A 64,312-nucleotide genomic window follows, 5' to 3' on the forward strand; every position below is an offset into this window, starting at 1 on the left:
AGTTTTAGAGGAAGGAAACTTATCTTTTTCCTTCATGATTGATGGCTTAACAATCATACTAACATCTTTTCTATCAGAATAAATGATACTTGGAGTCTCCATACAAGTACGGTTGTGAAAGAAATACAAATAAAGATCAACAAGCAATCTTGTGATAAAAAGAGTTTTTCAGGGAAGGAAAGAGGAATGTTGGGTTAAAGAACCTATATACAGAGTAGGATTCACGTACGACCAATTCATAATCCTAAAGAAGGTATAATTGTCGATTTTAACCCCTTTTGAATGAACAAGGAAATTCTTTTCAATACCAATTTATGATATGAAAAGATCAACAAAATTCCAAAAACACAAGTAACAACAAAAAGAAAACACTTTCTTTTCCTAAAGCCCGAAATGTGCAAAACTCTTGTCTCTTTGAAGTCAGGAACATGAGACAAGATGCACTTTCAACACAATTAGATATGTTGGGGTGAACAATAATCTGTCCACCATACACTTCTTGTACGGAATTCTTTAACACCCTTTTCACATAATGTTTAGACCTTGTTCTTTTCCGGAGAGGTCTAATTAGTTCTTTAAAAATTAACTTTTTTGGAGAGGAATTGAGTTTTTTACTTACCTCAGGTGAATTAGACTTCTGAACAAGTTTGCGATTGTTTTCTAATCGATTTGCTCTTGGTTGAAGTTTATTGAAATATCTTATTTTATGTTCATACTTGTAACACATAGAGAGTTCTTGACCCGTAAAAGTACAATAAGAACATGTCAATATGGAGGACGGTTCAGACACCATACCTGAGCATGCTACTAAACAAAATGAGGTACCTGAAACATGTGAAATAAGATTTTCAGTAGACAGGGAAAAATCCATTTTATCCTCCATAGTGGTTGACGAAGTTTCTCCAGGAAGAATATCAAGATTGATGTACGTATTGCTACAATTATGAAAATCAATATTTTCACTAAAGAGTGCAACCCTTAGCTTTTCATCTTCATCTGAATCATAGTAATCAGACATCTCATCAAGAGTTGCAGCAAGACCTTTGTTCCTAGTGCATTTTCTACGATTTGGACACTCATTAGCAAAATGACCAAAACCTTTACACTTGAAGCACTGTGGCATATCCTCATCATTAGTGTCGACGGTGTCTCTGTTTTTAGGAGGGGCACAATCGTGAGGTTTGACTGATGACCTGGGTTTATCTCTGATGAACCGTTTACTTCTCTTTAACAGAAGATCTCTAAACTGTCTAGTGATCAGTGAAACTGAGTTGTCAAGATCTTCATCTGATGAATCAACCTCAATAGGATCAACTTCAGAGTTGCCAACACTTTTACATTTATCAAGTAATTTAGTATTCTTTTGTAATTTGAAAGCAATATCCTTCCCAAATTTAGATGTATGCTCATGATCAAAGATCTTTAACTTCCCAACAAGAGTTTTTCTGGATAAGGTATCAAGGTTATTTCCTTGGCGTGTTTCTTAGAATCGTATTAGCTGGAAGCGATCTGAGAATTTTCATCACAATGTGCTTTTCAGGAATAGTCTTATCCAACGCAAAAGATGCATTACAATTTCAGGCACTTTGTGATTAAACTCATCAAATGAATCTTCATCATCCATACAAAGGTTTTCCCAATCAGAACATAGGTTTTGAAGCCTAGCTTCTTTCTCAGAGGAATTTCCTTCGAATGCAGTTTCTAAGATATCCCAAGCTTATTTAGACTTAGTGCACGTAGTCACATGGTGTTGAAGATCTGGGGTAATGGCAGGTATAATAGCATTCAAACCGTCAGAATTTTTCTTCGCAACAAGAATCTCATCAGGTTCATATCTACCAATATCCTTAGGAACAGTTACATCGCCTTATGTATCAACCAGAACCCGTGTTTTAAAATCAGGAGCTTATAGAAAAGAACGCATAAAATTTTTCCACCATGACTAATTCGAGCAATCGAAGACTGGTGGTACGTCTATAAAGATATCACTTCTATCCATAGAGTCAGATTGCTAGAAACACAGACTTATGAGGTCTTAAACGTGTTTGCCTACTCTGATACCAATTAAAAAATCGTGGGTCTAACAAGCACACCCAATATTTCGTTTAGGCAATCTGTATAGACAAACTCCAATATATTTCCAAGAGAAAATCAACTAGCCAGTCAGACTCAATTAAGGAAAATACATCCAAGAGTTATATCCCAATTTCTCAAATCAATCTGCAATCGAACAGATAGAAATTTGTGAGCCGGATTAATATGAGAAATAACTTGGATGGTACCAAAGACCAATATCTAAGTATCAATCAATTTATATCAACAACCAAAGGTTGGATTACCTAATATTGAACTACGCACAACCTGTGATATTTCAATTATATAAACATATAATGCGGAAAAGAAATAACACATACACCATAAATTTTATTAACGAGAAAACCGCAAATGAAGAAAACCCCCGGGTACAGACTCTAGCCTACTACAAGTTAACTTCGGAGTGGAAGGTAGTTGAGACCTAACCAATCTCACATTGATTAAGGTATAGTCGCGTTCCTTACGCCTCTTGAACCACGCCGGATTTTGTGCACTTGATTCCCTCAGCTGATCTCACCCACAACTAAGAATTTCCACGACCCAAAGTTGAAGACTTGATAAATAAATATGTATCACACATAAAAGTCTATTGAACGGATAAATCTGTCTCCCACAGAAATACCTACGAGTTTTGTTCCGTATTTTGATAAATCAAGGTGAACAGGAACTTATTGATACACCAGACTTATATTCTCGAAGAACAACCTAGTAATATCAATCACCTCACAATAATATTAATCTTATGGAAGCAAAACAAGATATTGTGGAATCACAAACGATGAGACGAAGATGTTTGTGACTACTTTTTATCTTACCTATCTGATATTAAATCTCGAGCAAATCTTAGAGAAGATAGTACTCAATACGATGTAATAAAGTAAGATCAAAACACGCAACTACAGAGAAAATAGTTGGATCTGGCTTCAGAATCCCAATGAAGTCTTTAAGTCGTTAACCTATAATGGTTTTAGGAAAAACCTAGGTTAAAGGAGAATCGACTCTAGTCGCAAATAATATCACACAGGAGGTGTGGGCATTAGGTTTCCAAGTTGCTAGAGTTCTCCCTTATATAGTCTTCAAATCAGGGTTTGCAATCAATGTTACCTTGGTAACAAAGCATTCAATATTCAACGTTAGATGAAAACCTGATTAGAGTCAAGCTAAAATCTTTCAACCGTTAGATCGAACTTTGCTTGTTATACACAAATGAAATGTGACTTCATTTAGGTATGAGTAACCGTACCCAAACGTGTGCACATAGTTGGCTCAACAATAGTTGACCGAAGTTAGCCATATGAACACTTTCATATCAACATTGTTCATCTTAATCACAACTAGTTCAAATGACTCAAATGAAACTAGTTATGTAGTTGTTCAATTGTTTATATTCTCATAGAAGTATACAATACACAACTGATTTTGCAACTTAAAATATAAATGTATTAGTTCATGAACAAACCGATTTTACAACTTAACCCACTCAAGTATGCAAACGGGTACGCATACGTCGTACATGACCAAACTCAGTTGAATTCTCGGACTTGAACTTCTCAGCTGGTACACAAACGGGTATGTATACTAAGTTCCCAAACTTCAACTTCCAAACCAGTACGCATACGGGTATGCATACTATGGTTCCCGAACTTTGAATAACTTGCAACAGTTAGCATACAAGTATGCATATTGTGCTATATTCAATCAATAGTTAGTCGTTCTAAACTCCATCTTAATCATTGAAACATTCTTGGAAGACGGGAATAGATGTCTCGCACAAACTATTAGCTTCGCAATTTTCAAGTGATCAATAGATCAATACGAAACATTCCGAGTCTACATCAAATGACTGTCTCACACAAATCATGTAAGATGTTACCAGGCGATTTTCACATGATCATATTTTGACTTTCGTCAAGAATAAAGATGAACTTGGTTAAAGCGAAAGCTTTACAACACATATTTTGAGAAATATGTAAGCGAGTTAAGCTCAGCTCGAAATATCAAATGTGTACAAATTAAAGTCTATATAGCTATACGACTTTTGTCTCAATAGGAGATAAAATAGAAATAGACTTCTGAGGGATAGATGAGTACAAGTCTCCACATACCTTTTGTTGATGAAGTTCCAAAAGCTCCCCTTAGTAGTTTTTCGTCTTCAATCGAAGAACGCCGTGAAGTCTAGAGCTCAACTACACATTTTATCCTAATCCGAGACATAGCTATAAGTAGACTAGAAATCAATACTTATAGTTTTGGAAACTAAACTTGACAACAATCCTGAGATAGCAATGCTTGCGAATTTGACCGAGCAGTGCTTTAACAAACTCATACATGATTTGGGCATAACCATAAAGCAACTTTGGTTGTGACATGATGATCGTTTTTATAAGACTCATACGAACATCATTTTATTTGAGTGAACAAAAACGGGTGAAAGATTGACAGAACGTAAAAAAGTGGGGGTACAACAACCACACCCAATATTTCGCTTAGCAATCTGTATGGACAAACTCCAATATACTTTCTAGAGAATCAACTAGACAGCCACATCAATCCAGATAAAAAGTATATCAAAGAGTTTATATCTCAATCTCTCGATTTGATATATACTCAAGCGAAGAGAAATCTGCGAGTCTTTATCAAATACTAGAGAGATAACTTGGATGGTACCAAAGACCAATATCCAAGTGTCAATCAATTTAAATCAACAACCAAAAGGTCGGATATTCTAATTGATTGAACAACGCACAACCTGTGATATTTCAATTATATAACAAAATATAATGCGGAAAACAAATAACACAGACACCAAAATTTTGTTAACGAGGAAACCGCAAATGCAGAAAACCCCTGGGACCAAGTCCAGATTGAACACACACTGTATTAAGCCGTTACAGACACTAGCCTACTCCAAATTAACTTCGGCTTGGACTGTAGTTGAACCCCAATAAATCTCACATTGATCCAAGGTACAATTATGCTCCTACGTCTCTGCTCTCAGCAGGATGCTACGTACTTGATTCCCTTAGCTGATTTCACCTACAACTAAGAGTTGCTACGACCCAAAGTCGAAGACTTTAGTAAAAAAATCTGTATCACACAGAAAAGTCTACGGTAATAGATAAATCTGTCTCCCACGAATATACCTACGAGTTTTGTTCCGTCTTTTGATAAATCAAGGTGAACAGGAACCAATTGGAAAAACGGACTTATATTCCCGAAGAACAACCTAGTTTTATCAATCACCTCACAATAATCCTAATCGATGCAGCGAAAAAATATATTGTGGAATCACAAAAAATGAGACGAAGTGTTTGTGATTACTTTTATAGCTTGCCTATCGGAGATATCAATCTCAAGCCAATTATTACAATTGTACTCGTACGATAGAAAAAGCAAGATCAGATAACACACTACGTGAAAGTAGTAACGGTGTGGCTTCACCATAACTAGTTCAAATGACTCAAATGAACTAGTTAGAGAGTTGTTCAATTGCAAGGAAATCTTATGTAACTACACAAGACACAATCGAAGCAAAAACGATTTGATTCACTCGAATCGGTTCATGAACTATATAGCCACAGTTTGCAATTTGCATTCCTTAGTTTATATAATAATAAGTTCACAAACATTGTTTTTAGATATAACCTACTCAAGTTCGCGGACTGGGTTCCCGGACTTAAGTTCCTGGACGCAGTCCACAAACTCTAGCAGAAATTCTCGAGACAAGAACTTCCGCCAGTTCGCGGACTTGGCTCACGCCACCATGTCGGTTCTCTTGATAAACAAAGTTCGCAAACTTCGGTTCAAGGAATAAGGACTTATACATATATGTGTTTCCACAACAATGCTTATATCCTCCAATGGTTATATAATCTAAACTCTCATTTCAATCATTGGAACATTCTTAGAGGACGTTGATATTCTATAGTTGTTATTCACAAACTATTTTTCGTCAAAGTAAGCAATTTCCAAAGTGATTGAAACTTGTCATGACTTTCGTCACTAGATAAAGATGAACTTGGTTAAAACAAAATTTTACCAACACATATTCCGAGAAATAGATAGGCGAGATAAACTCGGCTCGAAATAACAAATGTGTATAATTTAAGTCTATATAGCAAAACGACTTTTGTCTCAAGATAGGAGATAAATAGACTTTTGAGTGATAGATAAGTTCAAGTCTCCACATACCTTTTAGTCGATGAAGATCCACCGGTTCCTTGAGTAGTCCTTCATTTTATATGATGATTTCCATGGAGTTCTTGAGCTCAAATACACTTTCTATCCAAGTCCGAGACCTTAGCTATAGTAGACTAGAAATCAAGACTTATAGTTTTGATCACTAACATTGACAAACATGCTTGAGATTGCAACGCATGTGAGTTCGACCGGGCAATGCTCTAACAATCTCCTCCCTTTGTCAATTTTAGTGACAAAACTATCAATACATATGGAATACAAAAAATAAATAAATTAACTTTTGTAGATCCTATTCCATACGCCTAATCTTCAACATTACTTGAAATCTTCGTCACTTCCAAGTACTACAATGATCCCAAAGGTTGTAAGTTCAGCATCATCGTTGTTGAAAATCCATAGCTATAACAACGATAAAACAAGAGTTCTCAATCATTGTTATACAGTGTCATAGTATCATTACACAACGTCAAAGTTCAATTGTATCACAACTTCAACAACAATACTATGGTGATATGTATCACTCCCCCTTAGTCAATATTTCATCTCACATGGAAATCACTCCCCCTTACATAATGATCCGAAAACCATATGTATTTGTAATGTGACTACATATTAATTCTCCACCTTTTTGTCAATAAAATTGGCAAAGGTACAAGAACGGGATCCTAATGAAATTTTCGAAAGAGACATTTCTTGACCAAAAGAAAGCAAAAATATATCATCTTATTTAGATGCAATCATAACGCCGAAGCTAAATGCATTCATCAAGGAGTTTGTAAATATACAAGATAACACCTATAATATTCCACAGCCGCACTCCCTACAAAGATTTTGCAATTAAGCACAAGTTTAATTAAGAACTCTCCCCCATAAAATGTCATTCCCGAAAGAACAACAAGAGCGACCTTAATTTCGAAAGAAAAGAAGGATTTCTTTGGACATAACAAATCACATACAAGTATGAATTTGAATCCAAAAATATTCAATCAAACTAACCACAAGAGAACCCATGATTAATTTAATCGACAAATGCTCAACATAAGCGAATTTATGGAGACTTAAAAATATACAATTAGATTAATCACAAGAGAACCCATAATTAATCTAATCGAAATACACAATCAAATTAATCACAAAAGTAATCAATTTAATTGGTCATGCTCGACATAAGAAAACTTACGGAGCAACAACTAAATAACCAAACAAGATGATTAATTTAGTTGAATATGCTCGACATAAAGTACCTCACGGGACAACAACATAGCTAATCACAAAAATAATCAACTTGGTCGTTCAATGCTCAACATAAGAGCCTCACAGTAATACATAAAAAATGGATCAGGGAAGATCAATACTGCGGAATACACAAGGATTCATTTTATTTTCCATCACTATTCGCATAACGACATTCAATAGACATAATCCTTGCAAACAAAAGATTTTAACCTATCTTCCATCAATAATTGACATAATAGGCTTAACTTTTATATTTGTCAAAAGTCTATTCATTCTTTTATCAATACATGCATATCGACATACGAAAGACTTTACTTTTGACAACGTATGGGACAATCATAGTTCACTGACGCAAACACACATATTCCATAACAACATATCAAACCATAAAGATTAATACTGCAAAAATCATCTTCCAAGCAAGTTTAGAATTTAAACCAATAAATCTAAAAACATGAAGATGAAACCATTGGACATAGCAATGTGAAATCACAATAAGGCTATTCCAAACTCTAGTAATCCTTCAAAAATAAGAATAAATTCTCATAAGAAGTTTCCTAGGCAACAAGACAAACTCGTAATGCACATATAAGATGATTTGTCCTTAGAGGGTAGAATCAATCTTTTCGGCCCGGATTTACACCAAGAATGGCTACCAAAGGAGTATAAAAAGATTTTCTTAACAAAGAAGAACATACAAAGTCATTAACGACCATGCACCATAGTTCACATAAAATGATTGTGAACATTCAAGAATCCCATAGTAATGCGTGTTACTGCCCATTCTTGAACTTCCTTCTTTTTGATTCACCAAAAAAATTCTTGTAAAGGCTACAATGAGCTTATAAGATTAGTACTCCAAGAATACAAGTGCCCAAGTCCAAGAGAAGTGGAACAAGTGCAACGAAACGGAGTAAAACACTCAAAAACAAGAGACAGGAATCTTAACTCATCCAAATTCAGAAATTCTCATCTCCATTTTGAAGAGAAATCAAAGAGGAAGAGAATGCAAAAAGAATGAGGTCATTACGAGTTCGGACGAAGAAATTACGACCAAAACAAGTTTACTGAATATCGACATCTACAGGCAAGTATGCATACGGGTTTGCAAACGAATTTTCATGACTTGGACCAGTTTGCAAACTGGGTATGCGAACTTAAACCCCTGGATTTTGATTTTAAATTATGGTATGCATACTTGGTATGTGTACCATGAAGTCCAAACATTCCGAACTATTATTTTCAAACCTAAACATTTAAGAACCTTAAACGCAGATCAAGTTAGGTAGAAAAGAACGATAAGAAAGGTATGTGAATCATTATAAGTTCTCTAAGCAAATAAAAGCACAAATCTTGATTAAGTTTATAGACATACCTTTTTAGATGAATCCAGTTGAATTCTATAACCTTATCAAACATAATATGTGCGCCCCAATTTTCGTGCTTCCCTAACCGTATACATAACAAGGAATTCCTTGGTGAGGATACACTTACAACACACTCAAGTTGTATTGAGGTGAACAATGTCTTGCTCACCACAAGTGACTTTTGGATTATCATAAAAGAGATCGCTTTTAAAACCTTTCACATCCAAATACATCTTCCCAAAGAACTCTTTAAGTTCCAACATCATGGATACTGCTTTCTCCATAGTCATGGAACTTTCTGGGAGATCATTCCTTTTCACACTCAAAACATCATTGAATTTATTTGGTATCCACTTTTGAGTGCATTTAGGAACGACGGAAACCTTCTTCCCATTACTCTCTTCAAGATTTTCCGGAAGAGAATTGGATTGACTATTCTTTTGCAAGTTAGTATTTCTCTAATTGGGAGCATCAGATATTGTCTCCGTCTTTACGAAGTTATCCTTTTGATAACCATTACGATTGTGAAAAGGATTCGTATGACGTTTATAGGCAAATCTAGGCTTATCACATCACCGATTCCTTTGCCTAAGGGTTGGACAGTTACAACCTGTAACATTAAGAGGATTAGTCTTAACGTATGATCTTGGTTTCACAACTTCTTGTGATGACCAAACAAGAACATCATGAAGCTTTTCATTCCTTATACGGAAACGACATCTCCTTTCCAGGTGACCTTTATTTCCGCAATAGTGACAAACATAAGGAATGTTCTTACTTCAATCTGTATCTGCTGACTTTGGAGGTTGATATACTTTGCTCTTTCGAACCTTAACTGCTGGTGAAGGTATTTCACTTTTTCCATCAGTGGAAACCTTTTGTTGAGAAGAATCACTAGCCTTGACAAATTTTACCTCTTTGCTAATAATTGGAGCATCTATTCCCTTATAGCCCAATCCTCATGTATCACGATGATTTTTACTTGGTCCTAGCATAGTGGTTAATTTGCTTGAACTAGTATTGAACTTTTTCAAGTCATCTTCCAACATCTTGATTTTATCAAGAGTAGCAGCTAAATCAGCCTCAAGGCGTTTTTCTCGAGCGAGACAAGCACTTTCTCTGTCATCAAAACTAATTTGTTGAGAGTTAAACCTTGCTTCAGATTCTACAAGTTTCTTTTCCAACAAAAAGTACTTTGGATAAAGATTATCACATTCAAGTGACTTCATACGTAGGTTTTCCTCAGAATCCTTGAGGATCGATTCGTTAGAACGATTCAAAACATAAAAACCTGCGTAACATCTTCTCAATTTCTTGTTTTCTCAACATAGAGGAGTCAGAAGAGGAGTGACATGAGAAGTTGTCTTCTTTTATAACGAATTCAAAACCTTCACATACTCAGAGACTTCCCCATCAACATCTCTATCAATATCTGAATCACCTTCATTAGAAAGTTCATCCAACTGTTCTTCTATGCGTGTTTCCCATACTTCAACAGGTTTTACATTAAGAGAATGTTTAGATACAGACCTAGATGTGACAGTCCTCTCCGGTGAATCCAAGCTTTGAAAATCATCTGGTAATTTATGAACATGTACGTTATTAGAGATAGACTCGTCCATAATCAGATCGCTACAAACACAGACTTATGAGGTCTTAAACGTTTTTGCCTGCTTTGATACCAATTGAAAAAGTGGGGGTACAACAACCACACCCAATAATTCGCTTAGCAATCTGTATGGACAAACTCCAATATACTTTCTAGAGAATCAACTAGACAGTCATGCTCAATCTAGATAAAAAGTATATCAAAGAGTTTGTATCTCAATCTCTCGATTTGATATATACTCAAGCAAATAGAAATCTGCGAGTCTTTATAAAATACTAGAGAGATAACTTGGATGGTACCAAAGACCAATATCCAAGTGTCAATCAATTTAAATCAACAACCAAAAGGTCGGATATTCTAATTGATTGAACAATGCACAACCTGTGATATTTCAATGATATAACACAATATAATGCGGAAAAGAAATAACACAGACACCAGAATTTTGTTAACGAGGAAACTGCAAATGCATAAAAACCCCGGGACCTAGTCCAGATTGAAAACACACTGTATTAAGCCGCTACAGACACTAGCCTACTCCAAATTAACTTCGGTCGGGACTGTAGTTGAACTCCAATCAATCTCACACCGATCCAAGGTACAGTTATGCTCCTACGTCTCTGATCCCAGCAGGATACTACGTACTTGATTCCCTTAGCTGATCTCACCCACAACTAAGAGTTGCTACGACCCAAAGTCGAAGACTTTAATAAACAAATATGTATCACACAGAAAAGTCTACGGTAATAGATAAATCCATCTCCCACGAATATACCTACGAGTTTTGTTCCGTCTTTTGATAAATCAAGTTGAACAAGAACCAATTGATAAACCAGACTTATATTCCCGAAGAACAACCTAGTATTATCAATCACCTCACAATAATCCTAATCGACGCAGCGAAAAGAGATATTTTGGAATCACAAATGATGAGACGAAGTGTTTGTGATTACTTTTATATCTTGCATATCGGAGATATCAATCTCAAGCCAATTATTACAATTGTACTCGTATGATAGAAACAACAAGATCAGATCACACAACTATGAGAAAGTAGTATCGGTCTGGATTCACAATCCCAATAAAGTCTTTAAGTCGTTAACCTGGTTTAGAAGAAGAAACCAAAGGTTAAAGGAGAATCTACTCTAGCTTAGCACAACTAGTATCACAGACAAGGTGTGGGGATTAGGTTTACCAGTTGCTAGAGTTCTCCCTTATATAGTCTTTCAAATCAGGATTTGCAATCAATGTTATCTTGGTAACAAAGCATTCAATATTCACTGTTAGATGAAAACCTGATTTAGATTCAAGCTAATATCTTTCAACCGTTAGATCGAAAACTAGCTTGTTACACACAAATGAAATGCACGTTTCTAGGCTTGTGTAACTGTACCCAAACTTGTACATGTGTTGGTTCAACAATAGTCAACCAAATGGTTAGTCATATGATCACTTTCATATCAACCATATTCTTCTTCACCATAACTAGTTCAAATGAGTCAAATGAACTAGTTAGAGAGTTGTTCAATTGCAAGGAAATATTATGTAACTACACAAGACACAATCGAAGCAAAAACGATTTGATTCACTCGAATCGGTTCATGAACTATATAGCCACGGTTTGCAATTTCCTTAGTTTATATAAGAATAAGTTCACAAACATCGTTTTTAGATATAACCTACTCAAGTTTGCGGACTGGGTTCGCGGACTTAAGTTCCCGGAAGGAGTTCACAAACTCCAACAGAAATTCTCGGGACAAGAACTTCCGCCAGTTCGCAAATTGAGTTCGCGGACTTGGCTCACGCCACCATGCCGGTTCTCTTGATCAACAAAATTCGCAAACTTCGGTTCAAGGAATAAGGACTTATACATATATGTGTTTCCACAACAATGCTTATATCCTCCAATGGTTATATAATCTAAACTCTCATTTCAATCATTGGAACATTCTTAGAGGACGTTGATATTCTATAGTTGTTATTCACAAACTATTTTTCGTCAAAGTAAGCAATTTCCAAAGTGATTGAAACTTGTCATGACTTTCGTCACTAGATAAAAATGAACTTCGTTAAAGAGAAAGCTTACCAACACATATTCCGAGAAATAGATAGGCGAGATAAACTCGGCTCGAAATAGCAAATGTGTATAATCTAAGTCTATATAGCAAAACGGCTTTTGTCTCAAGATAGGAGATAAATAGACTTTTGAGTGATAGATAAGTTCAAGTCTCCACATACCTTTTAGTCGATGAAGATCCAACGGTTCCTTGAGTAGTCCTTCGTCTTGTATGATGATTGCCATGGAGTTCTTGAGCTCAACTACACTTTCTATCCTACTACGAGAACGTAGCTATAGTAGACTAGAAATCAAGACTTATAGTTTTGATCACTAACATTGACAAACATGCTTGAGATAGCAACGCATGCGAGTTCGACCGAGAAATGCTCTAACAGAATGTGAAATGACGATATATCTCTCAATAAGTGATCTCTAAAGAACTAGATGCACCCCCCGTTCCCATTATGATTTTAAGTAAGAGAGCATATCACTCATTTCACAAAGTCTTCAGTAAAACAGGATCGAGACCATCCTAAGATGCAAATGGTAAACAATCAATATTATAAATAAAAAAAGGTGATATTTAGAAAAATATCCATACAAAATGCGGACCATTAAAGTGACTTATGACTCTGGTTGATGTTTTGACATTTTGAACTAGTTATAGTTCCCAAGAAGTTTTGTGTTTGGAAAACTACTAGCACATATTATACATGTAAGGCTCACCACCCCTTGTAAATGCTAGCTAGTGCACATCAAAAGGACTTGATGGTTATTGCGTATTTAATAGGATCAACGCAGAGCATCCTATACCTCATGGTCTCGCAAAGGATATCATCAAAAGTTACATATGATATCTACAACATGGTTATGCGTGCAAACCTACCTTTAACTGCTTGGGAGATTTGCAATATTAAACGCACCTTTACTTAAATTCGTTTTATATTAGTCAACCTTTTCTGCGTACTAGTTGGTAACTGGATATAAGCCCGACATTCATATTCTTGCACATTTTTGGTTGCACCATATATGTGCCATTACGAGTCCACACCGTACTATGATGGGTCACGTAAACGATTAAGTAGTTATTTTTGATATTTACTCCCAATAATTATCCGCGTGTTAAAACCTTTGGAAGGAGATCTCTTACCGCTAGATTTGCGGGTTGTCATTTTAATGAGACAGTCTTCCCATCGTTAGGGGGAGGTAAGAAAAAGTATTTTCTAAGGGAACAACATGATTTGTGCGGTGCGTTCCCAGTGTGTCTCATATTGATTCTTGTACTCCACAAATGTAAATATGAAGTGACATAGAATAATCGATTTCAGAAAGTGCATTGATATCGGCAAGGTGACAGGATCACACATACCAGCTGCAAATGCGCCTGCAAGGTTATAAATCCTTAGTATGGGGTACACCATAGACTAAGGTGTTGCAACTACACTTGGTGGAAGTGTAGTTAGGGCCGTGGATCCATAAAGGAAGATGGAGATACCACCAGGTTCGATTAATATTCACCTAGAAAGGAAGTAGATGAGTAAGGCATAACCTAATTTTTATCATTAATGAAATCATCTCATTTGGTTGTCTTTGACTATATCCATGAATCAGTACTGGAGGACGCTTCGAAGTTTAATGATTCTAGAGAACAATGAAATCCTAAAGGATTATGAGAACACATACGAGTCAATGAAAAGATCGTGCGGGCATGTTAATGATTATTTTTGTATATGGTTTCTTAAGAAAATAAAGGACGACGAGATAGAACCATGCTTCTTATTGGTTAATGTCAACTGGCCTACACAATCCAGGTAGAACTTGGTTCTTTGACAAATATATAGGTATTTGGTGTGGTAGTGCTAGCTAACTAAGTGTAAAGCCTATGGGACATACATTATTATTTTTTATAGAGCACAGTGGGAAGAAAGAAGTCTCAAAGTATCAAGACTCGCCTAGTGACGCGAAGTTTCTCACAAAGCCCTGGAATTGTCCTCTTGTACTGCTACTTAGTTAGTTGGTAATTTCAAAAGGACTTGAAATGCAGCATATTTATGTGGTTATTACGTATCTCTTAAAGAATCAAGAGATAGAAGATATGTATAAAAGGGTCTGATAACCTTTTTTTACCCAAATCAAGTGACTTTAGACCACAAAATACGTTCACAATTAGACTGGACGTTCACTTACGGAATGAAACAATCATGTGAATGTGGTATAACCATGTAAGTGGCTATTTGATTTGGAGGGGATAAACATATAAGGTATTTTTCCTTGCGTATTCATTTGGAATTGTATCTACCTATGTCGATGGTACAGACATGATGGGTGCTCTTGATGAAATAAGAAATCCTACAAGCTACTCTAAATCCAAATTTGAGATGAGAAATTTGTGGAAAGCTCGATCGAAAATTGAGCTTGTGTTTAAAAAAGACACGTATCCTGCTAGCACTCCCATGGTTAGTCGAGGTTCAAATGTAAGTAAATGACCAATTCGTCTAAAGGAAGATGACGAAGATGTGTCGGGAGATGAATTTCCCTCATCTAAGTACAATAGACGCATTATTATACTTAACATAATATATTCGACCAAATGTTACATCATCAGTGAACTTGTTAGCTAGATATAGCTCAGTGCAAGCGCAACGTCATTGGAATGGTATAATGAACGTAATCTTATACTTAAAAGAAACCAGTGACATGAGTTTGTTTTATCCCTGCAAAGATATAATAAAGGAATGCTAAAGGAACTGCAATCCAAAGGTTGTTGATTATGAAGAAACAATAATATCTTCTCCAACGAAAGCAATCAGGGGGAGATATGGTAGACTATTTTCTAAGTATTACCGATACTCGGTTTCGAAAAGTTTATGACTAAAGGAACTATCTGGAACAACTCTGAAAATAATCAGGGGGAGATGCCGACATCAGGGGGAGGATCCAAGGATATGATGTCGACATACTTTACTTCGAAATTGAAGTTGTGTTGTACTCTTATTCCCTTTAATCGATAATAGTTTTTCCCACAAGGTTTTGTTACTCGGCAAGGTTTTTAATGAGACAATAACAAACACCGGAAAGTAATTTCCAAACTAAGGCTATTGTCTTTCCCACAAGGATTTTCTCCCTTAGGATTTGTGAAGCAACTAATCAACTTCAACGGAGCAAAGTGATCATCTGCAAGGGATCACCTTTACTTGCATCTGTCACGTTGCACTCTTTTTCCTTCCCCAAGATTTTGTCCCACTGGGTTTTCTTTGTCAAGGTTTTAGTGAGGCAATATATTCGAGTCCACTATGTTCTAAGTTTGCTTAATATTGTACTCTTTTTCTTTAGTTCAGGTTTTGTCCCTCTGGGTTTTCCTGACGAAGTTTTAACGAGGCAATTAACTTAGACTCGTCGATCTTTGAAGATCGTATTGTGATGAACTACATGTAAAGTACGAGACAACATGTGAAATACTACATGTGAAGAGTTGTACCAAGGTTTTATCCCACTGAGTTTTTCCTTGTCAAAGTTTTAGTAAGGAAATTGATTTCGGCACAAGTCACCAAGGAGAGAAAGACGTTTGAAGAACTATATTCAAAGCACTATATATGAAGCACTATGTATAAAGTTTTGTTATTGAACCTCATGAGGAGGAGTGTTACAGGGCCTACAGTCCATGGATGTGCGGACCATCTAGTTTCCCCTTTATATGTGTATATAAAGAAACCTATGAATTACAATTACTAATATCTCCAATAAGTTATTATCTTCTTCTTGTCTTTACATCTTCTTCCTTCGCCTCTAATTCTACGATAGCCATATTTGATAATTATGAATAGTAACGGGCCACTTTCAGTATTTCCGTAACCAACTGTTGTCAGGTACTTGGACTTTATGGTGAGAAAGAAATCATCGCACATTCGAGGAAGAATGCATTTACACGTACGAATCACGATTGATAATGATTTGGACATTGAGGCTAAATCTCTGGTGATGGCGTGGTAGTCTGTGGCAGGTTGTAATTTTCTTTGCTTTTTAGTTTGCTGCATCTAGTAGCATAACTCTGTACATTCTTCTTCTAAATACAATTCTCTCTTTCATCTAAAAATAAAAAAAAGTAGATCTTGTTCAGTTTGTTTGCGGTATACCGGAGGGGAATGGTGCATCTTTCATGGTCAATGCCACGACCCCTTTCATGAGGATTGCATCCATACATGGTTAATCTCAAGATTAACGTTCCCGTGTAATTGCCCATTTCTCGACCAAATTTCTCGAGAATATTAAACCGGTGAAGAAAAAGAAAATAATTATGATATATAACTAGCAATTTAAACTTAAACTTTATTCCTCATAAAACATGATTATCACATGCATTTTTAACTAAATATAGATGTTTTACATAGCCGAAAACTTATTATATATAGCTAGTAATTCTCCATTCACGCACATATATCATAAGATCATGAGTGCAAGTTTTTTTGCCGAAGGCTTCTGATTACAGCCAAAGGGCACCAACACGTTTAAGAAGACGAGTTAGTGAGCCATTAAGGTGAAGTGCCATGACTTCACTAGCACCACCAACCAATTCACCGCCGATGAACACAGCAGGGACGGCAGGGTTACACCCTCTCTTTATAAGTGCTCTCTCCATTTCTCTTCCCTTTGGGTCTTCATCAAGTTCATGAACGGCTGCATTAACACCTAGTTCGGAAATAATAAGACTCTTTATTGAATGACTCATACAACACGAGTTCTTACTGAATATGACCACTGCCTTTTGTCCAGCTAGCCTTGCAACTCTCTCCATTTCGAATACGATCTCTCAAATTACTGCTATCTGCGAAGAAAATGTCACTAGTACAGTAGCACTGTTATATAAGGGTATGTTTTTTCCCTGATGCAAATAACCACGTACTTCGGATATAAATGTCAGTTGTTAATTTACATCTACCAAAGAAAGAAACTGATGGAAAATAAGGCAAAATGCGGGAATTCAGAAGTAAAAGACTTTCAAAAAGCAATTTGATGAAAATGGGTTGCAAGAGAAAGCTTAGATTAGCAAACTGTTTTTGAATGTGTTTTTTGAGCTTACAATGAAGAGCTATTTATAGTGTTGGCGAATGAAATGGATGATGGTTATGGATAATGTTTATTTGTAGAAACAAGAAAAAGCTGGATGATATTGAGAGATTCCATTTGATATTTTCTTTTGTTTAATTCCATTTCGAACATGTATTTCTTACGTATTGATAATGCTAGTTTTTATTATTTGTTACTCCTTGTTCATTAAAGTTAGTTTGGATGCAAACATCCTTAATCATATCCTAGATAGGCTTAAATCAAAGGATGTCAGTGATAAGACCGTACAACTGTGTACTTTTCTCCGGGACACTTGTGTAGGAAGAAATCCTTTCTAGGAAGATACCGGAGGCGGACCAACCGTGTGAGTCCAAATTTAGACTTTCAAGTCAAGTGGCACTAAACTAGACCCTGCTCAGTTATTGTATGAAACAAGATTGAAAATGCAGCAAGATTAGTTCAAAATTGATATTGAACCCCCACTCTTGCATGGTAGTTTCTTTGTTATTGAAGTGTTCACAATTATGATTTACCTAAGCAAGCTCATTGATATATGATCAGTATTGTAAACGAACTGAATTTTTCATATCTTTCCACGAGCAAATTTGACAAAGTAGTGTTACTTACTGTTGCTATCAATGGAGAATCTGCTGAGTCATATATATGAGGAAGAATTAGAATTTTATCCATTGGATGGAACTTTTCCTTTTCACTATTGGACAACCTATATTATTCTCAAAATACAATTTTAGAAATAATAAAAATGAAAATGAATGAATGAGAAACTGCTATCAGAAAAAGAAAAAGATATGAGAAACTAAACCTTAAGAAATAAATTAGAAAAACATAGGAGATAAATAAATATATACGGGGAACTTCTTGAAAAATTAATTTTCATATAAATATAACTATTATGGATACCTTTCTATTTATATTGGTTCAGAGCTACGTACTACACAGGGTTACTAAATTACAGGTACCAAATCCATACAATCAAACACAATTACCATTAATTAGTGCATCTCCTCAATTGGTAATTCTTAATGAGTTTGGTAAACCCGGTAGCAGCCACAGTTATTTTGAATCTAGCTAGCAGCAGGTTATGCTCCGAGTGTATCATTATTAATAAGTACACACTAGTAAGGTATATTTCAAAAAACATTACGCACTAAAGATAAAATAGATAATGAAGACCGTGTATACTGAAAAAAAAAAAAAATCGATCTTCAGATAATATTTTTTTAGGTCATCAAGGAAAGTGAAAGGTGAAATTTAGTGACATTTCTGTTTTCATCTATCTAAAATCAGAATCTTTGAGTCATGCATATTGATTTTTCTCGATTTTGCATTGGTTTAGGATAACATAGTCTCCACATCAAGAATATAACGGTAGGGGTCGATGAATATCTAATCCTGAGAACGTGTCCCTTTTACCTTTGTCTTGATAAAACCATAAAAACTTTAGACCGATCAGTCGATGGATATTGTACGACGCAATACAAAATCTTGGCCTGATGGGAAATGGCCCTTTGCTACGTACGGGTTCAACCAACATTATTGACAGGTTGAGATTCCAGTACTTATCATCATATCATATACAAACAGCTGTGAGGAAGAGATAATCAGACTCGTCTACGTTTGTATGTATGTACTGGACTGATATTCTTCTCTGCTTACGTTGGCTCTGGCTGGTTTGGAGATACCATTTCTGCCATAAGGAGATGAGGTTTAGTGGGTTTTGATTCTTTCTGTCGTGAATGCCGCAATCCAACAACGTGAAGATGAGCATCAAACTAACAAAGTGTGAATGTTAAGCCACATATTCCACATGCATGAGCATCTTGTTTTCCAAATAATATTTCATGAGTCATGGAAGTGGAATTTCATTAAGTGATAGCTTGATGCCGTTATTTTACTTTGTGACACTCCATTTTTTCCATGTCATTTCCTAAAGCTGGCTAGGCGTACCTGTTAGAAAATTTCTTATTTTGACAGCAGTGTGTGGTTGATGTCAACGTAATATAATGATAAAGTCAATGGGTGATGATACTATGTCAATGATTTGAATTCGAAACTCACCGATAATAAAAAATAATTATAAAAGACCACTATGGTGCCACTGCCACATAGTCCTGGTTTAAAGGTTTCGAACTCGAACTTTTTTGTTACAGGTTAGGTTTTGGGGGGAAAGCTAGAGTGGTCCCATTGCCACGATCCAGGTTCAGAAGTTCCAAAGTTTTGTTACAATTCAGGCTTTGCTATCCATGTAGAGACGGAACTAGTAAGGGGATAACCTTGACTAGCTTTAGCTCGTCTCTTTAATTTGTAAGAAATTTTTTTTATACACGTACTTCTTAAAATAGGTAATAACGTACACCATAGATATTAAGCCTGTACAGAAATTATGTTATTCATTGATTTAGTCCTGTAACAAGTTAAAAAAAAAAGTTAAAATAATATCCGAGTCCAGATTATCCTGGTATTTTTAGGAGCGACCCCAAAAGAATTAGGGGCGACACAAAAAGACAAAATAGTTTGAAAATACGTATATGTCCCTTCATAATCGGTAGTTTAGAAAAAAAAAAAAATTATTTACGGATTGTGACTATGTTCTTCTCTTCCTAGCTTTGTTTTGAAATAATTAAATTTGGGCCTACTACCATAATCGGGAGGCAATAAACATCATGAAACTACCGATCGCACAATCGGTAGGCAATAAACATCATGAAACTACAGATTGTGAAAACAAAGAAATCCAAAATTCCTATTGGTTTTTGAAAATTTCGAATTTGGGACTACTACCATAATGGGGAGGCAATAAACATCATGAAACTACCGATTCTGATTGTTCTCAATTATGTGAAAATGAAATCTCCTCTATATAACAAATTTCTCCCGATTGTAAACTTAACTACCGATTATGGAGGGCATATTCGCCAATTCGAAATATTTGAGATAAGGGTGGCTTTGTTTTAGGTTTGGGTGACCTTTTTCGTCTTTTTGTGTCTCCCTTAATTCTTTTGGGGTCGCCCCTAAAAATGCCAGGAAGATTATGTTATTGACTGTTTGTAGAGTAATTTGCATTGGATGGAAACCTTACATCTCACCGTCATATCACTTATGTGCATCTCACATAAATCATGGGATATATATCCAAAATCTTGATTTTGATGATAAAAAACCTAACTCATTAATTTTTCCCGGTTTTTTCAAATCACTGAGTACTAACAGCGAACACACTTTTTTATATGAAATCGAGTTGGAAAAAAAATGAAAAACAGATATAAACATTATCAAGATCAATTCAAGGACGATAAGGATGAGCCTAAGATCAACTCAATTATTATGATGAGAGATGAGAATAAAAGAAGAGAGAGGAAATAATTGTTTTATACGGAAAGTTTTGTAAATACCAAAACTGGTTTCCTGGCCAAAAAAATGTCCAATAAAAAGAACAAGATATGCACCCCGATTTTAAAGGGATGCACAAATTTGGAATCCCGAGTCCAAATTTGTACACCTTCTAAGACCGGGTGCGCATTCCGACGTTCGTGATGGACTTTTTCGCTTTCGCTTTCACTTTTATTTTTCCCCTAAAATTTCATTCAAAAAAAGATAAAATAACAAAATCTATTAGAGACAAAAGAAAAACCACCTTAATTACGAGAATCACCACTATCGATTTTACTATTGAAATTTTATTATGTAAGAAACCCCCTTCTGTATGACTTATGAGATGTAAAAGAACACCAATAATTCACACCCCCATAGTCCTGTCTCTCTCAATGTAACTAGGAAATTAAACTCTATTTTCATCTCAGAAAAAAAGTCTTAGATTTTATGCTTTGACAACATGAACTTATATATTTCTTTCAAAATATTAAGTTATATGTAGTGCTACAAAGAATTTTTGTATAAAATCACAAGACAATACGTCTCTCTGCATAATTCGTTGATAGAATAATTTCCATTAACTGAAAATCTATTACAGCCCACCATCACATCACTAATGTGCAACTCCAATAACATACTCACAAAAATCATGACATATATATCCATAATCTTGAATTTGATAATTGAAAAACCTACCTCATCAATCTCACATTTTCTTCAGATCATTGAGTATTAACGACTAACACACTTTTTATACGGATCGGGTTGGGAAAAAATGAAGAACATATGTAACCATTATCAAGAACAATCCAAGGACTATAAAAATGAGCTCAAAATCAACTCAATTATTATGCCGAGAATGGAGAATAAAATAATAGAAAGGAGATAATTGTTTTTATAGGGAAACTTTTGTAAATACCAAAACTGGTTTTCTAGCCGAAAAAATATCCAATAGAAAGCCGGAATGTGCACCCCGATTTTAGAGGTGTGCACAAATTTGGATGTCTGATACGTGTTATGTTAGCATCGTGTTCTTTATTGTCGAAGGATTATTATAACTCAGCCACTTAGACTCACAGTGATGCTGCAAGTTTACTAAAATTTTGATTGTATTTAAATTGTCGATTTAATCTTTAAAAAAATAATAATAGTAATTTCCAACAAGAATACATAGTTATTAATAAATACATATCTTGATTTCATTTTTTTCTTACTATCTAAGAAAATTTGAAGACTTTCGACCACAATACCCCGAACGTATAAAATGGTACTATACATCCTAGGTAGAGTTCTGGATATGTTGTTTCATGTATTCTTTCGGAAATTTTATTAAAGACCACGGAAAAAAAAGTGGACTTTTATCTTGTTTTTTCTTTAACAAATTTCAAACATCAATTTTTATTTATTGTTGATGGTGGTTCTTAGCTTATGGTTAAAATTGTAAAAACCTTGCATCTTATGTGACGCCACTCTGTAAGGAAACAGAGCCATGAGTGTTAACCTCTCCGCTGGCATACTTATTGAACCATTCAATATATTTACATGAAATTTATCCAGACTGGCGCATGTAGCAACCATCCCATGTTCTGTAAATTTCGGAGCCTTGCCTATATTCACTTAATATAAGTTTCTTTGAATGCTTTCTATGCTATATTCCCCGGCTGAACCCTTAATGTTGATGTGGCATGACAATTTGTGTTTACCCGCAACAGAGTAGCACGAATTTCCAAATATCAAGGATAAGGTCTTTGCATTAGGTATTCAATCAGAAAGCATGCCACTCTATGGCCATGAACTTAAAGAAATCCGTGTCAACACATAAAATTCAATCAATTACTTTTGCGCCTTGCGCAGTATACCGGACTTTGCTTGTCGAAAGTAAGCCTAGGAAAACTAGGTAATTAATCCGTCATGGATTAGTAGGTGCAAAACCTTGCCCAGAATCAGAAAACAGGGAGACGCAGCAGCAAAGGGAGGTGTGGCCATGCCTTAGGCAAGCTGGCGCCACTTTTCATTGGCCATGCCCCATCCTAAACCGACCTTATTTCCCTCGACCAATCAGGTCGCTTCAAACTCGTCACGCGCACATAAGTTATGGCTGGGCCCTTACTTGCCGGATCCACTTCCCATCGACCAATCAGGTCACTCTAAAGCCGCCACACTCACACCAGAAGTGTAGCCGCACCCATGCTTGGATGGTCCCTCTCCTTCCTACCGACCAATCAGGTCACTTTAAAACGCGCCACGAGCCCTAGAGGTGTAACTTCGCCTTATGTTTGGTCGGCCCCTTTTCTTGACCAATCAAGTCGCTCTAAACTCGTCAACATACCTTAAAAGCCAAACGCATCCTGCCGCGCCACTATACTAATTGGCAAGCCAAACGCGCCCTGTCACAACAACATGTTAATTGGCTTTCCAAAAATCCGCACCAACATGTCGAACGCGCCATGTTGCACCAATAAGTTGAGCGACACGCCAACATGCCACTCCGCCGCACCAACATGCCATAAATAGCGCCCTACATGCTAACCTACCTCTTGTTCGGGGCCAACGCCGTGATAAGCCCAAATTAGGGTTTTCTAGTCAGAAGCACGACCCTACATTAACCAAACCCCTAATTTCGCAACACATGCCACTTCGGCCCCACAACATGCCACGAGCCATGTGGGGCCCAGGAAGCCCTAGGAATGGCGCCATATCAAGCCCTAGGAATGGAGCCTCTATTTCCTTCTCCTAAAATTACCGACTTTCTCAAAAATAACAACCTCCCCGAATTTTCATCTATCCCCGTTACGCCTTTGGTTTTCGCTCCATAAGTTAGTGAAACCGTTCAAATTCTCAGGTGACATGTAGAACACCTAAATTGATTTAAATTCATTCTTTGATTTTCCATCTCATGTTGACTGAAAATTTTGGAAAGGGTGATTCAACAATTAAATATATCATATTTAAGATGCGTGGTTGATGAGAAAACATGCAAACCCCGTTATGTGATTGTGATTCTTTGCAGATGTTTATTTGTTGAAGGGGTTGATTCATAACAATAAAAATGGTGGTTGTGATTCTTCCGCCAAACATCTTCATATCACCAAGGTAATTTCCAAGCAATCTTATGCTTTGATTTGCTTCTCCTCTAGGCATGCTATGCATGATTTTATTTTCATTATTTATGTTTGTTTTTATGTTGGTTTAATTTGGATCTTCATACATGATTTAAATAAAAAAGACAATTAGTTAATTATCATGGATTTTCTCTATAATTTGTGTTTTTATTCATAGTGCCTTTGATGGCTAGAGAATAAGTTAGCCAAAATATGCTTCAAATTTAGCCAAAATGTAATGTCATTCACCTCCATCGTGTATTGGAATGATTCCAATACTTGAATTTCAGATAACATATCCTCCCTATGTATATGTATCATTAGCATTTCCACAAATTGAAGTTGGGGAGCACTCTGCCACCCATCAAGTCAGCGCCAATTCTTGTAAATGGCCTTGTAATCGCGCCATCATGGCGCATCATTGTACTCGACCAATATGACACTTGCAATAATGACGCATCATTTAATTTTGTGGATTTAATTGAAATTTTTTGATTCTTCATTTTGAGAATTTTTTGGATGTTTTACTCATTTGTTTGTAAATGGAAAATATAATGGAAAAGGGGAATCAAATAACGAGAAAACTAAAGCTAAAGATCTTAATCTTTTCGTATTTAGTTTTTATTTATGATCCTAGTTACGAGGGAGCCAATCAGTGTATATTCACAATGAAATGAGGTTATCATTCTGATATCCATTGGTTGTTTTTGGCTGGGACAGGACTAGAATGATCGGATGTAACATTTTGTCTCTCAACATGTTATCCATCCGTCCAAAGCTCAAAACTTCATTCTGTTTCGCGATAGGTCTTCTGTAAATTCATGTCATTTTTATTAGTTTTGTGTTATAACGCGCGCGTTATAGCCCCATAGGGGTCACTTTCCATCTAAAATCTAAAATAGACCCACCAAAACAAAATCAACACATAAACTCAATTTTACCTAAACTGTCTAAAACACCCTTCAGTCTGTTTTCCTATACCGTCATTTCTCTTCGGTATTATCCCTCTCTAAACCGACATTCCTCTTACCTCAGAAACTTCTCTTCTCTTCCCACGGAAACCAGAAACAGTAACCCTAGATCTTGATTCCTTCCTCTTCTTACTCCACAAAATACTTCTTTGAACTCAATAACAAGAAATCTAACCTTCGAAAGGAACTTAGGTTTAGGTTTCATTTTGATCTTGACCTAAATGGCGAAGAAGCAAGATGAAAAGATGAAGAAAAATCTGAAGAAATTGGTCAAACAATCTCCGAAAGGTAAATCGTAACCAAATTTTGATTTTATTTAGTGGTTTCACCTAATTTACTGTTCTTCAGATGTTCGTTAGTGATTTCATTTTGATGTTGTTTATGAATCTTAGGTTTCTGTAATTTATGAATCTTACTTTCTGTAGAAAATCGATTATGAATCTTAGGTTTATGTTGTTTCATCAATGATTTTGCATAAATTAGGTTTCATGATTGATTTCATACTTAGGTTTCTGTAGTTTCATAATCGATTTTCTTAATCTTAGGTTTCATAATCGAGTTTCTTTGATTAAACCAAAATTGGTTTCCATCATCTTCATTTTTGATGGTTTGGTGCTACTGGTATTGCATATGAAGGCATTAAAACAGAATATAATCTGCTGTTTTTGATGAAACCATTTTCGGTTTCATCATTTTCCAATTGTTAATGTTTGCTAAGGTATATTTTGGTCTTGTTTGATGTAACTAGTTAATGTTTGCTAAGGTATATTCTGGTCTTGGTTTCATCATTTTCCAATTAGTAATATTTGATAAGGTATATTTATACTTTGGTTTCACCATTATCATGATACAGTTGCCTTCATATGTGTGTTTATTTCTAGTTTTTCTGATGAAACCAAATCTGGTTACATCATTTTTATTTATTGGTGAAGCCAGATTTCAATTATTGTTTGTGTTGTGCTCATAGTTATTGGTTCCACTTTGTTTGTTCTCATAGTTTATATGTGGTTTACATATGGTTTTATCATTTTGATGGTTTGGTGCTACTGATATAATCTGCTATTTTTGATGAAACCATTTTTGGTATCTAATGAAGCTCCTTTATTAGACCACTGTTGGTTTATCTATCATCTATTGATTTTTAAACAAAAATATATAGCACTTCAGTATGAAACTACAACGTATTTTGTCTGAAATAGTATAGTTACGAATGAGCATTGTTTTTTTACGTTTTTTTGTGATGAAAGTTCTTGGCTTGGACTAGGGTAGACGGAGAGGTTGATTCTATACAAGAAATTAACAATTTTGATAGAACTAGTTTTATAGTTTGCTTACTGTGTAGCACTTCTATTTGTCCACAAAAGCTCTCTTGTCAAGCATAACTTTCAGATCCGGTTTTGGTTTTGAATAAAGGATAAAATTATGATGATTTAGAGAGGAGATTCATATATGTGTTTGCTTAAAAATCTATTGTTCCTGTTAGATCTACATGATGGGACTGTTTTCTTGTTGTTGTCACTGGTGTGATAGTTTAATGTTTTTTGTCGTCCTCATTAATGCGTCAAAGTTCCGGTGACATGTTGAACATAATTGTATCCCTGTCTAAATGCGACCAACTCTATAATCTGCTCTTTTTGATGAAATCATTTTTGGTTTTATCATTTTACAATTGTTAATTTGGTTCCACCATAACTGATAATGTTTGCCAAGGTATATTCTGGTCTTTATTGATGAAACCTTTTTTGGTTTCACCACTTTTCATTATCTCAAATTGGTTCCACTGGAATCGTATTTGGTGATGCTTGTTGTATTCTGACATAACCATGAGTTTGTTTGATGTAACTATATTTGGTTACACCATTTCTACTTTGGTTTCATCAGAACCATGTGTTTGTTTGATGTATTCTTTACATAACTTGGGTCTGTTTATTTCTTGTGTTCTCTGTTGGGCATGTTTATTTCTAGTTTTTCTGATGAAACCAAATCCGGTTACATCTTCAGTTAATGGTGACGCCATATTTCTATTGTTATTTGTTTGATGGTTTACATATGAAAAACAATCTGCCAAAGTTGTTTTGTACTTCCTGGTTCATATTGTTCTTGGTTTCATTATTTTTCTATGATTCACCTAACTTTTGGTTTCACTTTTAGGTAAAAAAAGAGAAGCAGAGCCGTTCAGGTGCTCGTTGCATCATTTGTGCGTGGTGGCAGCTGAAATAAAGGCATTGATAAAGAACAAAGAACTGCATATGAAGGCTCTTGTATCATGTCAATTATGGCGTTTCTTCGATCCCTTCTATTATGGTGTATTGGGAGAAGACGAGCTCATCCATTATGATGGTTTAAAGTTCACTTGAACAAATAAAAGATGGTATGCTCCCACGTTGTTTCAGAGTAGCAAGATCAAAGGAAATGACCAAAGTTTGCATGTATGATACTCTTTAACAACAGAAAATAATACTCACATGTGGTGCCCCATTTAGTGTACTGTCAACTAGCCTGCAATATTGTTGTAAACTTGTAATATCCTGCTGTAAAATTATGTTTTCTTTCAAAAGATTTCAAAAGATTCCAATGCTTATAATAGTTTAAAAAGGTTTAATGGTTTATGAATGGTTTCAATTATGATTGTCAACAATACTATGTTGTGAAACATGAAGAAGAACAGTGACAGTAAAACAATGGTGAAACCATAAAGGGTTCCATCAAAAAATATGATGAAACCTATTTTGGATGCACCAAATTATAAAGGCCTGCAAAAAATCTGACAAACTTAATCAAACCTATTTATTCTCAGACGTATTATAAAATGAAAACACCAAATCAATTAATATATTGTAGTCTAAAACTAAAACTGAAAGTTGATGAACTGTAGAAAGTGAGAAGTCTGAAAAGACTAAAAATGTAGAACTTTCTACATCAACTCAACTAATATTTGTCTCTTCCTACATCATCTACTGTGTTGTCAAAGATGCAGAAGAAAAGTGACAGTAAAACAATGGTGAAACCAAAAAGGGTTCCATCAAAAATATGATGAAACCTATTTTGGTTCCACCAAATTATAAAACTAAAACTGAAAGTTACAAGAGGCAACCCTGCATAAGATAATGCTTCCAATAGCTCCTCTGCTTTGGAGAAAGAAAAATCACGAAAAATTGCTTGCTTTGTGGAGATCCACTGGCCACCTCTAGCTTCAGTGTGTAAAATACGTAGAGCAAGACCACACAAGGACATGTAGAGTTTCAGAACCATGGATTCCCATGGCTCTACCATGCTCCCTACTGGCCAAAGTGAAGAGAAAAAATCACATAAACCTATCTCCGACCCTACCTTTTTGAGAAACCGACCATAAGCAGGAGCAACAACATCTTCAAGGAGGTATTCAATCCAGTATGAATGCACTTTTCCACCCCCATGCCATGTCAATTCCGAACCAAATATCCCTCATATTCATTAACATGTATTGGAAGACCGATATTAATTAGCAGAGGCAAAAAAGCAAAAGGCTCGACCGTCGCAATTTCTTTCATACTGCGATAAGTCTTGTGAAACTTCAAGTGAACCATCCTGAATTTCAAGTGAACCATCCTGAATAGTGCTATCTTGTGTCCCAGCATTAGAGCTATCATTCAGCTCCTTTATGCCACTCAAATTCACAGTATGCAAGTAAGCTACTACACAAGCCCATTGGATAAAATTGTGAGACTTGTTTCCTAGAGGAGTAACTTTTTCGCATTTCCACCTCCTAAACATTCACGCATTACCCAGAAATGTAATTTATCACCAGAAGTATCTCATTCAGTCACCACAATTTGGTATCAACATCTTCAACATACACGCACCAAATCAGTCACAATTAACCACCATCACAACGATCAACACCACTACCCAAAATGGATTTTGGTTATACAGCAAAATATTCAATAATTCCCTACAAAGTTCTAAGAATTGAGTGAAATTTCAACACGGAATTTGAAAAATAGGCCATTTTGACCATAAAAATTGTAGCTTTGTCACATTAAGCTATCCAATTTAAAATAAGTAAAGGTAATTCACCAATTAAAGAATGAAATAAGAACCCTAGATAAGAAATATACATATTAGTAAGAAAGAAAACCCCATAATTGAATCTGAGATAGGGTAGATACAGGAAAACCCCATAATTGAATTTGAGATACGGTGGATACCGGAGAAGGAGAAGATTGTTGCATGAGTTATATGAGATTAGAAGTAGATCGAACAACTACTTCCAATGATTATCATATTATCATCTGATATCCTTTTTTTCTTTTTCCATTTCAACAAATTTGAAACCCTAAGTTCTACACAACAACAAAAATGAAGGGAATGGGAAGGAGGTACTGCTGGTGGTGGTGGCGGGGGAAGAAGCACATGAGACGGTTGGTGAATAACCAGAGAAATGGTCATGGTTTTGATTTTGGTGGTGACGGTGATGGTGCACGAGGAGGAGGAGAAGTTTCTGGTGTTGGTGGTGCGAGAGAAAGAGACAATAAGTCTCTTACACGGAGAAGGAATAAAGAAGAATAGGGTAGGCTGGGTATTCTTGAAAAATGAAATGGATGTAATTTGCACATTTGAAAATATTTGGGATTTTTGTTTCATTTTTCTTGGATATGATTTTCATTTAGTCCAAATAATATGGTTGGTGTATGTGTAACTCAAAGAGTATCACCTTGGTTTTTAGAGCCTAATATGTTCTTAATCAAGGTGATGTAGAAGAAGTAGGGAATAAAAAGTAGACCAAAAATTCTAATCAAATAAATTTTTGGTCTACTTCTTATCAAGGTGATGTATCCGTAACCGACTGATAAACTACCATGAACCATTTTTTGTCTAATTCCTTCAAGTATTGCAGGAAAAACAGATCTAGATATTTACTTCTTATTTCCTATGTCTTCATGTGAATCCATTCATTAAAAAAGATGAAATAGGCATTATTCTCATCACTGATTTTTTTTCCATGGAGTTCTAATCACCTGGTGCTAGAGTTTAGACAGATTAAACGATGTAAGTTTTGAAGTAACAATGGTGTTCCACTGTTGGGATGGACTACGTAAATAAAACAGTAAATGGTTTCAGAATAATAAAGAATATGTGTGAATCCCTAGTCGGTATCTTATTTCGTGTATCTGTAGGGATAAAAATTCCAACGGTGCCAACGTGCGACCGTATTTATTCGGTTATAGCACGACTCATGTATTGAAATGGACGAGGAGGAGGTTAAAATCACCCCAATCTTGTTCGTTTAAAATATTATAGGCCAGGTTTACAACTAAGTTCACAACTGATAACAGAATCTCAACCCAGCTTGATGACGGATTTGTGTATGTAAGAATATACTTTTTAGGCCAAATTAAAAAAGTGAAAGTATCTCATTTCTAGAAACGGAGGGAATATTATCTATCACAATCGTCATGCATACGCACATTTCGGCAAGCGGGCAAATATCAAAGCCAAAGTATAAGAGTGAAATTCATGATGACGTGCGGAAGAGTGTGTCACCAAATCAGAGGTTGTTGGAAGAACACAAAATGTACTGAGAGTGAGAGCATCATAAAGTCTCTAAGTAATTTCCATTTTAAATTTAGAGGTACATGAAATATAATGTACTCGTACAATGCAATAACATCAGCAAGCTTCTTCTCGAAATTTAGCTATATTGTTCTTTCTTGCTTAGCTGATCAAATGTGGAGAGTGAGGTCGTTGCAACTTACATGTTTACAGCCAAATGGCTCCAGCTCTTTTAAGCATGGGAATAAGGGAACCACTAAGGTGAAGAGACATGACGGTGCTGGTTGAATTATGAATCAATTGGCCACCAATGAATACAGCAGGAACCGAAGGGTTACACCCTAATTTTTGAAGTGCCCTTTCGAGTTCTCTTCCATTGGAGATCTCATCAAGTTCATAAATTGCTGGACTTACTCCAAGATCATAAAACAAAGACTTGATAGTGTGAGACATACAACAAGATGACTTGCTAAATATCACTACCGCCTTTTGTGACGCTAGTTTCATCACTTGCTTCTCCATAGGTATATATCTAGCAACGTGGAACAAATGATCAGATGATTAAACACACTGAGTGTGGAGGAATGAAGGAAAAGAAATGGGATTGAAATGAAGTAGTTGGATTTTCTTAGAAGTTCGTTGTTTATGTGTTTGTTGATGAATTTGACTTTGAGAAGATTGAGAATTTATAGGTTCAGTACAGTGGGAAGTGGTGGGAAGGCTGGTCGATTTGTTTAAGAAAAAATCCTAAATAAAGGAGAATGTTCTGACTGTATTTACGGTTGATTCTAAATCAATCGGACAGAGAGAATAACTAAATATCTATCATTCATTCTATCTAATCTTCTTTATAGGTTTCTTCTAATCTGATATGGCCAAGTATCCGTGTCTACTTTTGCACAGTAGATAATATCATGAACACATGCATGCATTTGTCAAACCATTCCACCCCCAAAAGTGCCTTTCGGTTTGTTATACAGCTAACTTATAAGTTTCTGAAAGGGTACTCATATAAGTAGGTCATCTGCCTCTGCGCCTCTATCTCTCTTTATCGCTCTTTACGTCCATTACGTGCCCCAGAAAAGGAACTGCGATCCGGTTATGTAATGCAAAACTATAGGCGACGAGTTTCAGAGCTAACTGTGACTTATTTTCCTACAAAGTACTTAGTATTTGCTTTTGAAGTAAGAGAAGATTTTCGAAGAAAATATGCATGACTAATACTTGTTTCTCTCCACCTATTTAACGATGCTTTGATGATAATCCATCTAGACCATATAAATAGTTGTCATATACACTAATTTCTAGCACTAGATACTAGCTATACACATCAAATGAATCTGGTTATTCATTATTAGGTCTTTCTCCTGCTCTTTAATCAAACAGGAAAATCATAGTCGGAGGCAACCACTCGAGGGGGAGCCATTTCCTTTTTCTCTTAATATATTTGGGAAGGAAGATATATACACTATTTCTAAAAATTTCTATCATGTTCACCTATATTTTGTTTACTGTTAGAAACATTTTATTAGGCAAATGGAATTCTATATAGCCTTGGAAAGAAAAAAAAAAACGAAATAGAGTCGAACATGCTAATTAGCTGATGGAACATTGAAAAAATACCAAAAATAATTGTATATTAGAGGACATTTGATGTAACAACACTGATAAGAATAACCAAGGTGTGATACCCTCTAAGTAAATACTTCATTTCAATGCGTTTAATAACCTCCCTCTGAAAGTTTTAGAGTATATAGAAACTGCATGGGAAAGACGAACTTGATCTTTATCCATGAAGAGTGCTTCTTATTTATTTTAGTCGCATCTATATAAAGGTCGGTTCGAAAGACAGTCGGCATAAATTAAAGGACTAATCTTTAAGGATTAATAAAATAAACAAATCAGAGGACTGACTTAATCAACACAAAAAGTATATACTACGAATACGATATATAGTTGGTCACACAAAAGCCAATTTTGCTACTTTAGTTTTTGTTAATTTATTACTTAAAGAGAGGTTCTCTAATCAAGATCAGATGCTAAACTCACAAATGATAGAATCACAACTTTTACTGCAAAATAGTCTAGAATCTGATTAATTATTATAAATTATTCTTGTATTCGAAAGTTACATGAAGGCCAACAAGTATATGTGAAGTGAACCCATGGTTAATGTGAAGTTACGATTGCAAACAACCAAATATATTTTTCGTTATATTTTTTTAGTACGTACTACTTAATTTGTTTGTTCGGACAAATTAATATACTGCATTAAGGTATTCCAAGTTATTTTGACAGTAGTATATGGATTTAAACTAAAGTGTCTTGTATACGGAACCAGATGTACTAGGAAAGAGTGGTACTGGAAAATAAAATACTGTATTAATTTGTACAAAAACTTCATATATTTAGTATCCCTACGGGTTTAAGTGTTACAATCAGGGTAACTATGTATTATAATGCAATCGGCAAGCTTCTTCTGGTATTGTTATTGCTAGCTAGCTAGCCAGCCAGTTGATTATGGTGTCAGAGTTGGCTCGTTATAACTTGATTATTCTTAAAGCCAAATGGCTCCGGCTCTTTTAAGCATAGGAATAAGAGAACCACTAAGGTGAAGAGACATGACGGTGCTGGTTGGATTATGAATCAATTGGCCACCAATGAACACAGCAGGAACCGAAGGGTTACATCCTAATTTTTGAAGTGCTCTTTCGATCTCTCTTCCATTAGAAATCTCATCAAGTTCATAGACTGCCGGACTTACTCCAAGATCATAAAACAAAGACTTAATAGTGTGAGACATACAACAAGATGACTTGCTGAATATTACTACCGCCTTCTGTGACGCTAATTTCATTACCTGCTTCTCCATAATGTGGAACAAATAGTTTTTCAGAGATAAACAAGTCGAGTGTGACAGAGAGGGAAAATGAAGTTGTTTTGGTAACTTAATTTGAAGTTATTGTGTGATGGTGATTTTTGAGTTTGAGAAGGTTGTGAATTTATAGGTTTAGTACTGGGGAAATAGTGGGAAGGTGGATCAGATTGTTTTGAGAAAAAAATTAGAAAAGGAGAATGTCCTGACTGTACCATATGTATTTCGGTGGATGCCTAATTAGACAGAGAGAATAACAAAATATCTATCAATTCTATCCAATCTTTATATGTTTCTTCTAATCGGAAATATCCATTGCAAAAGTACACACCGTCCACTACACTGTACAGTGAACAATCTCTACTTTCTACAGCTCATCTTGAGAACATATTTTGTTATGCACCACAAAATTGCCTCTTAATTTTTTTGCAACTAACTTGTGAGTTTCTGAAAGGGTACTCCTCTATAGGCCACCTGCCTCTCCCCTTCACTTTCATGCTCGATACATCCCATATATATACATATGATTTTATAGAAGTCACGATTGCCGAACTTAAATTGCAGTCAGTACTAATGCAATTAACACCAGAAGTATATAAAAGAGGCAATGTGGCTATTGCTTAATTATAGAAGTACGTACTACTGTCAAGGTAATGTAGCTAGCTAGCCAACAACCATTTGTTGTTCATTCTCAAGTTTTATTGTACTGTTTTTTACCAAATGCAAGAGAAAATATCTAAATATACTGTGAACGCAGTGCCCGTTATATAGGATGCAAGACAAGTTGTGTCGATTTACCTATATAGCTAGCTCCCTAAACTCATTTAATATAGTTACGGCAACAGTTCAACCATGCATTCCCCTGTTCTGAATATTTACTTTAAATGATATTTGTAAAGAGCAAGTTTGAGATTTTCGCACTGGTAAGTAGTTTTTTCATGGAGAGAGCACTCAGCAACTCTGGTGGTATGTATTGTAATGAACAAATAGGTGCATTCAAATTATGGCGACACTTACATCTTGTTTGTTTGCAGCTGACTCGGCGTCTGGATCTGAGTCAACTTCTGACTCGGGCCGAGTCAGCAGTCAGACCGTTTGTTTTGCATTTTGAGTCAGATCTGACTCGACCTATGACTCAGACATAACCCTTGACTCGGACCCATTTGAGTCAGGTAACAAAATACCCCTGATTCACGGGACCAAACCACTGACTCACATTTTTTTGAGTCAGATGAGTCAGATCTGACTCAAACCAAACATATCGAGTCAGATCCAGATGAGTCAGGTGATTTCACTCAGATCCAGATGATCCAGACGATTCAGATGAGTCAGGAGTAAACAAACATAGTGTTAGTATCACTAGACTTTGTTATGTGACACTTTCTTGAGTTATTGTGGCCGAAGCGAATTAGTGGAGAGTGTAGACCTGTTTCGATGCAGGGGCCAAATGTAAAATGATGTAGTCTTTTTATCAGCTTTATCATGGCCAAATCTTCCAAAATTTTCATCTATATACTTTTCATTAGGGCTGAACATGGTGTCGGTTAACCGTTGGAAACCGACCGAACCAGACCAATAAGCAAGAAACCGAACCAAACCATTTAGATTTGGATTGGTTTGGTAAAAAAAGTTGAAAAACCGACATTACTGGTTTGGTTTTGGTTTGACCTGAAAACCGAACCAAAAACCATTGGGGAACCGATTAATTTTTAAACTTAGTTTCTACCGTCGATTTAAAAGTATTAGATTCTACCCATTGATTTAGAGGATAAATAGAAACCCTAAATTTAATATTTCATTATGATACTCTCCCTCTTTCTCTTTCTCCTTCTCTCAGCCGTCTCCCTTCTCCACCCCCAACTACAGCTGCTGCTACTCGACTTTTTTCTTCCCGTCTTCCTTTCGTTTTTATTTGTCAATACCTAAATTAAGATATATTATATATCTTCTTTTGATCTCTAGAATTAGAGTAAGCTTTAACTATTCTTGATTTTTTTTTTGTCTGTATATTTGTGTAAACCAATACTATCGGCAAGTACGATTTTTTTATCTGTAAATTTGTCTATTTTTTTTTGGTTTGACATAATTATTGGTTAACCAAAAACCACTGGGACAAACCGAAACCAACTGGAACCTTTTGGAAACCGAACTAATAATTAATGGATTGGTTTGGTTTAGATTTTTAGAAACCAATAATATTGATTTCGGTTTTGGTTTGGCTAGAAACCGAACCAAAACCGAGTATGAACAGCCCTACTTTTCATTGAAGTTACTAATAGAAATGTTATGCTCTTTCTTTAGAATGGAACTTCAGATTGTGCAAGTTTCAAGTGAATTTCTATTAAAAGAAGCAGAGAATTTGTTTTTAGTTTTTGTGATGGAAGCAAAGATAGACCAACATGTCTTGGTTTCCATGCATGTCAGTCCTACAATCAAGAGAGGCAGAAGAATCTAATATTGGAAAGTGAATTTGAAAAAAAAGGGTTCTTAGATAGATAGTAGTCTCAGTGGGAAAGGGAATATGTACAAAAGAAGAAAGAACTTTATTACTTATTAAGTGGACGATTAAGATCGATCTCAATGTTGGGAATCAAATGAAGAGATAAAATCCAATGGTTTTGATCAATTTTGCAACACCGGCCATGAGTGATAGCTGATCAGTAATAGATATTATACGACTTCGAGACAGAAAGTTTTAGCACACTTTTATGATAAAATCGAATTTGCCTTATTGTTTTATGTATGAGAATCACAAAGTTGACAATAGAAGAACATACAGATAGGCGATACTATCTTTTTCAGCTTCCCCCCAATGTTACCTGAAGGAAAGAATAACAACATCACTGCTGAGCAGTCACCAGAATTTTATCAAAGTATGCTCATGAATTATTTTCTGTGGAATCCTCTCATCTATACAACTTGGAACCAAACCTTAGGTAGGCTGGCTGGCTACGTATCAAAGTTGTGACTTTTGCTTTTGTGATTGATAGCAGGCTATCAACTTGATTATTTAAGGGAATGAGCTTGCTGACATGCATTTGAACGAGGCACCCGCATAGCCGGCTAACCCAACTATATGATACAGTCGTGATTGATGCAACTATCCGCTGCCTTTAACTAGTAGACAAAGTAAAAACTAGCACTAAGCCATTAACTAGTTGCGAATTCATTAACGAAAGACGAAAAGATACATTACATTTGATAATCATACATTCAATTAATAAGAAGCCACTTAGGCACTTACAACCATAGATATTAGATAGTAAACTCGTACTCAAAACTGCTTGGGTTTTGAGTACATACTAGATTTACCAAGTTAACTCGAATATATAGTACACATTATAGAAAGAAATCTGCTGGGTCTCTGTCTCAATCTTAGGTTTGTTTACTTAGTGTAAAGCTCTAAGCAACGGAACCAAAGAGCCACCAAGATGAAGTGACATGACTTCGTTGGTCGATCCAATTAAGCTACCACCGATAAAGACGGCAGGTACCGAAGTAGTGTTACACCCTAGACGGATCAAAGCCTTCTCGATCTCTCTTCCTTGTGGGTCAAGATCAATTTCATGAATCTTAGGATTAACACCAAGATCATGAAACAGAATCTTAACTGCATAACACATACAACATGAACTCTTGCTAAATATCACAACACCTTTGTCTGATACAATTCTTGTTATAGCTTCCATTTCCAAAAACACCCGAAAAAGATTTACACGTGAAATATATTAGTTTTTGGATAAGGAAAATATGCAAGTTCTTTTTGTTTTTTGTTTTTTTAAAATACGATAGAATGCAAGCTCTGGATACTTAAATTTACGTAATCACTGCTACTAAACGGACCAGATCAAACTTCGGACTCGCAGTATGACCGGCCGTGAAGTAGAGCTTACAGGTGAAAGGTTTACAAAGAAGGAAATGATAGTGTTTTGAAATGTTGTGATGAGTTTGTGAGCAGAAGTTGATATTTATAGAATCAAAATTGAGTATGGGAACGAGGAGTGCACGAGCCCTTGGAAGTAAAAATGCTTTGCATGGATTCGTATTTTGCTTCACACTCCATAGCCATGGGATTTACAACTTGCAAAAGTTATATCCTTTTGACTAAGTATACGTGGACTTTGACTCCATTATTTTGGACCCGTAAGCTTCGCTTTTATATTATCCAGCGGTGTTGATTAGCTTATCATCTACATTATTTTTCACTTTTGAAGTGGATGAATTGATGTTTACGGTCGGAAAATCTTGTGGTGGGTCAAGTAGAACTTACTTAGCTGTTTTGTACTGCAAACTCGAGAAAATCCAACAGTTAATATTTGTTCAAAGAACATCTTACGGTCGTGATGGAAATAATACTAAAAGTGGGAATAATAAAGAAAGGAGAAAACTTTGTGCTTTTGATCCTTTATTTATAGACCTCACGTGAGTTTGACAATTCCATGGGCCCCACAAAATTAACTATTTACAGCTTGACCTGAAAAGTCGAAATATTATGAACAGACCAACCGGTTCCCGTCATTCCTGTCCGAGATCTCCCACTGTTTAACCCACACCCGCAACCCACATTCCGGCTGTCGAATGGATAGGTCAGGTAACTCGGTGTAGTAGTTTGTATTATTTTTTTATGTGTTTTTTGGTTTTGTTAATGCACAAAATAAGAGCTCATAAGTCCTATGGAAAGTATTAAAAAGTTAAAATCATTGGATTATCGAAGGAAGTTGGTCTATGTGATCATAATGGAGATTAAAAATGTAATTGTGATCATTGGATGCAACATTATTATTTTTTTTGGATTGATTCAATTAAACGTTTTTTTTTTAAAATTGATTTGATAGTTGGGCCGATCGAGCGAAGCGATATGGCCATTTTTTTATAAATTGTAAGTCATCAATTGGCACAAAAAGATTGGATTTGGTGTCCCAAACCTTTTTCAATCAACAATGAAAAGACTAAAGAACCCCTCCATGTTTCCATTTCTCACTAAAACTGCGTAAATACAACATAAAATGAAGGGTAATCACGTAAATTTAGAGGATAGAAAAAAGGACACGAAGGTTGGAAATATTTTAATTATTGAGGGGCAGTTTAGTAAAACCCGAGGTAAAGTGAACTAAAGGTTGCAGGAACGAGTCCCGGCCACCTCCTTTTTTTTTGTTTTCCTTCTTCGTTCTTCTTTCTTCTTCAGCCATGAAACCGAGAAAGGAGATCGAGACAGAGAAGTTTAGTGGAAGATGATTGAAGATAAAAATGATTGAGGATAGAAATTGACAAGGATTCAAAGTAGAAGATGTGAATGTTGTCATCGATTAAAAACATGAAGAATGGAAATGGTCGCTGCTGTTTGAAGTGAAGAGTTAGGGTTTTGCAGCGGAATTCGAAATTATTGAAGAATTGAATTCAGGGTCTGAGAATTTGAGGGTTTTTCTGAGTCTTGATGTTACAGAGAAGAAGATGTGGTTCTCTGTTAACAAAGAGAAGGGTTGAGGAACTCAAATCGGTGATGTGGAAATCAGAGAGATGGGTTCGATGTTATTACCATGGTGATTATCAGAGAAGAACGAAGATCCTGGGTTGTGTAATTTATGGATTTTGTTCAACGAAGATGATGGAGATGTTGTTGTGTAACGACGGGGTTGAAATTGAAGAACCGAAAATGAAATTAATCTTAGCTATATTGGGATTTCACTTTATTCTGCTAGATCAGTGCTTGATCATATACATGTAGTAAGTAACTCATATTTGTTTAATGTTGGTTTAAATTTTTGTTGAATAATTTTGTTAAACATGATTGAATTGCGTAATGATGATAGGGAGATGATTTGCATATCAGTTCTTATTATATCGACACAAATCTTAATGCGTATGCGATACCGACTGGTATGCATACCTGTTATGTGTACAATGAAGTCCAAACATCTCGAACTACTATCTTCAAACCTAAACATTTAAGAACCTTAAACACAGATCAAGTTAGGTAGAAATGAACGATAAGCAAGGTACATGGATCATTATAAGTACTCTAAGCAAATAAAACACAAATTTTGATCAAGTTTATATACATACCTTTTTAGAAGAATCCACTCAAATTCTACATCCTTACCGAACATAATCTGTGTGCCCCAATTCTTGTGCTTCCCTCACTGTATACATAGCATGGCATTCCTTGGTGAGGATGCACTTACAACACACTCAAGTTGTGTTGAGGTGAACAATGTCTTGCTCACCACGAGTGACTTTTGGATTATCATGAAAGAGATCGCTTTTAGTTACTTTTACATCCAAATCCATCTTTCCAAAGAAATTTATAAGTTCTAACATCATGGATACTTCCTTCTCCATAGTCATGGAATTTTCTGGGAGATCATTCATTTTCACACTCAAAGCATTATTAACTTTCTTTGGTATCCACTTCTGAGTGTGTTTAGAAACAACCTGACCCTTCTTCCCATTACTCTCTTCTGGAATTCTCAGAAGAGAATTGGATTGACTATTCTTTTGCAAGTTAGTCTTTCTCCAATTGGGAGCATCAGATCTTGTCTTCGTCTTTACGAAGTTATCCTTTTGATAATCATTATGATTGTGAAAAGGATTTTTATGACGTTTATAAGAAAGGTTTATCACAGCACTGATTCCTTTGCCTAAAGTTTAGACAGTTACAACCTGTAATATTAAGGGGATTAGTCTTAACATATGATCTAGGTTTCACAACTTCTTGTGATTCCCAAACAAGAACATCATGAAGTTTCTCATTCCTTATACAGAAACGACATCTCCTTTCCATATGACCTTTATTTTCCGCAATAGTGGCAAACATAAGGTTCTTACCTCAATCAGTGTGTGCTGACTTTGAAGGTTGATATAATTTGCTCTTTCGAACCTTAATTGCCGGTGAAGGTATTTCACTTTTGCCATCAGTGGAAACCTTTTGTTGAGAATAATCACTAGCCTTGACAAATTTTACCTCTTTTCTAATACTTGGAGCATCTATTCCCTTATAGCCCAATCCTCTTGTATCACGATGATTTTTACTTGCTCCTAGCATAATGGTTAATTTGCTTGAACTAGTGTTAAACTTTTTCAAGTCATCTTCCAACATCTTGATTTTATCAAGAGCAACAGCTAAATCAGCCTCAAGGCGTTTTTCTCGAGAGAGATGAGCGCTTTCTCTGTCATCAAAACTTGCTTGCTGAGAGTTAATCCTTGCTTCAGTTTCTGCAAGTTTCTCTTCCAACAAGAAGTATTTTGATAAACATTATCACATTCAAGTGAGTTTCTACTCAGGTTTTCCTCGGAATCTTTGAGGATCGATTCGCAACAGCGATTCTAACCATAAAGGCCTCCGTCAATCCTTTTTAATTTCTTGTTTTCTCGACAGAGAGGAATCAGAAGAGGTGTGACATGAGAAGTTGTCATCTTATTCTTTTCCAACGAATTGAAAACCTTCACATAATCTGAGAATTCCTCATCAACATCTTTATCAATATCTGAATCACCTTCATCAGAAATTTCATCCAACTGTTCTTCTAGGCGTGTTTCCCAGTCAACAACAGTTTCTACATCAAGAGAATGTTTAGATATTGACTTAGATGTGACAATTCTCTCACTTGAATTCAATCATTGAAAATCATCCGGTAATTTATGAACTAGTACGTTTTTTGAGATATACTCATTCATATAGTCAGATTGCTACAAACACAGACTTATGAGGTCTTAAACGTGTTTTCCTGCTCTGATACCAATTGAAAAAGTGGGGGTCTAACAACCACACCCAATATTTCGTTCGGCAATCTGAATAGACAAAATCCAATATACTTTCAATAGAATCAACTAGACAGTCAGACTCAATCTAGAGAAAAGCATATCAAAGAGTTTATATTTCAATTTCCAAAATCAATCCGCAATCAGCAAATAGGAATTTGCGAGCCCGATTGAATATAAGAGAAATAACTTGAACGGTACCAAAGACCAATGTTCAAGGATCAATCAATTTCAATCAACAACCAAAGGTTGTATTTACCAATTGATCGATTCAACGCACAATCTGTGATATTTCAATTATATAACAAAATATAATGCGGAAAAGAAATAACACATACACCAGAATTTTGTTAACGAGGAAAATCGTAAATGCAGAAAACCCCGGGACCTAGTCCAGCTTTGAACACCATACTGTATTAAGCCGCTACAGACACTAGCCTACTACCAATGAACTTCGGACTGAAATGTAGTTGAGCCCTAATCAATCTCACACTTATCAAGGTACAGTTGTGCTCTTTACGTCTCTGAACCCCAGCAGGATTCTACGCACTTGATTCCCTTAGTTGATCTCACCCACAACCAAGAGTTGCTACGACCCAAAGTCGAAGACTTGATAAACAAATCTGTCTCACATAGAAAAATCTATTGGAATAGATAAATTTGTCTCCCACAAAATTACCTATGAGTTTTGTTCCGTCTTTTGATAAATCAAGGTGCACCGAAACAAATTGATAAACCGGACTTATATTCCCAAAGAACAGCCTAGTATTATCAATCACCTCACAATGATCTTAATCGTATGGTAGCGAAACAAGATATTGTGGAATCACAAACGATGAGACGAAGATGTTTGTGACTTCTTATAATCTTACCTATCGGAGATAAATCTCAAGCAAATCTTAGCAAAGATAATATTCAATCACGATAGTAAACGTAAGATAAGAACACACAACTATGGAGACAATAGTTGGGTCTGGCTTCATGATCCAAATGAAGTCTTTAAGTCGTTAACCTACAGGGTTTCGTGAAAAACCTAAGGTTAAAGGAGAATCGACTCTAGTCGCAACTTGTTATAATATTTTTCAAGAGGTAAGTAAAAGTTCGTTGCTCGGACTTGAATAGATTTTAAAACGAAAATATATGTACAAATTTGTCACAAGATGTTCGAGAGGTATTGGGACTAAGGACTTGGCCAATTCTTCATGCATGTGGTATATTTTATTTATTCTTAACAATTACTGCTCAAAACATAAATATATGGACTCTTATTTTGCCAAAATAGATTCTCAGAATATTAGTTATAAATCGTAAGCATGGGACATCAAACATTTAAGCAAGCATGCCGCACCAAATAAAATGATAACTAATTAATTAAAATCATTTTTCAATTTTTAATCAGTGCAAAAGTCATAAAAAGAATAAATTAAATTTACCACAATGACGAAAATAGACTCCCTCCGTCGTCCCAATGTTGGGTTTAGCTCCTCATATTAATCATAATCTCAAAATGTTTTATTATTGCTCCAAAGTTGATTACAATTGAGTAAACAATGCAACCGAGAAATCGCAACAGCAGTTCCTGTTGCGAAGACGATGTTGGACTGTTACAGAGAAACAAGTGGTGACGGAAAATTAAATGCTGTGGTTTACTTCTCTGTTGCAAAATATGATGAAGAAACTGTTGCGATGAAGATAAACGTTGCAGAGCAGTTGAAGAAACTGTTGCGATGAAGATAAACGTTGCAGAGCAGCTGAAGAAACAGTTGCAAATGGATGAAGAAACCGTGGCCGATTCCTTGTTCTTCACGGGCAGCAGCAGCAACAGAGTTCTGAAAACTCTGATTTCTGCTCCTCTGGCCCTCCTTTCGACTCCCAACTCTCGAAAGCCTCTCTGTAGCACATTAGGAACATATTTATACGTAATTGAACCATTGAATCTCCTCCATTAATCCAAAAAATCTTCCCATTACTCGGCAATGAATGAAAATATTCCCGATATTTTTTTCTTTAATTCTCTGATTTGTTACGGATTGTTCCATGTTTTATCTCTTCTCACGCGTCATCCTTGAGCTGTAGGGATTGTTTCCAGCCAATAAAATCAACCGATGCACGTCTCTTCCATCCAAGAATTCCAAGAATAGAATATTTTTCTTATTTTAGAATATCTTCCCTGATTTGATTACCACCGGTTATCTAACCAATTTTGACCGAATCCAACACCCATACCAGCTCTATCTAGGCCCTAGGAACAAACCCAATTAATTTGGGCCATTGAATCTCCTTTAATCCCGTCCAAACTTCCAACCCTAAATCTGCCAGTTGATAACAATTTTTTCCCGCCAATTTTGTTTTTTTGAATTTGGGAAGAAGATGTGCTCCCCCTAACCAGAACTTGGGTGCGAATAGCAGCTGCCTTGGGGTGACCTGGGGGTGCCCCTTAGTAATTAGGTTACCCCTTATCCAAAAGCGAGAGTCCGAATAACACTTGTCCTCCGGGTGACAAAATCAACTTTTCGAGCAGAATTTTCCAAAAATGTTTATTTCCAAAAAATACCTACAAATACATAAAATAACAAAATTAGTACAAAATCGAGTGCCAACAATATATAGTATTGAGATCAAATTAGACACAAAAATGTGTCTATCAAATACCCCCAAACTTTATTTGCTAGTCCTCGAGCAAAATTTATTCTTGAAAAGTGACCGAGTTAATCTCGGGTGGGTTTATCAGAGGTGTACCCACAAAAACCAATACTCCAGACCCAGCTATCTACGCAGAACCTTGGAAAGCACTAAAGAACCTCCTTGGTTGGCATACAATTATTGACTTTAAGAGGAAGAACCCTGATGCGAAATTCCAATTGCTGTACACGAGTTTGCACTCAAGCATACTAAAATTCATATAAGTGACAGAGCTCTACTAAGATAGTTTCACGATGGACATCATACTCGGAGTCAGACTAATCACATGAAAAGATTAAGAAGATGGAAAAAGAAAAATGTAGATGGTTGAAAAGTGAACGGTGTTTCCCATATCTGTCTGAAGGCCTCTGCCAAGGTGAACCTAACCTAAATGACTGAGATACCGGTCTGACTAATATTAACACACTGGCATATACAAGGGAACCAGTGGTCAATAACTTAAATCTAGATCAACAAACTGGCAAATACAAGGGAACCAGCAGTTGACTACACATAACAATAACCTTTTTTTTTTTTTAACTTAACGGCATGAATAGATCTTTTGGATCCAAGTGCATGCTTCTTGTCAGCAGATTACACGATAGTTCCCACGGGTCCTGCATTCCACGCTTGCTTAGGCGACGGAAACAGGGAGAACACACGCATATTGCTATCCAAGTGTTAATACTTATTCCGATTGGTCTAACTGGTCCGGTCTTTTTTTTTTTTTTTTTTTGAAAAAGGTAACTCAGTCACTCTATTTCACCCTAGCAAAGGTAACAACTTGAATCGTGTGCCCCACCAAATCACTTGAAAAAAAGAAAACTAAAAATAGAAAGTGAAAAGGACTCGACAAGATATGGCGAAACTATCATGTTATTTCTAACACCTGAGCTCTGTGCTTTTATGAATAGACTCTATAGATGTTTCCATCTAGTCAGATTGGTTCCTCAACTCCTAAAACAAAAATGTTTCCATCCACTTAGATTGGTTAGTGCTATCCTTAATACGCATAAATTTCTAGGCTCTGGAGTTTATTTATTGCAACTAAAAAGTTTCTCCCATACCCCCAAACTTAAATCTAACATTGTCCTCAATGTTCTAAAGATGAAACTAAAAGCATGAACAAGGAGAAATTGTTACCACTTGAAGCAAAAGAGATAAGGAAGGATATTACCATGTCGCAAGAATATTGGGTTACCTCCCAAGAAGTGCTAAGTTTAAAGTCTTCAGCCAGACGTAGGAAAGGTTTAGTCAACTCGAACCGTATAAAAGTAGCCGGAATAACTGTGGGTCTTTAAAACCAAAAAGAGCTGACAAAGGAAACTGCAGTGAACCAACGAAATGAACAAACTAGCATGCCCTTACCTAGTTTCCTGATAACTATCGCTAATTGTGGTTCAGGTTCAGGCTCTATGAAAGGGTCTAAATAGAATATTTTCATTGGCTGCGTTTCTTCATAGGTTGGATCCAAATATTAGGTCCTAGAGTCTGGAAAAACTCAAATAAGAACTTGGAATCACAAAGTAATAACCTAAATAATTGCGGATCCTCTAAGTCAATCAGATATGACTTACAAAATTGACCACAGTGAGAATAGTGTGGTCATTCTTAAGCAAATGTATCGATTCTAATTTCCTAAGGCATTCAGGTTTAGTCTCACAACTTAATATTCGACACATTTGGAATATAACGTTCCCACATTGGAAGAAAACTATTTGGTGGGAAAACAAAATCAATCTTGGTATTATTGCCTGGGTTAACCACATCAACCAGAGGATGGGTTTCTAACATTTGAGACTCTTGTTGGATATCATTAGGTTCTGGAAAACGATTATGAAGATAATCTTGTAAGATGGTTGAGGCATTGATGTCAGTCCCAAGTGAGGGACCTTACTAAGAGTTAAAGCACATGGAGAATGATACTCACCCCCAAACTTAGAGTTTTCGGCGTCTCTAGATAGACTAGGTCATAACCTCCCTAATTTCTAGGTCGGCAATTGATTTTTCTAAGTCAGGTTCATCCTCGCTAATCTCTACGAGTTCATCTAAGACTATTGTTTCTAAATCGTTTGACTCGATCTCAAGATAAACTGGTTCCTCTAAACCATCATCGGTTTCGTAAACAGGACATACTACATCGTCTGAAACGGGGGTATCTCTAGTCAAATCCTCGTCCTTTTGAATAGGTGAATAATTTTTAAAATTATTAGGATCTGAACAGAAATAATATAATCATTATAAGGCTCAACTGGGGTAACAAATTCCTGATCACTATTCCCACATATTTCGATTCTTCATCATCACTATCCTCATCATCATGATACAATTTTTGAAATTCAAGAATTCTCAATCTTTGTTCCAAACTACATGGTCTATGTTTATAATATTTCTCATAGATCGTTAGAGGTGATTCCTCAATAAAAGTTGGAGTATCCATATATCGCTGCCCACGCATATATTCACCAAGAGTCATTTCCGAAGACGTCTCTTGATAACGAGAATTTCTAGACATATATTCTCGCAACGTCATCGCAGGTGGCGTCTCCTCAAAAGGATTCATCACCGAAGAAATATAAACTACAGAGGGATTCTATACAATCACAAACAAGGCCGACTCGACTCCACCAAAGCAAACCTAAAGATTTCTAGCAAACAAAAAGCATGATGGCTCCACTTAGATTGTTTCTAGACCAGCTTCTATCTTTCGAAAGGGAATTCGTTGCAATTTGAGCAAACCCCTCTGGAATCAATCCGAGTCAAAGTAAGTTGAATTGAGGCGAGGGAAGCTCAGTGGAGCTTTGATACCCAAGGCCTCACCGCTATCACAAGGCGGCGCAGTCACGCATTCAACCCACAGAAACCATCATGAACTTTGGAGTGTGCTTAAAGAGCAACCAATATTTTTCGAACGAGTTTCCTATTAAGCTCGTTACCCTATCGGTCTCGTTCTATTCCAAATTTTAAGCTTGGGTTCGCGTTAGGTTTCGTTTTCCTAAGGCGGGCAAGAAGGGAACGGTGATGAAATCCGAACCCTTATCTTGTTTAGGCCAGGCCTTGCCCTTTACTAGGAAAATAAAGACAGTCTGGTTCGTCCTCAAACAATTATCACCTTAAGGCAGACAGTAACCCGCTTGCAGAAGATTCGCGGGTGTTTCGATTGGACTTACCTCCCGTACCAGACGGGCGATGAACCGTTGTCGTCGACTCGGGCCACGACTCCTATGCCGTGTACGAACCCGAGGGGCCGAGACGATATAGTAATCGTCGTCCTTCCCTGCACACAGTTTATATAATTTTTTTTTTTTTAATAATAATACCCTTCCGTAGGGTTAAAAAAAAATAATAACAAAGTCCAAGAGTCCAGTCCAAAGTCCAAATAAATAAATAAAGAAAAAAAATTACAGTTTTCCTCACACACTCTAAAAAAAAAAATTAAAAATTAAATCCTAAAATTGTCCTTTTTTTCTTCTCTTTTCGCTTTTCGCTTTAAGATTTTTCCTCTCCAAGTCCTTAGTTTTCACTTTGAACCTGCAAAATAAAGACAAAAAGAAACGTAAAAGGGAACAAACAATTCTAAAAAATAAAATAATAATAAACCTAAAAAAAAATAAATCAATCTATATACAAGTCCGCGTCGGCGGCGCCATTTTGTTATAATATTTTTCAAGAGGTAAGTAAAAGTTCGTTGCTCGGACTTGAATAGATTTTAAAACGAAAATATATGTACAAATTTGTCACAAGATGTTCAAGAGGTATTGGGACTAAGGACTTGGCCAATTCTTCATGCATGTGGTATATTTTATTTATTCTTAACAATTACTGCTCAAAACATAAATATATGGACTCTTATTTTGCCAAAATAGATTCTCAGAATATTAGTTATAAATCGTAAGCATGGGACATCAAACATTTAAGCAAGCATGCCGCATCAAATAAAATGATAACTAATTAATTAAAATCATTTTTCAATTTTTAATCAGTGCAAAAGTCATAAAAAGAATAAATTAAATTTACCACAATGACGAAAATAGACTCCCTCCGTCGTCCCAATGTTGGGTTTAGCTCCTCATATTAATCATAATCTCAAAATGTTTTATTATTGCTCCAAAGTTGATTACAATTGAGTAAACAATGCAACCGAGAAATCGCAACAGCAGTTCCTGTTGCGAAGACGATGTTGGACTGTTACAGAGAAACAAGTGGTGACGGAAAATTAAATGCTGTGGTTTACTTCTCTGTTGCAAAATATGATGAAGAAACTGTTGCGATGAAGATAAACGTTGCAGAGCAGTTTAAAAAACCTGATGCGATGAAGATAAACGTTGCAGAGCAGCTGAAGAAACAGTTGCAAATGGATGAAGAAACCGTGGCCGATTCCTTGTTCTTCACGGGCAGCAGCAGCAGCAGCAACAGAGTTCTGAAAACTCTGATTTCTGCTCCTCTGGCCCTCCTTTCGACTCCCAACTCTCGAAAGCCTCTCTGTAGCACATTAGGAACATATTTATACGTAATTGAACCATTGAATCTCCTCCATTAATCCAAAAAATCTTCCCATTACTCGGCAATGAATGAAAATATTCCCGATATTTTTTTCTTTAATTCTCTGATTTGTTACGGATTGTTCCATGTTTTATCTCTTCTCACGCGTCATCCTTGAGCTGTAGGGATTGTTTCCAGCCAATAAAATCAACCGATGCACGTCTCTTCCATCCAAGAATTCCAAGAATAGAATATTTTTCTTATTTTAGAATATCTTCCCTGATTTGATTACCACCGGTTATCTAACCAATTTTGACCGAATCCAACACCCATACCAGCTCTATCTAGGCCCTAGGAACAAACCCAATTAATTTGGGCCATTGAATCTCCTTTAATCCCGTCCAAACTTCCAACCCTAAATCTGCCAGTTGATAACAATTTTTTCCCGCCAATTTTGTTTTTTTGAATTTGGGAAGAAGATGTGCTCCCCCTAACCAGAACTTGGGTGCGAATAGCAGCTGCCTTGGGGTGACCTGGGGGTGCCCCTTAGTAATTAGGTTACCCCTTATCCAAAAGCGAGAGTCCGAATAACACTTGTCCTCCGGGTGACAAAATCAACTTTTCGAGCAGAATTTTCCAAAAATGTTTATTTCCAAAAAATACCTACAAATACATAAAATAACAAAATTAGTACAAAATCGAGTGCCAACAATATATAGTATTGAGATCAAATTAGACACAAAAATGTGTCTATCACAACTACTATCACACAGGAGTTGTGGGGATTAGGTTTCCCAATTGCTAGAGTTGTCCTTTATATAGATTTCAAATCAGGGTTTGCAATCAATGTTAACTTGGTAACAAAGCATTCAATATTCATTGTTAGATGAAAACCTGATTAGACTCAAGCTAATATCTTTCAACCGTTAGATCGAACTTAGCTTGTTATACACAAATGAAATGTACCTTCATTTAGGTTTAAGTAACCGTACCTAAACGTGTACACTAGGTTGGCTCAATAGTAGTTAACCGAGGTTATCTATATAAACACTCTCATATCAACCTTATTCATCTTAACCATAACTAGTTCAAATGACTCAAATGAAACTAGTTAAAGAGTTGTTCAACTGTTATATTCTCATAAAAGTATACAAGAACATAATTTAAGCAAAATCGGTTTGATTCACTCGAATCAATTCATGAACATTATAGCCATGGTTTGCAAAGAATGCATTCCTTATTCTATAAATGTATTTTTTCATGTCACAACCGATTTTAGAACTTTAACCACTCAAGTATGCAAACGGGTACGCATACTTAAGTAGCCGGACCAAGTTTGGTTTTCGCCAGTATGCGAACGGGTATACATACCTCCAAACCCAGCAGAATTTTCCGGACATGAACCTTACGCTAGCACGGGTACGTGTACTTAGGTTCCCGGACTTCTCAAACCAACAGGTAAGCGTATGGGTATGCATACTATGGTTCCCGTACATGGATCACATATATGCAAGAGTGCATAACATGTTTATAATCCAATGTTGGTTAAGTGTTCTAAACTCTATTTCAATCATTGAAACTTTCTTAGAGGATGACAATGGCCGTTTTTACACACTATTAGCATCAAAGAATTTTCAAGTTATTAACATAATCATAACGAAACATTTGATGAGTGCTAAAAAGTGCATATTTCTATATATTTTTCTTGGCATTTAACTCATCTTCTGTGCATTAATTCTACATTTTATCCCATATTCTGTATTTTCATTGTTTTCAAGAATAAATATTTTTATTAATTAATTTTGCATTTTTAGGTAATAAATAAAGTTAGATGAATTGCGGAGCGGAAAAGAGCAGAAAAGTAGTGAAAAGCCGGGAGGAATTACGCAAGGAAGCCGCGAAGAATGTTGTGCACAAGACTCAAAGGCTAGAAGTGGGCTTGAAGAGGAAGAATTGTCCTTAAAGAAGATATGGGCTTGGCATATCCAAGGCCCAAAACCCTTACCCAAACCCATTTCCAATATCCATACCCGCCTTCATCTTCAGCCGTCAGATTGGATCATCTCAGCATCCTACGGTCGTTTCATCGTCGTGCATCGAAGTCTGAAGCTCCTGTGTAACACTACAGCACCTAACTTCATCTTGAGCCGTCAGTTTCGTTGTACTTCCGCATCCAACGGTCGCTCCTCGCTTCCTTCTATCTCGTCGTTAGATCGATCCATCATCTCCACATCCCACGGCTCGGCTTCGCGAAACATCAAAAATCCTTATCCTCGCTCAACACCCTAGCACCTAAGTTTATATCCCACAAAACAAACACACCCTATCCATCGAACCCATCTTCTTCTTCTCCCTTCTTCCCTCTGCAGACGCCATCACCACCACCTGCTCTGCCTCTGCCACCACTACCAACTCCGTCTGCACCTTCCATACCTCCACCACTATAAACCATCATTATCAACACGTTCACCATCCTTCTATCAACTTTTTTCATCATTTCCAAACCCTATTTTTCTCTGAACCCCTAGGATTAGGGGATGATGAAATAAGTTAGGTTAGAAAATCAATTGGGATTAGCAGGAGACGCAGGAGAAGAAATTGAAGAGTGGGTGAAGATAATTGATTGGATTCAGAGATTAGGTGAGACCTAATTTCACTTTTCATGAAACCCTAGTTTTCTGATTTTGGGTATTTTTTGGGGGAAACTTGCATGTATAAATTGGGGGACTTGGGTGTTGATTTTGGGCATGCCTGGATTAGCCAGAGCACCACCAAGAGGACTGGACTAGCCAGTTCCTCAATTGTTCATGTTCTGTTTATGTTCAATATTTGAATTCATGTTTCAATTATCTTGTATGATGTATGTTTGTGTTAGCATGTTAGTCATGAGCTAAGTCTCACTAGCTGAGGCTCAGATGAAGCTTTAGTGGACTGTTAGGTAGTGGAATGTTAGGTTAGAAGCCTTAGTTCACTGAATTGATTGAGCAATGGGAGAAATCAGTGCTCACTAGTGCTTGTGATTGATTGTACTGTCAAAAGACAGTCAATACTAGGAGCACATCAGTTGAGCAAGCTGATTATCTTGCTATTCCCTTTTTGTATGCTTAGGATCTTAAGTTGGCCTTAACTGTCACTTAGTTCCATTAGGGATTCAACCTAGAGCTACATTATTTGCCTCGGTCACAAGGGTGGATTCAAAGCCGTAGCTTATCCCACAATTTGTTTTTACAGTCACTTGCAACTCCAATTCTGTTATTCTTATTGCTCAGTTGAGTTTTCCTTGCTGTTTTATTTAGCTTTTGCACTTCACATCTTGTTGTGCACTGAAATCAGTGCACTGCCTTCCCTGCCCTTGGCTCATAGCCTTGGTTAGATGTTTTACCATCTCTGTTTCACTGTCACTGCAGCCTTGTGACCTTGCATTTAGTTTTGCATCAATTATCAGCATAGTGTAACTTCATAACACCCCAAGTCCCTGTGGAATGACCCTGTTCTTGCACACAAGCTACAACTGACCCTGTGCACTTGCAGGTATCACTGTAGGCTTCCTCTTCCATTTATTCTTATTTTCTGTCACACTTTTGAATGCCTACCAAGTTTTTGGCGCCGCTGCCGGGGACTTGGCTGCCGTGTTTTTGAAGTTTTTCTTGTTGTTCTTTGCATACTCATACCTGCTGTGTAGTTCTTGTAAGCATCTGCATATTAGTGTAATCATCTGCATCTTAGTATAAGCATTTTTTTTGCATTTCTTGCTGTGAACTGCAGCCCATTTGCACCTTTGTTGCTGGTTCTTCCTTGAACCTGGTGTTGCTGCTGCTGGTGCCAGAACTGCTGCCTGAAGTCCTGATCTGTGCCTTGTGGTGCCCCTGAACTTGTGGTGCTGCTGCTGTGGAGATGGTGCTGCACTATTGTTGCTAGAACTTGTGCTGCTGTGGTGCTCCTGCTGGTGCCAGGACAAGTCTGCTGCAATCTCTGTTGAAGCTGCTGCAGCTGGTGTAAGATAAAGCCCAACTGGGCTTGTGAAGTGAACTGATTTGAACCAAGCCCAACTGGGCTGTAAGCTGCTGAAGGAGAAGAAAGACCAAAGCCCAACTGGGCCTTGAGTGTTGAAGCCAAAGCTTAGGATGATCCAAAGCCCAACTGGGTTTTGCAACCAAACTGAGCAGCTGGGCTGTGCTTCAAAGGTAAGCCTAAACCCATTAAGAGAACCCAACCTGTGGGCTTCCATTTTTAATCTGTGGGCATGTAATAATTATTTTAATTTTAATTTTATTTCTTTCTTTATTTGGGTTTGTAATAATTTTAGTTTTATTTTTATTTTCTTTTTTTGTGGGTTTGTAATAATTAGTTTTATTTTTATTTTTTTCTTTATTTGGGCTTGTAATTTAGTTGTTTGTTAGGCTTGTAGTTTCTTTTAAACTAAAATTTGGGCTTCAAAACCCAACCAAAAAAAAAAAAAATTGCTCCTAATTTCGAAAACCAAATTTTTAATCCCATAAAAACCAAAGTTTTCAAAACCCATAGAAACCAAAATTTTCCCATAAAAAACCAAAATTTTGAAAACCCTTTAAAACCAAATAGTGGGCTTTGTGTCTTTTCAATATGGGCCAACCTAGTGCTCTCCATGAATACATGTATCCCACAATAAAAATTCCATTATCATGTATTGTCTTACCTCAAACCAATAACCCTTTTAAAATAAATGCAAGCATGATACAAATACTTCCTTTATTTCGAGGGTTCGATTCTGAGAACCCCTATACTCATGTAAGAGAGTTTGAACAAATTTGTCGGACTATGCAACCTGATCATATGTCTGAAGACTCTTTGAAATTGCGTTTGTTTACATTTTCTCTAAAGGAAAGGGCCAAAACATGGTTTTACGGTTTGAGACCACAATCAATCAACACTTGGGACCAACTCACAGATCTATTTTTCAAAAAATTCTTTCCACATCATAGGACCATCGCTATTCGTCAAAGTATCAATTGTTTTGTCCAATTGGATGAGGAAACTGTTTTTGACTATTTTGAACGTTTTAATGATTTGTTGAGCGAATGTCCACACCATGGATTTGAGAAGTGGAGACTTGTCGCTATCCTCTATGAGGGACTAGACTTTAAATCTCGAGCCATGGTTGAGTGTATGTGTAATGGTGAATTTCTTGATAAAACTGTGGATGATGCATGGAAATTTTTAGCTGAGATTGCAGAGAAAACCCGTCACTGGGAATCCATTAGGGAAACTGAGACACTGTCACATGATATAGGTGGTAATGAATTGAAATTTGGAAATAGCATGTCTAGTCCTTCTCATGTGTATGATATTGAATATGAACCTAATCTAGAGGAACATGAGTTGACTAATAACACCACAACTGCTAATAGGGACAAGTATGCATATTACTATGATGATGATGATAATGTTATGTTAGAAGAACATGTCTATGCTGAAAATGTTGTGGAACCTTTGGTTTCAAATACATTAGGCTTTTCTGCCCCGACCTTCATGAATGATATTTCTTCTAGTATTTCATATGCATGTGATGTTGATACTGATTTAGATATTGTGCAATTATCCTGTGAAGAGCATGACTTAGGTAAATCTTCTGTTGACACTAATGATCCTATGCATGAAAACATAGTTGATGTGTCTGATTCCATACTTAAGCCACAATATATTGCTTCTGTTGATGATAATTTGAATATATCGGATAACCATGATTCTGAATTAGGACTTGTGCAAATTTTTTGTGATGATGAGCATGCTACACGTCTTGAGTGTGACTTAGATAATGCTGATGTGACTGATAATATTGATACTCTTGATCTCATGCATGTGAGACGCTTAGATGTCACTTTCTTGCCTAGGACAAGTAAAATTCAGGTTTGGGGGTATTTGATGAGTGCTAAAAAGTGCATATTTCTATACACAAGTGCTTAAAAACTAGGTATAAAGTGCAGTGAAGGAACTCATTCTATACACCAATTAAAAGTAAACCCTCATCCTTTAATGCTAACAAAAAGTAAAGATTGAATCACTTTCCAGTCAATGGAAAGAAGAAACTTTGGAAAATAAGTAAATACTCCCAAAAAACAAATACCAGTTGTTTCTGAAGATCCAACCCATCCCAAAATGTAAAAGAAATCTAGTTTGTATTACACACATATATTACATGCATACACATATCATATAGTAACAAAGATATGCATGAATATCACAAAACATAGATTTGTAAAACAATAATGAATACAAGAGAGTTCTTTATCGATTCTCACCTCTTTTGATGACAAGCCTCGCCTACCTTGAGATCCATAATCCACTAGTTCATCCTTTGAATCGATCATTGTTAATATAGAGTAATTGTTAATCACGCAAGCACTCTAAGATATTAGCCAAAAGGCTCACACAAGGCTCATAACATAATCTCATACACTTCTCTAGTTATAAGCTAATTGAACTGTCTAATGGTTCCAAGCCCATTTATGGTTTTACACCTTTTCATTATCTGTCCTTGGCACATATAAAGGTTTACTAATTCAATTAGGTTGGTTCTCTAATTTATTAGATATGTCTTAAGAATATCTACAACTTTGTAGAAGGAACCAAAGGTCAATTCAGGCCGTAAAGGTCCAAGTTATCAAATAGGAAAACTATGTCTAAGCCCAAGTCCACTAGACAAGCCCATTAACTTAAGGCCCGGTCCATCTGGGCCAAACTAACGGTCAATGACGGTCAAAGAAGACAACTAACAGTCCACGTCAATCAAAGCCCAGGGTCAAGGTCCAACTCGGTCCACTGAGTCAAGTCGGGTCAGGACAGGTAACTCGGTTGGTCAACACGGTTCAACTCAGTCGGCTTAACTGAGTCAGCTAATAGTAGATTAGTCAGACACCTTACTAGGATAACTAATAGGTCTAAAATCAAGAAACAGAAGATCAAACAATCAATACAATAAACATAAATTCCAAAAGAGTAAATCTAGAAGAAACAACTTCTTTGTTCTATCTTACACTAACTCTAACTGCAAACTTGCTTACATATTCACTCCAATCCCTTAACACCCCACCCACACCGATACCAATTCCTATGGCCACCTGACATCTCCACCTGTAACTCATTCATAGACCAGCAGCATCACCTGCAGTTCCATTCCCAAGCAATCACCACCACTAAGTTCATCTCCAACATCAAACAAACACACATTAGTCACAATAAGCTCAAACTGCAATCATTTTCAAAATCAGCTTCACTGAAACCCATCCAACTTTCATACTTTCAATCAATTACAACCACCACGATACACAGCAGCAACAACCAATAACTCTTCTTCTTTAAATCACCACTATTAACTCATCTTCTTCATCTATCACTCAAACACAATAAAACCTAGGTTTGTAATTATAAAAAACCCTAATTCCAAATTGCTTTGATATAAAAACTAATATTAAACCTCAAACAACCCTTTAAACTCTAATTAACAATGAACCCATGAAATTAATCACCAAAGCATACTCAATTTCATAAAGAAATCAATCAAAGTATAAACCCTAAATAGCTTACCCTTTTTCTGCTTCTTCCCGTGAATAAACAACTTCAACACCATCACCTTCGACTTCAACCGATCAGGATAACAAGGTCTACAAGAATTCTCATACGATTAAACACTCAAATCTCAGAGACTAAGATCGACAGAGAGACGGAGAAGAAGAACGGAGCGAAAGATGAAAGAAGAAAGAAAGAGAAGAAGAAAAATAGAAATGATTCTCTTCAACATGTTTTGGTGATGATAAGGAAACTAAAATTATAAAATCCCCCATTGAATTGATAAGGGCAGCCAAGCGGTTAAAAATAGAATGACAATTTTACTCTTCATAGATATCTGATGATATCTTCTTCATCTGGTATCCGAATGACGCTTTCGAGTAGTCCATTTCGCATGACTTTTCAAGATCTATCTAATGGTGCTAATTTCGTATCTAGATCGCTGTTAGATTAAAAACTATTAATTAACGTTCATCTCTAATTAATCGAGTCATTAGCGGCTTAGTCGTCTCTTGACTGGTCTAATAGCATTGACGAGCTTGAGGGTCCTTACACATACTTAGATTCCCGGATTTCTCAAACCACCAGGTACGCAAACGGGTGCGCATACTATGGTTCCCGGACATGGATTACATATGTGCAAGAGTGCACAACATGACATATCCAATAATGGTTAAGTGTTCTAAACTCTTATTTAAATTATTGAAACTTTCTTAGAGGATGGAAATAGTCGTTTTCACATACTATTAGCATCAAAGTAATTTTCAAGTTATTGAAATAATCATGACGAAACATTCCAAGAGAACAACAAATGATTGTATCACACAAACCATGTAAGATGTTACTCGGAAATATATAAGATGAACTTGGTCGAAGCGAAAGCTTGCCAACACATATTTTGAGAAATATGTAAGCGAGATAAACTCATCTCGAAATCTCAAATGTGTATATAGAAAACTATATCGTAATACGACTTATGTCTCAATATAGGAGATAAAGTAGAAATAGACTTTCCAAGTGATAGATGAGAGTTTCAGTATCCACATACCTTTTGTCGATGAAGTTCCAAAAGCTCCCCTTAGTAGTTCTTCGTCTTCAAATGATGAACGCCGTGAATTCTAAGCTCAACTACACAATCTATGTCCTAGTCCGAGACATCTATAAATAGGCCAGAAATCAAGACTTATAGTTTTGATCACTAACATTGACAAACATGCTTGAGATAGCAACGCATGCGAGTTCGACCGAGCAGTGCTCTAACAATATCTTATCTTTATTTGGAAATATCATAAATCAAATTGTAAATCTTCAAAAATCAAGTGTCTATTTAGTCCTCGCATCCACCCTAAACATCGAAAAATAATAGCCAAAATTCAAAAAGTACCTTTGATGACTAAAAATGATAGATATCTTGTTACCCCTCTCTTCTTTGATAAGAATAGAAAAGCAAATTTTGAGCCTCTTGTCCAGAAATATTACTCCATTCTGCAAAGCTGGAAATCTAAACTCGTCACTCAAGCTGGTAAGACAGTATTAATAATATCCATTCTTCAAGCCTACCCAACTTATCAAATGCAAGTTCTTGCTCTTCCAAAAGAAACCTTGGACCAACTGGACCATATTCAAAGAAATTTCTGGTGGAACAAAGATGGGGGAAAAAAAGACAGAGAGGGTTCATTAATGCTTGGGCCAGTATTTGCAAGCCTATATCACAAGGTGGACTAGGTCACTAGGCATTTAAAACCCTCACCAATTCAATATTACGCTCCTCACAAAACTTTCCAGTTGACTCATTATTTAACAAGATCAATTAAGGGTCCAACTGCTTAAAGCTAAGTATTTTCAAAATACCTACCCATTAGAAGCCTCTTGAACTTCAAATCTATCGTGGATACGGACGAGTATCCATAAAGGTTTAGACATAATTAAGGGTAATTTTGTCTGGAAAGTAAAAAAAATAGAGTTTCTGTAAAAATATGGAAGGACTGTTGGATTCCTAATGCTGATACAATCTCAGAACCAACTAATTTACAAGAATTGGCACCACCACTAGTTTAAGAGCTGATAACAGAAGGAAATAAATGGGATCAGGAAAAACTGAACAAATATTTTCATCCAGAGGTCGGAGAAAAAATTCAAGCAATAACCCCAAAGAGACAAGAACAAGACAAAATTAGATGGAAGCATAATCATTTAGGGAATTTTCTTGGCTAAGGACATCGTCAACTTTCTAGTAAAGCAAGATCAAGATAATGATAGCTTAACAAATTTTCCGTGTAAAAAAGTTTGGAAAATACAGGCAATCCCAAGAATATGATTATTTATTTGCAGATTATCGCAAAAATTCCTCCAAACTTCATCCAGACTTGGAGACCATAATTCAGCTATCGACCCCCATTGTCAGATGTGCAATTTTCAAGAACATGGAACTGAACAACATCTCTTCGGATTTTGTACTTTTGATAGAGATGTTTGGTTTGGATTTTCCTTAGAAAATATTAACTCGCGAATTTATGTGCACTCGATTCATTCTTGGTTTAAAGGTTGGCTATCAGACCCGTATTTGGCACAATTCGCGGAAAAAGTAGCCACCATCCTTTGGTTCATCTGGAAACGTAGATGTTCATTTGTTTTTGAAAAAAAAACAACCCAAACCCGATAAACCTAATATAACAGATCAATAGATACATGCAATCTACACCCCCTAAAATTACCCAAAAAGGAATTAACCCACAGAAAGAGACTTTAGTTAGATACAACTGGTCAGACATAAACACAAATTGGATAATCTTTATCGATGCTTCTTTTAAGAAATAAGATTATTCTATGGGTTGCGCTTTTATTCTTTATTCGGTGGAGCATGAAACTTTCATGCACATATCAGCGTGGTCGGAGAGGGCGTCTTCGGCTTTTCATGCGAAGCAAAAGCTTTGTTAAAGGCAGTTACTTGGTTAAAGGAGAACATTCTATCAAGAATTTCTATCGTCATCGACTACAAAGTTCTGGCAGACAACATCAGCAAGGTAAGCACAGAGATTTTGTGGACAACAGAAAACACTTTGCAGGAAGCAAAGATAATTTTAAGAGATTTACCCCAACCCCGGGTGAAGTATGTAAATAGAAAACATAACTCAGCAGCGGCTAAGAGTTGCTACGACCCAAAGTCGAAGACTTGATAAACCAATCTGTCTCACACAAAGAAGTCTATTGAATAGATAAATTTGTCTCCCACAGATATACCTATGAGTTTTGTTTCGTCTTTTGATAAATCAAGGTGAACATGAACCAATTGATACACCAGACTTATATTCCCGAAGAACAGTCTAGTAATATCAATCACCTCGCAATAATCATAATTGTGTGGTGGCGGAACAAGATTTTGTAGAATCACGAACGATGATATGAAGATGTTTGTGACTACTTTTTATCTTGCGTATCGGAGATTAAATCTCGATCAAATCTTAGAGAAGATAGTACTCAATCACGATAGAAAACAGCAAGATCAGAACATGCATCTATAGAGAAAATAGTTGGGCCTGGCTTCACAATCCCAATGAAGTCTTCAAGTCGTTAACCTACTGGGTTTTTGGAAAACCTAAGGTTAAAGGAGAATCGACTCTAGTCGCAACTAGTATCACACATAAGGTGTTGGGATTAGGTTTCCCAGTTGCTAGAGTTCTCCCTTATATAGTCTTCAAATCAGGGTTTGCAATCAATGCTACCTTGGTAACAAAGCATTCAATATTCACCGTTAGATGAAAACCTGATTAGACTCAAGCTAATATCTTTCACCTGTTAGATCGAACTTAGATTGTTACACACAAATGAAAAGTGGTGACTTCATTTAGATATGAGTAACCGTACCTAAACGTGTGAACCTTGTTGGCTCACCAATAGTTAACCGAACTTAGGCATATGAACACTTTCATATCAACCATATTCATCTTAACCATAACTAGTTCAAATAACTCAAACGAAACTAGTTCTTGAGTTGTTCAATTGTTTTTATTCTCATAGAAGTATACAAGACACAATTGAAGCAGAAAATCGATTTTGATTCACTTGAATCAATTCATGAACATTATAGCCACGGTTTGCAAAAAATTGCATCCTTATTATATAAATGTATTAGTTCATGAACAAACCGGTTTTAGAACATAACCTATTCAAGTATGCAAACGGGGTCGCATGCCTAAGTGGCCGGACGAAGTTTGGGTTTTCCAGTATGCGAACGGGTATGCATACCTTCCAAACTCAGTTGAATTTATGGAAATTGAAACTCACGCCAGTACGCATAACGGTATGCATACTAAGTTCCCGGATTTTCATTAACCAACCAGTACGCATACGGGTATGCATACTATGGTTCCCAGATTTGGAATAACTTGCAACAGTTAGAATACAAGTATGCATACTGTGTTATATCCAATCTTGGTTAATTGTTCTAAACTCCCATTTCAAGCATTGAAACATTCTTAGAAGACGACAATAGCTGTCTCACACAAACTATTAGCTTCGAAGCAGTTTTGAAGTGATCGAATGACCAATACGAAATATTCCGAGTCTACATCAAATGACTGTCTCACACAAATCATGTAATATGTTACAAGCCGATTTTCACATGATCATCTTTTGACTTTCGTCAAGAATATAAGATGAACTTGGTTAAAGCGAAAGCTTACCAACTCATATTTCGAGAAATATGTAAGCGAGTTAAACTCAGCTCGAAATATCAAATGTGTATAATCGAAGTCTATATAGCTATACGACTTTTGTCTCAAATAGGAGATAAAGTAGATAGGATTTTGAGTGATATATGAGTTCAAGTCTCCACATACCTTTTGTTGATGAAGTTCTACAAGCTCCCCTTAATAGTTATTCGTCTTCAATCGATGAACGTCGTGAAGTCTAATGCTCAACTACACTTACTATCCTAATCCGAGACTTATCTATAAGAAGACTAGAAATCAAGACTTATAGTTTTGGAAACTAAACTTGACAAACAAGTTTGAGATAGAAACGCTTGCGAGTTCGACCGGGCAGTGCTCTAACAACTCTTACAATTCAGTAACAAACAAAAATGTGAAAGACTAAAATAAATAGTAAAAATAAATCTTAAAACTTAATTGAGTTGATTGACTACTTTGCATCAGTAATTTTATCATTGCCCCTTGATGCAAAATCCACCAATACCTAAAGAAGATCTAAACTTTGAAAACTTTGGAAAAGAGAGAGCTTTTTTAAACCCATCAGCAACCTGATAATTTGTTAGCCAAAACTTTAGCACAATTGAACCTTCTGCAACAATGTCTCGAATAAAATGATGACGAAGTTCAATGTGCTTTGTTCTCCCATGAAAAACAGGGTTATTGGTCATTGAAATTGTAGCCTTGCTATCACAGTTGATCTCTGTTCCTTTAGCTTGAATTTGATTCAAGTCTTCCAGTATTCGACGCATCCAGATTGCTTGACAAGTACCTGCAATTGCAGCTTTGTATTTAGCTTCTGACGGTGATAAAGAAAGGGTAGCTTTCTTCTTTGAACTCCATGAAATAGGACCTGAACCAAAAGTGAAAACAAAACCACTTCTTCTCTTCCTGTCATCGACAAAACCAACCCAATCACTGTCAGTAAAGCCAATTAATTTGAAATCAGAAATAGGCTTGTACCAAATTCAATAATTCGTTGTCGCCCGTATGTAACAAATTATTTTTTTAGCTGCTCCAAGATGATGAACAGAACGATTATTCATAAATCTGGAAACATAACTAACATGATAAACTATATCGGGGCGAGAATGAGTAAGATACATTAATCCACCAATAATACTTCGATAATACCTCTCATTAGCCTTTGCGTACCATCATTCAAGATCAACTTCTCATTAAGATTCATAGGAGTAGAGGAAAACTTACAACTCAGCATATTGAATTTGCGAAGAAAGTCAAGTGCATACTTCTCTTGAGAAACAAAGATTCCATCAAAAGTTTGTCGAATTTGAAGACCGAGAAAGAAATTCAGTAAACCTAAATCTGACATTTCAAACTCACGGATCATACTATCTCTAAATTCTTGAATAAGAACATTAGATGAACCAGTATATATAATATCATCGACATAAACATAGACAATCTGAATACCACCATTACCATTCACTTTCACATATAAAGTAGGCTCACTTTGGCTGCGATGAAAATCATTCTTAAAAAAATAAGAATCAAGTCTACTGTACCATGCTCTAGGGGCTTGTTTAAGTCCATAAATAGCTTTGTTCAGTTTGTAGACATTGTTTTCCTGCCCTTTAACAAGAAAACCTTGGGGTTGTTCAACATACACATATTCTTCCATAGAACCGTTAAGAAATGCAGACTTAACATCAAATTGAAAAATATGGTATTGATTATCTTGATACTTTCTCTCCTGTTGCTAGACTTGAAACATACTTTCTAAAATAATTCTAATTGTTTCAAGTCTAGCAACAGGAGAGAAAGTATCAAGATAATCAATACCATATTTTTGAACATACCCTTTTGCGACGAGCCTAGATTTGAACTTCTGAACAGTTCCATCAACATTGTGCTTCAATCTATAAACCCATTTGACGCCAATAGCATTTTTTTCAGGTGGTAAATCAACCAATTCCCAAGTATTATTTTTCTCAATTGAAGCAATCTATTCTTTCATAGAGATCTGCCATTCTTTGCTTCCTTGAGATTCCTCGAAGTTAATGGGTTATGCAGCCAAAAGAGCGAAAGTACAAGATTCATAAACATCAGCTAAAGAATTTACCCTTAGAGGAGGCGAATATGAATCCAAAGTAGGACCAATACTGCAGCCAGAAGTACTTGAATCTGATGAAGAACTACTAGACGATGATGAAGAAGGAGACAAAGGAGGAGAAGGAAGAAGTACTTGTTCTTCGTCTACATTCAAATGTTCTTCTACAAAAGGAAGATGTTGATTTTATTCTTTCCAAACCCAACAAGTATTTTCATCAAACACAACATCTCGACGAGTAGTCAACTTCTTAGCTTCTGGGTTATATAAGCGGTAAGCCTTTGATTCATCAAAATAACCGACAAAGATACATTTTTCACTTTTTTTTTCTAACTTAGTACGATTACTGGAATCAATCAACGAATAAGCGATAGAGCCAAAAACCTTTAAGAAACTTACATTGGGTTTTCGGTTCCACCAAGCTTCATAAGGAGTCATACATGTTACCGCTGTCGTGGGAGAAACATTGAAAAGAAAAACTGAAGTCGACACCGCTTCTGCCCAAAATATGTTAGGAAGATGTTTTTCTTTCGACATGCTTCTTTCCATATCTACGACGGATCTATTATTATGTTGAGCCACTCCATTTTGTTGTGGAGTTTTCCTCACTGTTAACTAGGGATATCAATGGGTACCCATTACCCGGAACCGGAACCGGACCCGATAGATTTGGGTTCGGTTTTGGGTCATAAAGTTGGACCCGTTAATAACTTAGGACCCGACGGCTAAATACCCGATTGGACTCGAATGTTAACGGGTCCAAACGGGTAATACCCGTCGCGTACCCAGTTATTCATCCGTTTATTCATCTTTTTAGCAAAATTATAAGTACTTTGCTAGTTTTGGGTTTGATTTATTTTTCATTTTTTTCTTACATTTATACTTTATTTAGTACATTAATAAACAAATAATAATAAATTTTTATTAAAATAATTTAGAATCAAGTTAAAAATGAGAAAAAGATTAATGCCCAACGGGTACCCGGTTCTGGGTCCGTAAATTTAGGAACCTGACCCGACTTCTTTAAGTAGGGTCTGGGTCTAGTGATATCCAGGAGGACCCGGATCCATTGACATCCCTACTGTTAACTGCCTATGAATACCATTTTGCTTGCAAAATGATTTAAATTCATTAGAGAAAAAATCTCCTCCCATGTCAGTTCGAAGAGTTTTAATAACAAATCCACTTTGCTTTTCCACGTAAGCTTTAAACTCCAAAATCTTTCCGAACGATTCAGATTTATAAAAAGAAAATAAACTCAACTCATGCGAGTAAAATCATCAGTAAACAATAAGAAGTACCTGCTGCCATTCAACAAATAAGTATTTGCAGGACCACAAATATCAGAATGAACCAATTCGAAAGGCTTGGTAGCTCTCCAAGCTTTTCCAACCGGAAACGGAAAACGGTGTTGTTTTCCATAAACACACCCTTCACAGACACCATCAACACAAACAATAGAAGGAAAAACAGCAATCATGCTTTTCTGATTTAACAATTTCAAGGAATTAAAATTCAAATGCCCATAACGTGAATTCCAAAGTCGGGACTCATCAGAAATATTAGC

General features: G+C 36.2%; 4 protein-coding genes across 4 annotated transcripts; all 4 read right to left on the bottom strand.

The window, feature by feature from the left end:
• Nucleotides 1–16,867: 16,867 nt before the first annotated feature.
• Nucleotides 16,868–17,646, bottom strand: LOC113361670 (monothiol glutaredoxin-S7-like). Its single transcript, XM_026604838.1, has one exon. It carries the CDS (start codon nt 17,355–17,357, stop codon nt 17,046–17,048), a length of 312 nt encoding a protein of 103 aa, XP_026460623.1. The 5' UTR covers nt 17,358–17,646; the 3' UTR covers nt 16,868–17,045.
• A 13,164-nt stretch (nt 17,647–30,810) lies between these two features.
• Nucleotides 30,811–31,160, bottom strand: LOC113361671 (monothiol glutaredoxin-S3-like). Its single transcript, XM_026604839.1, has one exon. The coding sequence runs from the start codon at nt 31,146–31,148 to the stop codon at nt 30,834–30,836; it is 315 nt and encodes a 104-aa protein (XP_026460624.1). The 5' UTR covers nt 31,149–31,160; the 3' UTR covers nt 30,811–30,833.
• A 1,885-nt stretch (nt 31,161–33,045) lies between these two features.
• On the bottom strand, nt 33,046–33,574 carry LOC113361672 (monothiol glutaredoxin-S3-like). The gene has a single exon (XM_026604840.1). The coding sequence runs from the start codon at nt 33,496–33,498 to the stop codon at nt 33,184–33,186; it is 315 nt and encodes a 104-aa protein (XP_026460625.1). The 5' UTR covers nt 33,499–33,574; the 3' UTR covers nt 33,046–33,183.
• Nucleotides 33,575–36,644: 3,070 nt separating this feature from the next.
• On the bottom strand, nt 36,645–37,436 carry LOC113357489 (monothiol glutaredoxin-S9-like). The gene has a single exon (XM_026600894.1). It carries the CDS (start codon nt 37,188–37,190, stop codon nt 36,891–36,893), a length of 300 nt encoding a protein of 99 aa, XP_026456679.1. The 5' UTR covers nt 37,191–37,436; the 3' UTR covers nt 36,645–36,890.
• Nucleotides 37,437–64,312: the final 26,876 nt, after the last annotated feature.

Source organism: Papaver somniferum, chromosome 3 (assembly GCF_003573695.1).
Source record: "Papaver somniferum cultivar HN1 chromosome 3, ASM357369v1, whole genome shotgun sequence".
NCBI lineage: Eukaryota > Viridiplantae > Streptophyta > Magnoliopsida > Ranunculales > Papaveraceae > Papaver > Papaver somniferum.

Excerpts from the sequence above, each read along its gene's own strand:
- LOC113361670 (XM_026604838.1), bottom strand. The coding sequence starts at position 17,357 with ATGGAGAGAGTTGCAAGGCTAGCTGGACAAAAGGCAGTGGTCATATTC.
- LOC113361671 (XM_026604839.1), bottom strand. The coding sequence starts at position 31,148 with ATGGAGAAGCAAGTGATGAAACTAGCGTCACAAAAGGCGGTAGTGATA.
- LOC113361672 (XM_026604840.1), bottom strand. The coding sequence starts at position 33,498 with ATGGAGAAGCAGGTAATGAAATTAGCGTCACAGAAGGCGGTAGTAATA.
- LOC113357489 (XM_026600894.1), bottom strand. The coding sequence starts at position 37,190 with ATGGAAGCTATAACAAGAATTGTATCAGACAAAGGTGTTGTGATATTT.